Source organism: Lotus japonicus, chromosome 3 (assembly GCF_012489685.1).
Source record: "Lotus japonicus ecotype B-129 chromosome 3, LjGifu_v1.2".
NCBI classification, from domain to species: Eukaryota; Viridiplantae; Streptophyta; class Magnoliopsida; order Fabales; family Fabaceae; genus Lotus; species Lotus japonicus.
Genome location: NC_080043.1, coordinates 57452905 through 57524993, shown reverse-complemented (window position 1 = coordinate 57524993; position 72089 = coordinate 57452905). Strand labels below are relative to the sequence as shown.

The 72089-nt window shown below is 38.4% G+C and overlaps 4 protein-coding genes and 1 long non-coding RNA gene across 10 annotated transcripts in view; 3 read left to right on the top strand and 2 right to left on the bottom strand.

The window, feature by feature from the left end:
• The first annotated feature begins 23523 nt into the window (after positions 1–23523).
• LOC130744383 (uncharacterized) lies at positions 23524–24333 on the top strand. Its single transcript, XM_057596575.1, has one exon. It carries the CDS (start codon positions 23524–23526, stop codon positions 24331–24333), a length of 810 nt encoding a protein of 269 aa, XP_057452558.1.
• An 11424-nt stretch (positions 24334–35757) lies between these two features.
• Positions 35758–39701, top strand: LOC130744382 (protein FAR1-RELATED SEQUENCE 5-like). Its single transcript, XM_057596574.1, has 4 exons — positions 35758–36271; positions 36973–39239; positions 39321–39392; positions 39486–39701. Exons 2-4 carry the CDS (start codon positions 36984–36986, stop codon positions 39633–39635), a joined length of 2478 nt encoding a protein of 825 aa, XP_057452557.1. The 5' UTR covers positions 35758–36271; positions 36973–36983; the 3' UTR covers positions 39636–39701.
• A 5160-nt stretch (positions 39702–44861) lies between these two features.
• LOC130743421 (uncharacterized) lies at positions 44862–50055 on the bottom strand. Of its 6 annotated transcripts, XM_057595665.1 has the most exons (7): positions 49476–49937; positions 49323–49361; positions 48394–48595; positions 47565–47692; positions 46710–46786; positions 46130–46615; positions 45541–46032 (listed from the first exon to the last, which is right to left on the bottom strand). In XM_057595665.1, exons 5-7 carry the CDS (start codon positions 46782–46784, stop codon positions 45769–45771), a joined length of 825 nt encoding a protein of 274 aa, XP_057451648.1. In that variant the 5' UTR covers positions 46785–46786; positions 47565–47692; positions 48394–48595; positions 49323–49361; positions 49476–49937; the 3' UTR covers positions 45541–45768. The 6 variants fall into 6 exon arrangements, 4 of the variants coding, with proteins under 4 accessions (XP_057451648.1, XP_057451649.1, XP_057451647.1 ...); XM_057595666.1 differs by lacking the exons at positions 49323–49361; positions 49476–49937 and adding an exon at positions 49958–50055; XM_057595664.1 differs by having other exon boundaries at positions 49323–49937.
• Positions 50056–66065: 16010 nt separating this feature from the next.
• LOC130749480 (uncharacterized) lies at positions 66066–67573 on the top strand. The gene is made up of 2 exons (XR_009022933.1): positions 66066–66351; positions 67073–67573. It is a non-coding gene; the product is annotated as an uncharacterized LOC130749480 (long non-coding RNA).
• Positions 67574–70951: 3378 nt separating this feature from the next.
• Positions 70952–72089, bottom strand: part of LOC130744381 (putative 3,4-dihydroxy-2-butanone kinase) — a 1151-nt gene continuing 13 nt past the window's right edge. Inside the window, exons 1-2 of the mRNA XM_057596573.1 lie at positions 71442–72089; positions 70952–71271 (exon numbers count right to left, since the gene is read on the bottom strand). The exon at positions 71442–72089 is cut by the window's right edge and continues 13 nt beyond it. Of these exons, the coding sequence (XP_057452556.1) occupies positions 70952–71271; positions 71442–72089 (968 nt within the window). The remainder of the gene's footprint in view (positions 71272–71441) is intronic.

Sequence of the window (72089 nt, the reverse complement as noted above, 5' to 3'; positions counted from 1 at the left end):
AATATAACTTGGAAAACTCCAAAACTGGAGAAAAAACCATGGTCGTTGTCAAAACCGACAACCAGAGAATAAACACTATGTGAAAATTGTTACAACACATAGACTTTGTTCTATCCAAGAACATAGAGATAGGTTATAGCCCCTAGAGTGTGAGGATTGCACTATGAGGGAGAATCTAGAGAGAGAAAACAACTGAATATCAAATGTGTATTTCTCAAATGAGCCAAGAGTCCTTTACAATTGGTACTCCTCCCCTATTTATAGTTGGGGGAGTTGGGCCTAGCGCCTCTAAATCATCCTAATGGGCCAGTTGGGCCTCTGGGACAAAGGCCCAAGTCCCTGATGCGCTCCTCGCCTTAGGCCAGCGCCCCTGGGCGAGGGACCCTGGGGTCTCGCCCAGTCCACAAGACACCGAGCTCGAAGCATGAGAGCTAAGAATGTCTTTAAAAATGTGTCCGCCGATTCCGTCTTTAAAAATGTGTCCGTCGATTCCCTTGTGATCCTTCTAGCAGGTCGCCCGTTGCTACTTTCCACTTGGTACGACGTTCCTCGGATGGCGGTTTCGACCAACGCGCGGGAACTATTCCCAAGCTTCTAGTTGCAATAGCTTCCCCGCCCAAGAGATCACCTAACTATGCCACTCGACGGGACCAACAAAGCCTACATAAAAAGCGTAGGTCGCCAACATGGCGTAAATGAAACACGAACTGCCAAATAGCGCAAGGAAATACATAAGTACATGACCCACCAAGCGACGTGGGAACTAGAAAAATAGTGTACAGATGACCATATGACAAAAGGGTCGTGATGGCCCGCCACATGTGGGGTGACTTCGCTGAGTAGAAACTCGCTCACCTAGTGTCATGGTCGCTTGCCAACCTCTCCTCGCCTTTGCTCCTTGTTGCGTCTTTATCGACCAAGCTGCTTCCTGAGTAAGTTCCCTAATGTTGCGAGGGGCTCAACCAGTCCACAAGTCTGCCAAGCTTCACGTCTAAGCCTCTCATTCGCCGCCTCACCATTGCCATCCTGTCTGACCTGTTTCCTGTTCACAATGTTCTTCAACTACAAATAACCATCAGTGCCTCAAGAATCACAATTCTAATTTCACTATTTCTCTCCTTGCTTGGTATATCGAATCAAATAATGCAAAGATAAGCATGCAATCACTCAAACAACTCAATCACTAAAGATGTTTCCTTTTCATCGTGGGTCGCCACCGTTTAGCGGTAGGTCGCCACCCATCCGGTGATACCGGGCTAGGACCATGTGGACCAGCTGAGTCTGACTAGGACTTTTGCTCGGTGTTTGAGCCGAGACTTTATTCACACTCTTTTCCCGTAAGATCATTATGTGGCCTTGCCAAGAAGATGACAAGGGCTTCGCCTCGTCATGCTCGATGATGGGGGCTTCGAGCACACACTTCTCCCGTAAGATCAGGTGCGGCCTCGCCAAGGGACAAGGACTTTTGCCTTGCCAAGAAGATGACAAGGGCTTCGTCTCGTCATGCTAGATGACGAGGGCTTCAGTCACACGCTTATCCCGTAAGATCCGGTGCGGCCTCGCCAAGGGACGAGGGCTTTTGCCTTGCCAAGAAGATGACAAGGGCTTGGCCTCGTCATGCTTGATGATGAGGGCTTTGGTTACACCGTCCCCCGTAAGATCAGGTGCGGCCTCGCCAAGGGACGAGGGCTTTGCCCGATACCTCAAAGAGGTGCGACCCCGCCAAAATAAAATGACGGTGGTTTTGGCCGCTCGGGGCCAAGGTTTCGCCTAGTCATATATGCTCGACCCTTATTTTGGAGAGGCTTTTTGGATAGATGCTCGACCCTTGTTTCAGGGAGGCTTTTTTTAAGAAAGAGGCATGTGGCATTCATTTAACACATAAGCAAATAATCACATAAAAATTATCATGCTTGAATCAATTGTATATGCTAATCAGATAAGAGTTGCAAGCTCTAAGTCACTTCGTGACACCACTCAATCATGTTATGATGGCTAAAGGCAAATAAGAGTTCAGAAATTACGCAAACCCAATACGTTGTCTCGGTTCCATATCTCATGCATTTTCTAAAAAGTAGATTCCCAATTGAAGGAGGCTCCTTCCTATTCTGTTTTTCCTTCAAGCATTTCCTGTGAAAGTAAGGTTGTGATAGTCATCCTTATGCTGCGTCTTTGTGGTCTTGGACTTGAATCTGTAATGACCTCCTCCCCTTCTCACAACACCATATTTCTTGCTCTTTGGAGCCAGCCCACTTCTTGTTCACATGCCTCCTCCTAGGAAGTGTCTTTACCACTCCCATCCCTTTCTTTCTTCATATTTTAACCCTCTGAATTGACCATTAGCTTATGGTCACTCTCCCCCCGTGTATACAACATCAGTATGAATTATTAAGCGTCTCCAGCTGTATAAATTCTTTGCAGGCACTTATGCAGCAGTAGAGTCGAGAGTAAATATCAAGCACATAGCAGGTATGATAAAACAAGGCGGTCATGACCTGTGATTTAGCTCATTTACTCCAGCAAAATATGCAGCAAATGACATTCCAACATGTATGTAAAGCATAAACTGGTTACTGTTCTTCAATTTAAATTCCTTTGAACTCACATAGGAGATTTATCAAACATATGTTAAGCACAAGAATAAACTAGTAGAAATTCCAGGCGAAGCTGGATGTTTAGTTTGAGATGATCTTTGTGCTGTCATATCCAAAACTGAAACGCAGGGATCATTCACCAATTTCGTCAAACAGTTGGTGTGCGTAACTCCTCTGCCCCTTCGCCTTGACCTGGCTTTTCCTCTCTGTTTCGCATATCAGACACAGAAAAGAGAATGACAAGATCATTTCCAAAATTTTGATAATCGAAGGATATTAAGGATAGAAGAAAAGTTGAAGGAGATGGGATCTGTTTTAGCAATCCTGAATCAGGTCTTGCTCACCATTGGCGTTGAACACCACAGGCGAGAGATAGAGATGTCAGTTGACACTTGTTCGCCACCGAACCTTCAACGTCGACGACACTTGCCCAAGCGAACGTGTTCGCCAGAACCCCGTCACCAAAGAAAACTTGTTCGCTAAACTCCAATCGCCCAAGCGGAACTTGTCACTTGAACTCTATCACCGACGCCAACGTCTTCGCCATTACTCTGTCGCCAAAGCAAACTTGTTCGCCCGAATTCTGTCACCGAAGCGAAACGTCTTGGGATTGGCCCTGCTCTTCACGCGTTTGCTTTGCCTCATCTTCGCCGTTGTGACCGAGCGTGCTATGGCGAGTACCAGATTAAGGTAGGCTCGAACCTCCTTTCGATCTCTGTGTGCTGCTGCGAGCTCGGCACCGGTCTTTTGCCTCTGTCCTTATCTTCCTCATCGCTGATCTTCTTCCCCCGCGCCTACATTCTGAATTGTTGCTTCCTTCCATTGTAGCAGCCGAGTTTCATCGATTCCCTTCTCAGTCCCGGCGAATCTGCTCGCGTTCTGCCGATTGATGACCGCAATCAAACTTCTTCAGCGATATGTCGATGACGAAGTTATCAACAGATCCCGTAACTCAGAATCGCAAATCCTCTTTTTTCTCAACCGAAATTCATCTCAATCACCAGATCACTGTAGCTTTCTGACGTTGATGAATACAGATGAGAAAACCAAAAACACGTAGGAAAATCACCCGAGCGAAGATGAATCAACACAAAATGTAACACCCCGATTTCGGTGGCGTCACTTTAGTAACCAAAATAAACTTAATGCGGAAAAACGTGAATATTTTTTTTTCCGATAATAACTAAGACAAGACGGAATTAAATAAAACCCAACAATAACAATAATCAGAACTAGTAACCTCGTCACGAGTAAACCTCCAGTGACGGAAAGAGAAGTGTAACGCCCGAAGGCAATATATACAAACCAAAAGAAAAGGGTGAAGTGCCCGCAACACCATCCCTCAAAACTGAGAATCAGCTGACCCAATGGCCTGAAAATAAGACCTCCTAAGTCCAACCAACTCTCTGTGATTCCCGTAAGGAAACCACACAAAAAGCTATAGGCGGATCTACCCTGTCCCCTAAGTAACAAATGAAGCAAGACTGTCAGAGCTAAAACTCTACTCCTACACTAATCCTAACTCGAGGAGCTCATGCCAACACTCAAAACTATGTGCTAGCATGATCGTCGTCTGAATCAGAATCCAGAACGACCAAGTCTACTAACCCTATCCGTCCTCCCCTCGCAACCGCAGTGCGCTCCGACGCTGGACTCACGGGCTTAGGGCCCGAACCCTGATCATCAATGATCGCAACGGAGGGTGCACTAGACCCTGCCGAAGGCACTCCCACTGGAATCTCCTCTGAGGGATCCTCCTCCTCTGAAGATGACGGTGGCGGCGGTGCTCCTCCGAATCCTGGTCCGCAGTGAACGCCCGGTGGCAAGTTGAAGCTGACAGAGCATCGCCTCAACACTCCTAACCTCAAGAGTCCTCCACTGTCCACGTGATCCTCCATGATACGCCCCGAATACGTCGCTCGGTGGCTCGCGGGGTCAAACACCCACGACCCGGGGTCGTCCTGATCGATCATCTCATACCTAATCCCCCCCGAAGGGTGGACCATGGTGTACCAGTCCGCAATATTCATCTGACAAAAGGCGTTGTCCGCCAAAACACACACAGAAGACGCGAGGGTCAACTCTAAAGAACTATGTAGATAATAAACCCAATAGGTACAAATAATAGATAGCCACTTAGGCTTATAGCTAGAGATATCATTCCTAGGGTTGCATGTTCCACAATAACATAAACGCAATAACAGCAAGTAGCATGTTCCAAATAGGTTTAACAATTAACAATCACACTCGACAACTAAATTAGTATGTATGTTGCATGATATGCAATGCAGGTTAACCCAGTCAACCAATATGCAATCCGGAACGGATGGACATCAACGGATCAGCCCTTCACCAGCCACGGTGGTGCCATTTCGGCCCGCGTGCCTCTTACTCCAACAACAACGGTAGTCAGATCAGCCGTAACCCGTAGGTCTGCCATTTCGGTCTGCTACAAGAGACGTCTACAGACGCTCTATCACGGAAATCCGGGTCTTATGACCATTTTGGAATCCGACGAGGTCCAGAGTACGTCCTGTGTTAATACCCCATTAATGTTGCATGAATGCAGGATGATTAGTCAACCAACGTCTCCGATCTCACTCGACACGTCGCCACGTGTTCTAGGTAAATTAAAGTCTCTAAAATCTTACCCTAAGGCAAAGTCGATTCTGCGACAAAAGACACACTTCACAACACACATCGCTGCTCCAACAGCACAAGAGTATCACATACTCGGGAACTAACGGTTCCCCGGACTTATCCCCAGGATAGCCCAACAACATCGCTGCTCCAACAGCACAACAACCAACGCTGCTCCAACAGCACAACAACCAACGCTGCTCCAACAGCACAACAACAACAGACTCAACACTTGGATCCGACGACACTTCTCGTTTTCCAAACTATGATTTTCATCCAAAGCCTCCTTTCGAGATTATTACCCTTACTTAAAGATTTAGAGGTTGTTTAATGTCTTATGAATTTTCTTTTCAAAATAATATCCTTTTTAGTCTTATCGCAATTCCTATAAGTTCTCGGGATCTTCGAATCCCCAAATGACTCCAGAGAATGTCTCGATCCATAAACCCTATACAAGGCCCGAACCTCGTTCGTCCTATCAAACTTTCTCAAAACTCTCAAAATAAAATCGGCATGACCTGCCCGCTATTCTCACCATTCAGAATCTCAGATTTCCAGTACAGAGCATATTTAAATCATCACATTCAACAACATGTCATATATCGATAAATCGCATCATAAACACTTAGCACTTAGCATATAAAGCATGCACCACACATCCTAGATTACCCACATAGCACATAGCATGTAAGACAATCTCAAAAACATTCAGTAGATGAATCATCTACATTGTCAGCCGAAGCCTCAGAAAACATTTTCAATCACACACAATCCCAGTGCATAAACAGTAAACAATGTCGAAACATCGACCCTAAGTATTAACTAGAGATTCAGTGAGAAGCCCTCACCTGAAAGATCTCCAGAACGATCAACTAGTGCTTCCTCGCACTCAAAGTGTTGCTCCTCGGGAAATTCCTCAAAAGTTCCTTTAAAACAAAATCACAGAAATACTATCAGAATCTATCGAAAACTAAGTTATCGATACGTACTAAGGTTATTCGAAGTAATCTATACTCTAAGGTACGATAATCTAGCGCGAAAGACAAGTTTTCGGAAAAAGGAAATTTCTTCCTCCCCCTTAATAGCTCTCGGCCACTATAGGTAATTGTAGGGTTCGATTTTTCTTCGATCAAACTTGGTTCCTATGCTTTCATAAGCCGTAACTAAGGGTATTCTGAACTCGGAAAAATTATCGGATCAAAAACTGTCGCAGGGGTATTTTGGTCATGATTTTTAACTTAGGATTTTCAAAACTGAAATCCCAAAAATAAAATTTTGCAGGGACGTCACCAACGACGTTTATGACAACTAATCCTACTAGCACTAAGCTAAGGCGATAGTTTACAGCCTAAAGATTGGAACTTTACTCAAAAACTACATAAATGGGTATTTTAGGCTCAAATTGATTCCGGCGGAATTCCGGCGACATAACGGAAAATCTAATCCGGCAGAAGTGATCTTGGGCATACATAGAAGAGGTTTAGAATCAGAAATGAAAGATTCAGGATAGTTTTGCAAAAACCCATAAACTATCCACTCAGAAAACTCTACAGAAAAGCTATGGAAAAAGCGATCGGAGGTAAGGATTAGCGACTATACCTCGAAGCCTTGAAGTAGCAACTGATTGATCGACGATCAAGCAAACGATGAACAAAATCTCCTCCTCCTTCTTCCTCTTTGTGGCCGCGGGTTTGGGTGGGGAAATGGGTAGAAAATTTGGTTTTTTTCTTCCTTTATTTGCTATATATAGAAGGTGGAAATTCGCGGGAAAATGAAAGTTTCGCGAATCTGATTTTTCCGGCGACATTCTCCATGAATTCTAAGATAGGTTTTGGCAAAGGAATTCCTAAGCTAAGAAGATGTTTCCTTGTATTTTTGGCAACTAATGCAAAGTCGGTGCAAAGTCGGTGTAAAACTATTTTACCCGATAAGTTGCTTTTTGCCTCGAATGTCGGAATGGAAAACTTCCTTCTGAAGAAAGATTGAAATCATCAAGAGAAATGGGTGTACGCGTGTAGAATATCCATTTGAAGCTCTGAATAGATAAAGTCCCCATAGTCGGGTGATTCTAGGGTTTTGAAATACCAGGGATTCGGTTTCGGCAAACTTCCGATGATTGGAATCGGACGTTCGTAGATCCTAGAGTTTCGCCTCGAGACGATCGTGATATATGGAAAAAGAGAAGTTCTAACATTTCTCTGAAGATTTTTGGAATTAACTGCCATCGTGCCTAAAAGTGAAAATTAGCTATATACTAGGGTTTCTGACCCAGGTTTAAGCGTGTAACGATCGTGCTATAACTTTTATCGATCATAATGAAATCCTTGAACTTTTCCTGAACTTTCTCCTTCATAAATATATTTCATTTAATAAACTTTCGTTCAGGTTTCCCTTCACATTACATCAACCCTAATCGTGAATAAGAAGTTTATTCACTTAGCATGAACTTAAAAACTCGGGCCTTACATTACTACCCTCCAAAAAGAAAGTTTCGACCTCGAAACTTAAGGGTTAGTAAATAGTTCTGGATATTGTTCTTGAATCTTTTCCTTCAGCTCCCATGTCGCATCACCAGTGTCTTTGTTCCAAATGACCTTCACTAACTCGATCTCTTTCCCTCTCAACTGTTTTATCCTGGTGTCACCAATGCTAATTGGCGGTGTCTCGAAAGACAGATCATCCTTCAACTCAATGTCGTCCAGCTCGATAACATGTGTCGGATCCGCAATATATTTCCTCAGTTGTGACACGTGAAATACGTCATGAATATTTGATAGAAATGGAGGTAGTGCAATCTGATATGCGACTGGTCCAATTCGACGAGTGATCTGATACGGTCCAATAAACTTGGGCGTAAGCTTCTTTGACTTGATTGCTCGACCAACACCCGTCGTCTGAGTAACTCTCAGAAATACATGATCTCCTTCTTCGAACTCCAGAGTTCTGCGCCTCTGATCTGCATAACTCTTCTGTCTACTCTGAGAAGTCCTCATCTTCTCTCTGATCTGCTTGATCTTCTCAGTGGTCTGTTGCAGAAGTTCTGGTCCTACCAGCAGATTTTCTCCGTTTTGGTACCAACACAAAGGTGTTCTACACTTGCGGCCATACAAAGCCTCATACGGTGCCATACCAATGCTCGTATGAAAACTGTTGTTGTATGTGAACTCAATCAATGGCAATAAGGTATCCCAACTGCCCTTGTTGTCTAATACGCAAGTGCGTAGCAAATCCTCCAACGACTGAATAGTTCTCTCAGTCTGTCCATCGGTCTGCGGATGATAAGCAGAACTTAGTCTCAGCCTCGTTCCCAAAGCTTCCTGAAGAGCTCCCCAAAAATGTGATGTAAACTTCGGGTCTCGATCGGATACAATACTTGTCGGTACTCCGTGAAGTCGTACAATCTCCGCTATATATATCTCTGATAGTTTCTCCACGTTGTACGTAGTCCTCACCGGTACGAAATGAGCCGACTTAGTCAGTCGATCCACGATTACCCAAATAGAATCGTATCCCTTCTGAGTTCTTGGCAAAGCCACGACGAAATCCATCGATATGCTATCCCATTTCCATTCTGGCACATCCAAGCTTTGTAGCATACCTGAAGACTTCTGATGCTCCACCTTCGCCTTCTGACATGTCAGACATGCGGCTACATACTCAGCCACTTGTCTTTTCATTCCTGGCCACCAAAAATTCACCTTCAAGTCCTGATACATCTTCTTCATTCCAGGGTGAATACTTAACTTGCTCTTGTGACCTTCATCCATAATTAATCTTCTCAAGTCAGGGTTGTTAGGTACACAAACCCTATCCTTGCACCGTAGGATGTTGTCACTTCCTACCTTGAATTCTGGGTCTTTACCTTGACTTACCAAATTTCTTTTCCCGAGCAGAAACTCATCTTGTAACTGTTGGTCTCGGATTTCTTCCATCAATCCATTGGTAATTCTGACCATCCCAAACTTCAGTTCTCCCTTGGATAATCTCACATCCAAGCTCAAATCCCGAAATTGTTCCAGCAGTTGCAGCTCCTTCACCATCATCGACGAGATGTGCATCTTCCTGCTCAAGGCATCAGCAACAACATTCGCCTTCCCAGGATGATATTGCAGAGTGAACTCGTAATCTTTGAGAAATTTCATCCACCGACGCTGTCTCATGTTCAGCTCCTTCTGCTCAAACAAATACTTCAAGCTCTTATGATCACTAAATATGGTGAAATTGCATCCATATAAGTGATGTCTCCAAATCTTCAGCGCAAATACGATGGCAGCTAACTCTATGTCATGAGTTGGATAATTCTTCTCATGAACCTTCAGTTGCCTTGAAGCATAAGCAACTACCTTCCGATGTTGCATCAGCACACATCCCAAACCTTGATGCGAAGCATCACAGTATACCTCATAAGGTTCCTCCGGTTGCGGTAAGACGAGTACAGGTGACGTCGTCAACCGTTCCTTCATCGTCTGAAAGCTAGTCTCGCACGCTTCAGTCCAGGCAAAAGGTTGGTCCTTCCTCGTCTGTTGAGTCAAAGGTCCAACTATCTTCGCGAAGTTCTCGATGAAACGACGATAGTATCCCGCCAAACCGACAAAACTTCTGATCTCAGTCACTGTCTTCGGCCGTTCCCATGACAATACGGTCTCTACCTTTGCTGGGTCCACAGCTATTCCCTCCTTCGAGATCACATGGCCTAAGAATTTTACCTCTTCGAGCCAAAATTCGCACTTGGAAGGATTGGCATACAACTCCTTCTCCCTCAGCACTTGTAAAACTTGTCGCAAGTGCTCCTCGTGGTCTTCGGCATTCTTCGAGTAGATTAAGATATCGTCGATAAACACCACGACGAATCGATCCAAGAGCGTATGAAAAGTCATATTCATGTAAGCCATGAATATTGCAGGTGCGTTCGTTACCCCAAATGGCATCACTAAGTACTCATAGTGTCCATAACGGGTTCTGAATGCCGTCTTCTGGATATCCTCGGTCTTGACTCTGATTTGGTGATAACCCGACTTCAGATCGATCTTCGAGAATATTGTAGCTCCTCGCAGTTGATCCATCAAATCATCAATCCTAGGTAACGGATACCTATTCTTGACGGTTACTTTGTTCAGTTGTCGGTAGTCGACACATAATCTCGACTTCCCGTCCTTCTTCTTCACCAATAGGACTGGCGCTCCCCAAGGTGAAACACTTGGTCGTATGAATCCCTTCGACAGAAGATCTTCGAGTTGGGACTTCAATTCCACTAGCTCCGCAGGTGCCATACGATATGGTGCAATCGAAATCGGCCCTGTTCCCGGTACGATGTCTATAGCAAACTCAATGTCGCGTACAGGCGGCAATCCAGGTACATCGCCAGGAAAAACATCCGTGAATTCTTTCACCACTGGAATACTGCCAACTTCTGGGTTCCCTTTGCTCTCCAAGCTTAGCAAAACAGAATACTCCTGAGATCCCTCGTTCAAAGCGACGCTGATGTGATTGGCAGATAGATACTCGGAAAGATCCGAATCAGGGAATACCACTCTCTTTCGGTTGCAGTCCAAAAGACAATGATAGCGGGACAACCAATCCATTCCTAGGATAACATCTAGGTTCTTAAGAGTTAGGCATACTAGGTTAGCATGGTAGATCCTATTGTTGTATGTTATCGGACAATACATGCATGCTGAATTAGCAAGTAGAGTCTTGGCAGGAGTAGCAACTATCAGATCGAAGCTCAAAGCAGTAATAGGAAGTCTTAATCTGATTGCACAATCTCTAGAGATAAAAGAATGCGTTGCTCCGGAATCAAAAAGTACGGATAGAAGATTACCGTCGATCCCGCAGTCGCCTCTAATCAGTCCATCTACCCCCTCAGCATCTTCACCATCCATGGTGTAGACTCTCGCCTTTGCAGCAGGACGCTTTCCTTGAGCAATGTTGACGGTTGGCTCCGCCTTTGGTAGCCTGCACTGTGCAGCAGTGTGCCCCAACTTGTTGCAATTGAAGCATTGAGGCCTCGTGTCGGAACAAGCACGAGCAAAGTGCCCCGGCTTCCCACACTTGAAGCACGTCAGTTCCCTGTTCTGAGTCTGACCTCCAGAACCTCCAGCAGCACCCACCATGGGCCGGTAAGATCCTGATGCAAACCCTCTACCAGCAGGACGCTGATACGGCCTCCTGTTCTGAACCTTCCCTTGTTCTGATTATTCTGAGAGTCCGACCTCATCGGCCCTCCAGTTCCAGCCCGGTTCAACCTCCGGTTCTTCATCAGCTCCACTTCAGTGGCTTTCTCCACCACTGATTGGAATCGCATGATTCCCAGCGGCCTCACTGAGTCCTCAATATCCGGCCTCAGTCCATTCACGAAGCGCTTGCACATGTAGCGCTCGTCAACATGATCATTAAAGAATTGGAAATGCTTCGCCAAAGACTCCAGCTTCGAAGCAAATTCCGGTACAGACATACCTCCCTGACGGAGTGTCAAAAACTGCGCCTCCCTCTCATCCCGGGCACTTGTCGGAAAATACTTTTCCAAGAACGCGGTCCGGAACGAGTTCCAGTGGATCTCTTCATGGTTGGCTTCCATGATTCCCCTGGTGCCCTTCCACCAGTATTCAGCATCTCCTAGCAGAAGATAAGTCGCCATGCCCACCTTGGCACCCTCTACAGTCTGCAGAACGCCGAAAATCTTCTCGATTTCCTGGATCCAGAGATCCGCTGCGTCCGGATCAGTACCACCAGAGAACTTTGGTGGGTTTTGCCTCCTGAAGTCATTGAGGCCTTTGTTCTGGTCCAGAGTTATCTCTCTCTGACGTTGATGCTGTTCACGTGCTTCTTCAGTAGCACGCCTCATGGCATTATCATTTGCCTGTGCTGTTACCGCTTGGGCCTGCGCTGTTACCGCTTGGGCCATAGTGGCCATCATCTCAGCTAGCTGGTTAGTATTCACCATATTCTGTTAAAGGAAGCAAACAGTCAGTACTTATCATAAGATAGCATCTAGCATCACTATACAATATGAGTAAGCAATAACTTCAATCAATTTTTAAGCGAAAAATCGCTTGCAGACAATCAATTTTCACTCTTTGCAGAGTCACACAACCTAGCACAGAAGACCTATTCCCCAACAACTCCCGAAAGACTCGACTGTGCTCTGATACCACAATGTAACACCCCAAATTCGGTGGCGTCACTTTAGTAACCAAAATAAACTTAATGCGGAAAAACGTGAATATTTTTTTTTTCGATAATAACTAAGACAAGACGGAATTAAATAAAACCCAACAATAACAATAATCAGAACTAATATACAATATATAAACAGCCCCCGCTGTAGTAGTAACCTCGTCACGAGTAAACCTCCAGTGACGGAAAGAGAAGTGTAACGCCCGAAGGCAATATATACAAACCAAAAGAAAAGGGTGAAGTGCCCGCAACACCATCCCTCAAAACTGAGAATCAGCTGACCCAATGGCCTGAAAATAAGACCTCCTAAGTCCAACCAACTCTCTGTGATTCCCGTAAGGAAACCACACAAAAAGCTATAGGCGGATCTACCCTGTCCCCTAAGTAACAAATGAAGCAAGACTGTCAGAGCTAAAACTCTACTCCTACACTAATCCTAACTCGAGGAGCTCATGCCAACACTCAAAACTATGTGCTAGCATGATCGTCGTCTGAATCAGAATCCAGAACGACCAAGTCTACTAACCCTATCCGTCCTCCCCTCGCAACCGCAGTGCGCTCCGACGCTGGACTCACGGGCTTAGGGCCCGAACCCTGATCATCAATGATCGCAACGGAGGGTGCACTAGACCCTGCCGAAGGCACTCCCACTGGAATCTCCTCTGAGGGATCCTCCTCCTCTGAAGATGACGGTGGCGGCGGTGCTCCTCCGAATCCTGGTCCGCAGTGAACGCCCGGTGGCAAGTTGAAGCTGACAGAGCATCGCCTCAACACTCCTGACCTCAAGAGTCCTCCACTGTCCACGTGATCCTCCATGATACGCCCCGAATACGTCGCTCGGTGGCTCGCGGGGTCAACCACCCACGACCCGGGGTCGTCCTGATCGATCATCTCATACCTAATCCCCCCCGAAGGGTGGACCATGGTGTACCAGTCCGCAATATTCATCTGACAAAAGGCGTTGTCCGCCAAAACACACACAGAAGACGCGAGGGTCAACTCTAAAGAACTATGTAGATAATAAACCCAATAGGTACAAATAATAGATAGCCACTTAGGCTTATAGCTAGAGATATCATTCCTAGGGTTGCATGTTCCACAATAACATAAACGCAATAACAGCAAGTAGCATGTTCCAAATAGGTTTAACAATTAACAATCACACTCGACAACTAAATTAGTATGTATGTTGCATGATATGCAATGCAGGTTAACCCAGTCAACCAATATGCAATCCGGAACGGATGGACATCAACGGATCAGCCCTTCACCAGCCACGGTGGTGCCATTTCGGCCCGCGTGCCTCTTACTCCAACAACAACGGTAGTCAGATCAGCCGTAACCCGTAGGTCTGCCATTTCGGTCTGCTACAAGAGACGTCTACAGACGCTCTATCACGGAAATCCGGGTCTTATGACCATTTTGGAATCCGACGAGGTCCAGAGTACGTCCTGTGTTAATACCCCATTAATGTTGCATGAATGCAGGATGATTAGTCAACCAACGTCTCCGATCTCACTCGACACGTCGCCACGTGTTCTAGGTAAATTAAAGTCTCTAAAATCTTACCCTAAGGCAAAGTCGATTCTGCGACAAAAGACACACTTCACAACACACATCGCTGCTCCAACAGCACAAGAGTATCACATACTCGGGAACTAACGGTTCCCCGGACTTATCCCCAGGATAGCCCAACAACATCGCTGCTCCAACAGCACAACAACCAACGCTGCTCCAACAGCACAACAACAACAGACTCAACACTTGGATCCGACGACACTTCTCGTTTTCCAAACTATGATTTTCATCCAAAGCCTCCTTTCGAGATTATTACCCTTACTTAAAGATTTAGAGGTTGTTTAATGTCTTATGAATTTTCTTTTCAAAATAATATCCTTTTTAGTCTTATCGCAATTCCTATAAGTTCTCGGGATCTTCGAATCCCCAAATGACTCCAGAGAATGTCTCGATCCATAAACCCTATACAAGGCCCGAACCTCGTTCGTCCTATCAAACTTTCTCAAAACTCTCAAAATAAAATCGGCATGACCTGCCCGCTATTCTCACCATTCAGAATCTCAGATTTCCAGTACAGAGCATATTTAAATCATCACATTCAACAACATGTCATATATCGATAAATCGCATCATAAACACTTAGCACTTAGCATATAAAGCATGCACCACACATCCTAGATTACCCACATAGCACATAGCATGTAAGACAATCTCAAAAACATTCAGTAGATGAATCATCTACATTGTCAGCCGAAGCCTCAGAAAACATTTTCAATCACACACAATCCCAGTGCATAAACAGTAAACAATGTCGAAACATCGACCCTAAGTATTAACTAGAGATTCAGTGAGAAGCCCTCACCTGAAAGATCTCCAGAACGATCAACTAGTGCTTCCTCGCACTCAAAGTGTTGCTCCTCGGGAAATTCCTCAAAAGTTCCTTTAAAACAAAATCACAGAAATACTATCAGAATCTATCGAAAACTAAGTTATCGATACGTACTAAGGTTATTCGAAGTAATCTATACTCTAAGGTACGATAATCTAGCGCGAAAGACAAGTTTTCGGAAAAAGGAAATTTCTTCCTCCCCCTTAATAGCTCTCGGCCACTATAGGTAATTGTAGGGTTCGATTTTTCTTCGATCAAACTTGGTTCCTATGCTTTCATAAGCCGTAACTAAGGGTATTCTGAACTCGGAAAAATTATCGGATCAAAAACTGTCGCAGGGGTATTTTGGTCATGATTTTTAACTTAGGATTTTCAAAACTGAAATCCCAAAAATAAAATTTTGCAGGGACGTCACCAACGACGTTTATGACAACTAATCCTACTAGCACTAAGCTAAGGCGATAGTTTACAGCCTAAAGATTGGAACTTTACTCAAAAACTACATAAATGGGTATTTTAGGCTCAAATTGATTCCGGCGGAATTCCGGCGACATAACGGAAAATCTAATCCGGCAGAAGTGATCTTGGGCATACATAGAAGAGGTTTAGAATCAGAAATGAAAGATTCAGGATAGTTTTGCAAAAACCCATAAACTATCCACTCAGAAAACTCTACAGAAAAGCTATGGAAAAAGCGATCGGAGGTAAGGATTAGCGACTATACCTCGAAGCCTTGAAGTAGCAACTGATTGATCGACGATCAAGCAAACGATGAACAAAATCTCCTCCTCCTTCTTCCTCTTTGTGGCCGCGGGTTTGGGTGGGGAAATGGGTAGAAAATTTGGTTTTTTTCTTCCTTTATTTGCTATATATAGAAGGTGGAAATTCGCGGGAAAATGAAAGTTTCGCGAATCTGATTTTTCCGGCGACATTCTCCATGAATTCTAAGATAGGTTTTGGCAAAGGAATTCCTAAGCTAAGAAGATGTCTCCTTGTATTTTTGGCAACTAATGCAAAGTCGGTGCAAAGTCGGTGTAAAACTATTTTACCCGATAAGTTGCTTTTTGCCTCGAATGTCGGAATGGAAAACTTCCTTCTGAAGAAAGATTGAAATCATCAAGAGAAATGGGTGTACGCGTGTAGAATATCCATTTGAAGCTCTGAATAGATAAAGTCCCCATAGTCGGGTGATTCTAGGGTTTTGAAATACCAGGGATTCGGTTTCGGCAAACTTCCGATGATTGGAATCGGACGTTCGTAGATCCTAGAGTTTCGCCTCGAGACGATCGTGATATATGGAAAAAGAGAAGTTCTAACATTTCTCTGAAGATTTTTGGAATTAACTGCCATCGTGCCTAAAAGTGAAAATTAGCTATATACTAGGGTTTCTGACCTAGGTTTAAGCGTGTAACGATCGTGCTATAACTTTTATCGATCATAATGAAATCCTTGAACTTTTCCTGAACTTTCTCCTTCATAAATATATTTCATTTAATAAACTTTCGTTCAGGTTTCCCTTCACATTACATCAACCCTAATCGTGAATAAGAAGTTTATTCACTTAGCATGAACTTAAAAACTCGGGCCTTACACAAAAACACTGAAAATCCACCAAAATAAACCAAAAACAACTCAAAATCAAAGAATTCCGCAGAATTCGAAACTTTTCTCGACCGTTTAGGCAATCCACGTAGTTCGGGAATCGAAATTTAACGTTCCCCACAGACGGCGCCAAATGTTCTATCCAAGAACATAGAGATAGGGTATAGCCCCTAGAGTGTGAGGATTGCACTATGAGGGAGAATCTAGAGAGAGAAAATAACTGAATATCAAATGTGTATTTCTCAAATGAGGCAAGAGTCCTTTACAATTGGTACTCCTCCCCTATTTTTAGTTGGGGGAGTTGGGCTTAGCGCCTCTAAATCATCCTAATGGGCCAGTTGGGCCTCCGGGACAAAGGCCCAAGTCCCTGATGCACTCCTCGCCTTAGCCAGCGCCCCTGGGCGAGGGACCCTGGGGTCTCGCCCAGTCCAGACTTCACTCTCAACCACCTCATGACCTCAGTATACCAACACTCTCCGAAGTAAATATTTGAACTACATCTCACAATACTCTAAAACAAGTGCATAAGAGAAAAAGAGCACAAATATAAACTTAAAGTGTTTTCACGTGCTACATCTTTGGTGTTTTGGTGTGTTGAAACAAGGAGTCTGAGATCCCTATATATATAGCCTTGGACCCTCCCACCCCTCACTAATTTAAGCGATGTGGGACTTGTCCAAGATGCATAACTTATCTTTTTTCTCCTTCATTAGCAATGTGAGACTTACATTGCAATCAGCCCCAACAATTCCATGCTTGGATAAGAGTCCATGAGTTATGGAAAACCCAAGTACTACTCTGTATGATCATTTTTGCATCTTTCTCTTCGTGAAAATCAAGTACACCTTCTCACACACCTCCTCAATCTTTTTTTTTTTAAGTCACACCTCCTCAATCTTAAACCCTGCAAGATTGCACCAAATGTTGCTAAGGGAACTTTGCAACGGATCCTTATGCATAGGTTTCTCTGTGGTCATGAATTCCCCTACGATGATATTTGCACAAGCAGCCACCGCATCTTCTACATCCTCTTCGTCAAACAACAGAATAGGAACATCATTAGTATTGCTCGCTCCCTCCTCCCTAGCTTCATCTTGTTCCGGATACTATTCCATCGCACTAGTAGGGTATAACACTAAGGCGGAAAAAAAAAAAACACGACTCTAGGAGCTTGAAACATGATGAACGAAAAGGCGACACTATACGCGATCATGAAGCCTAGCAAAGAAGACTAGGAAAGGATAGTTGAATTCCAATTGATATCATAAGGTTGAAATATTAATTAAGACGAATGAGGATAGATTAGAAAAAAGAAGGATTCGACCTTTACAATCATACTGCAATCAAACTCACATCTAGATGGCACCTAAGTTCCTTGAAATCAAAGAAAATTCAACTTGAAGCTGCAAAACTTTCCTTTTTGATGGTGTCATTCGCTTGATTGAAGAGTAAGTAGAGGAAAAAAAGGTGAATGTATTGTAAGTTGCATAATATTGCAAACCGGGTTGAAGCTTGCAATTATCAATGCAGATCTGCATAGGCTATATTTGGATACAGTTGATGTGACATTAGTACTAACTTGGAAGCAAAACGGGAATGGAACTCTTCATATGAATTAAATCAAATTGCTTTCACATATTCAACCTATCCTAACACACACTATAGTCTATATAGTGTTAAGTTGATGCCATAGAAGAGAATATGGTCTATCAAAAAGTAAACCCTTACTTACCTTCAGAACACACACAAGGAGAAAGAAGTTAAAAGATTTAACACATGAAAGCATTTTGAGGATTCCAACAGTGAATTTTTTTAGATGTTCATGTTAAATAGTTATCCCAAATAAAGGTGTACGAGATAAAATCAAACATAGAAATGCTCTGCCTGCAAGGGGAAGATTAATCTAATGTCTAATTGGCTTATCCAATAATTAAAATCTGATGTCTAATTTATCTATATATATATTTTTTCAGCAATGTGTAAATCTTATAACTCACCTTAGTAAACTTGTAATTACAATGGAATCAATAATATCAAAACTTTGTCTAATTTGCAGCTAAACCCACAAAATGAGAACAGGGGGTCTGTGGAATAATAGTCTTGTTCTGCTATCTGCTTTCTTTCAAGAATCTCCATGCCAGCAAACTAACATGGCCACACACCGCCTCATGATGTAGAATCTTGCTTTCTGTTCCTTGGCCAAATTGGTGCACTTGCGACCAATGGAAGGGTTCTTCTGTGAGAAGCTCCTAGAGAGATTGCATTTTGAGGAAGAGGAACTCTTCTGAGACGCGCTTCTCAGGAGAGGAGAGTTTGAAGTGGAGCTTCTTGTTGAGAAACTCCTTGAGAATAATGACTTTGTTTCCTTTGATGCCTTCCTCTTTTCATCCATGACAATCAGTGAAATCCAAAATAGCCACTCTTTGTTTGTGTGTGGGAGAGGGAAGGTGATTGTGATAAGAGAGAATAAAGTTAGGGACACATTGTAAGTATATGAAAAGGTTCAAAGGGATCATCAATGCTTGCTAGTAGATTCTGGTTTGGACTGCGTTTATATAGCCAATATATACATGTCCACTTAATTAATAGTTTTCATACCAACATGTGATTGCTTTATATGACACATACTTGATTTCATGATCAAGCGAGTTTCGTGTATGAAAAAAACTTTTTTTTGTAAGAGTTAGCCCTCCGGACTCTTGCAGAATTGATTAATACTACATTAATTTAGATTCTCTGCAGTCACTCTCTACGGCTCCCTCGATAGTAAAATCTCAACTATTTCAAAAAGTGATGAGTTAATAAAATCTCCACTTAGTTATTTATATAGTTCGAGAATCCAAATTGGTTCATACATATGTTCAGTGGCGAGTTGCTTAAAACATTTTGGAGATCTCCAAAGACCTTACTAGCGAATTAGACATCACATGTCACAAAAACTCCTAAGGCATTAGGGTTATAATCTTATCTCTTATATATAATCTTTACCTCACTCATTTTTAATGTGAGACTCTCAAACGACATTTTAAACAACATATATTTATTTTTGTTTTCATCCCCAATTTTCACTGTGGTGGGGGCCGATACATGAAACCCTGTCCATTGAATCACATCGCCTCGGATATGCTATGATTCTTTTGTGAAGACACACATCTTGTACGGTTCTAAAATGGGCAGTCACATATTAAAATCGTCTACTGTGGACAAACGTTAGCTGGTTCTCATGTGGAGGCTTGTGCTTGTGTGCACCTTGTGCCTGTTTGTTTTTGTTTCTTTGATAATTTCTATTGTTTTGCTGTGCTCAAAGGAACAGTTTTTAGTATCCTAAGTTGAATTGAATGGCTGATGTTTTAAGTAATCACAACTATTGTGCCTAATTTGCAGTTAAAGATGCTTTTCCTTCAGAGGAAAAATCAAAATGTGCACATGGATGACAGTACTCTGCATCCTTGGTAGTCAAAATATGTGTATAAATTTGAAAAGTCTTAATGAGTATTTTTAGAGACCAGTGTTCATTATTCAGTATTCACATCTTATTGAGTGGTAAACTTGGTTCTTTTATCACTTACAAGTTAGGTTGTCCACCAATTAATTCTTAAAAAAGAGGAAATAGGTTAAAAAATATCTAAATATGTAAAACACTCTTGTCAAATTAGTCTTTATGGTCAAGTTGGTTAACTTGACTGACTTCTTACACATTCAAGAATTTCAAAACGTATTTTCTTTTTCTAGAAATTAGTTTATGAGCGGCAAAATCTTTCAAGCACTAAACTCATCATTCACTCCAACGTATTTGTATGAACGTGACTGTCAATTGTCATTGATGGAATTGGTTTTGAATTTTGTTCTTTCTTCAAGGGTTAAAAGTACATATTAAATGATATGATGAGAAAAGGACAAGTAATGCATTCCTTTAATAATCAATCTTCACTCTTTTTCAATACTTTAAAACAGCATTAGTGAGAAAGGAGTGGGATAATTATAAGTAGCAAGTTGCTGATATGGTCAATCTTATGATTAGCACAATAATGTAGCACTTGACTCATGCTTCTTGTCTATGATTCGGTGCTAAAGCACCTTTTTTATCCCTTTCACCGATCTAGATATACAAATCAAGGTTACTTTACTTTTTTATTGAGATCATGCTATAATGTGTATGTCCAAGTCCAACTCTACTTTCCTTTTTTATTGGGATCATGCTAATGCTATATTGTTCTATTTAATGTGGAGATGATTTTAATCATATCACTCAACATGAAACCATCATACAGTTTGTAGGACTAGACATTTGTATGTGACTCAAATTAACGTCTCTTGAATAGGCATTAATACATGTTGCAATTTAGGCTACGCCTAACTCTCTAATAGTATATCATGGCATTTAAGTTATACCCGTATTATTGTACTCATTAAATTATTTGTCACAGGCTTGAATTCACAGGCACATGGCATTGCATATATATTCAGATTTCTAAAATTTTTATATATGTTTTCAACATGACGATCCCTGCGGAACTTACCATGTGAAGGAATTGATTTGTGCTCATTTTTTGTGCTAATACTTTAATGGAATTTCCCTTTCTTATCTCTGCAGTTACACAGTGATGTTAAAGTATATATATCATATGCTTATTAAATCAACATTGACAAAAAGAAATTGCAAGCAAGGATATGAAATGGCCATCGATAAGGAATCTAATGATTTGGAAGCAAACTTTTGTTTGGTTTTGATTATTTGACTGGTCAATAAAAACTTCGAGCAATCACATGCATGTAAGTATCACTATCATAGTATCATAGTATCATTGCTAAACAAAATTAATGCTTGGAAAGTACATTTCACATTTAATTTGTTTTTTGGGGTGGTTTAAATTAAAGGACTATTTTAGTCAATGTGAAAACAAGATTTTTCCTTCTTTTTGAGGGCTTGACTGGTATGAAAGCCAGTAAAATCGATCCTGGGATGCTTTCTGAGGACCCTGTCGCTCTTAGTACAGTACAAGTTCTGCGTTCTTGAAAAATTTTGAGGTACCCAGAAATGCAATGCAGTTAAATTATAAAAAAAGCTAACTTAGACGTACAATCCAATTATAAAAGAATGCGTTTTTTTTTTTACAAGAGGAAAATATAAAAGAAGGTGTTTATTAGGTGAGATTAAAGTTATACCCGTAAAAATAACAGCATATACTTAATCCTTAAGTAAAGCATTTGTTGGAAGAAACAGCACCTACGATTCATCAAATAACTAATAATATTGGTGAAAGATAAAAGAAATGGAGTTGGTCAAAAAAATGATGTGGACAGTCAACATCATGGCACGTGGTGTGCTGTGGTTGGTATTTAAATATATGTCTCATTGGGAGTTTTCAGGTAAAAATATAAACAATTTATATTTATTATAAAGTATCCCTTATACTTCTTTTCAATACATTATATTCTTGTCTATCAGAAAAAGAAATGATCACATCAGTATTAAAAAGTAACAAAATGATAAGGTCTAGATGTACTTATCAAAAAAAAAAAAGGTCTAGATGTGACAAAAAGTAATTATATGTGGACTGGCCCAAATATGGCCACAAGACTTAATATCATTATCATTTAGGACGATAAATAATATGTTGACCAGTTGGGATAATTTAGATGAGACTCAACTCATCCAATTGTTAACCCAGCAGAATAAATCTAACACATTTACTAAAGTTACTCATGTGTAACTATTACCTTAAAGTCAGTTCACAAATGATTCATTAATCTTAGTGCCATATTTTTTGGTCTTACAATACTTATAAATTTACATAAACATTATTCATTTTTTATTTGAATATTCTTCTAAAACTTTGAGATTCTCTTTGTGATTTAGAATCTGACTTAAGTTTAGACTGCATTTTGCAGATGTATCCTCCATCGTGCTGTGCCAAGCTTACCAAAGCATTTAAATCACGCCTATCATAAATAAATCAGAGGTGCTCATCGATCTATTTATCGAAAGAACATATTAAATATTAGTGTAAAGAATTCTATTTTTTTAATTAGTTAAATTGTAAATTATTCTCAAAGTATGATAATTAATTCTCATAGTTCTGTTCGTCCAAACATTGTAGTTTTTTTTAATTCTCAATAATTCCGTTCATCGACAATGCAAATGTCATAAAATAACTACTAGACAGTGATTTAATTGACTTAAATTAAATTGGCATCAAGCCCAATATCATTTTAGACGGTCCAACATACTCACAACAAAGTGAATGTTGTGTTTGAATGTTGGCCGATGAGAACAACCAAAATAAGACTTACATCGTCCATCAGTTAGCCGAACAAGAAAAGTTATCACAGTAGCAAACTATCTCAAAAGTCTTCCACAAAGCTTCACTAAGGTTCAAGACCTCAAGTACAGGTCACATCGTGCTCTATACATACATGTTTATAAATTGTATAATTATATAAATATTACTCATTTTGTTATCTCATTGTCCATCTAAGACTTTGAACTTTTCTCTCTTTACTAATATATTGTATTGAGTTCATTTGAAGGTTCCTTCTATGTGTGTCTAACAACACTCGATCTTAACAGAACAACCGTGCACCATTGTCAGAACCGAGACATTCCTCTTACTCGGATTCAGGAAGAGCATGTAACATTGTAGGCATATCTGAATGAGATTTTTTTAAATCAAACTCATTCAATTAAGAAGAAGCAAACGACATTGAGGCCAGTGTATCAGATTGGACAAACTGGAAATCTTTGTGTAACGGCAACGATCGTGGTGGGATCGGGTTCCAAGATTTTAAAAAATTTAATATGGCTTTGGTGGCCAAGAATTGGTGGAGTTTGATTAAATGTCTTGACTCCTTGCTTGGGAAAGTCTTCAAAGTTGTCTATTACCCACGAAGCACAATTTTTAGTGCAAAGAAGGGTTGTCGTCCGAGCTACGCATGGTCTAGTATTCTCCGTTCTGAAGCAGCTCTCGAAAAGGGTGGTATGTGGAAGGTTGGTGTGGAAGAAATATTAGCCTTTGGACAGATTAGTGGGTGCCTGGGAGTTCTCCCTTGGTGTACATTGAGACTTTAGCAGTGGAACTAGGAATAAACCTTGTTTCAGACTTGATGTTACCTGGTTCCCTGGCATGGAATAAGCAATTAATTGAATTTATATGGTGCCCACCCACGGCTAAGTCAATTCTGGCATTACCTTTGCCTTTGGTACCTCATCAGGATGTGTTTTTTAGGCCCTTGACAGCTGATGGGTATTATACAACAAAGACAATATATAAATTTTTGCAAATGAAGGAGGAGAGTTCTACTGGTATGGCTTCAAGCATGCCTTCTTTGCCATGTGCAGGTTGGAGGAAAATTTGGAAAGCCCTAACTCTCCCTCGATGTCGCGAAACTGGATGGCGAGCTTGCTTAGGAGCTCTACCGGTCCGTGAAGTGCTTCATGCACGAGGTTTGGAGTTGGATCCAACCTGCCCTTGTTGCCATGCAGCTCCTGAATTTGTGCACCATGCGCTTCTGTACTGTCCGATAGTGAAAGCAACGTGGTTTGCGAGTAGCTTGGGTTTGCGGCTGCAGCAGGAGCGTAAATTCCATGATTTTATGCTTGAATTTCTGCAGGTTGTTGATGATGACGTGATGGGAATTTCCCTTGAGATCCTTTATGCGGTGTGGAGCACGCAGAATGAGTTACTGTTTCAAGACGTACATACAACGGTGGACCAGATGCTGCGAAAGGCTAATTTTCTCCATCCGGGACCGGCAATGGTGGCTGCTCCAGCCCGACATGCCCAACATCACCCCACGCATTGGGCTCGGCCAACTCCAAGTCTGTTTAAGGTCAATTTCGACACCTCGGTATCTCAGAGGGACATGGCGGATTCGCTTTTATTGCCCGGGATAGCAATGGTGAAGTACTTGTAGCGGCGTGTTGGAGCTATGGGCCAGTCACGTCCCCCACGGTGGCGGAAGCTCTCTCCATGCGGTGGTCGATGACTCTGGCGAGAGACCTTGGGTTTTGGCGGGTTGTGTTCGAAGCATGGAAACGCCACGGTGGTTGCTCCTTTTTAGATTAAATTGTGAGAGATTGTAATTTTTTGCTTTCAAACTTTGAGGTTTTTTCTTTACTGCTCGTCCGCCGTACATGTAACTGTGCGGCCGATGCGTTTGCTACTTTACCGTTTACGCTGGGTGAGTTTGTGTGGATTGAGGAGGTTCCTCCACAACTTATTGGGTGAATGAGATAGAACAAGACCCATGCGCTTTATTTTATCCATATTTATTATATTTTTAAGATAGATCAAAACATGACAAAAAGCTCACAAATGGTACATTATGGTTATTTTCCTACTGTAACAAAAAAAAAAGGCACATTATGGTTCACTTTAAACTGGTGGAGTCAATAAAGACATAGTACAATTTTCTTTCATTACTTTTGCACTTAGAAAAATACCTCTAACTTATATTTGAAACATTTTAGTTATCTTATAGTAATAGAAAAATAATAAAACTAAATTATGCATACAAATATTATGTTAAATTAATATGAGCTACAAAATTATAACGTGTTTATCTATATTAACAATAAAAAGTTAGGCATTTAAAAATAAAAAATCTGTTTATTATAAATTCAGTGGTAACATTTTTTATAAATTAAGTATTATTAATAATTTTTGGACTTCTATGATAAATTTTGTATATATGAAAAAGTTATTCTGTTGATTTCGATTTTTTGTGTTTAATCCTTTTTGGTGAAGCTCCCCCCTCTCAAGTTGAGGTCATGGCATCGGCGTTGAAGTTGTTCTGTGACAATTCTGGCCTCAAAATTAATTTGCACAAGTCCAAGGCAATAACTTCTAAGGGGGTGAGTGCTAGTGTTAGAAGTGCTATTGCTTCGGTTGCTCCCATTCCGTTTGTAGCGGACTTGTGGAGTTACTTAGGATTCCCTTTCAAAGGAGGTCGTATGGGTACCAGCAGTTTCAACTATTTGCTTGAAAACATTCAGAAGAAGCTAGGTTCTTGGCGGTCTGGCATGTTCAACCTCGCGGGGCGAACTTGCTTGGCAAAGGCAGTGATAGCCGCCATCCCCACATATTCGATGCAGGTGTTTAAGCTGCCCAAGCAAGTGACAAACAAAATCCACCAGGTCATGAGGTCTTTTATATGGGCTGGGAAAGATGGTGGGAGGGGATGGCACCTTGTTAAATGGGGTACCATAACCAACTCGAGGGACAGGGAGGCCTTGGTGTGCGTGATATGGAGGTTGCAAACACAGCGCTGTTAGGAAAGGCTGTGTGGAGCATGCTATATAAAACCAATAAATTGTGGGTGCGTGTTATGTCCCACAAGTACTTAGCTTCTTCGTCGATTCTGCAGGTGCAGAGAAAAAACACGGATTTGCCAGTATGGAAGGGTCTACTGCAGGCTCGGAACCAATTGAGATCAGGCTTCCGGTTCAGGTTAGATAATGGCGGTACTTCGCTTTGGCATGAGGATTGGAGCGGCTTGGGAAAGCTGGCTGAAGCAGTCCCGGCGGTGGACATCCATGACATCGAATGCAAATTGCGTGATGTCGTGCAAGGAGGGAAGTGGAACGTGCAGCAGCTGTATACAATGATCCCAAGTGATTTTATGGGTTTGTTGCAGGACATTAACCCCGTCGTGGATCCTGGGCGTATGGATGCTTGGACCTGGGATGCAAATAGCAAAGGTGTCTTCACGGTGCGGGATGCGTATAAGTGGCTCCGGGAATAAGGGCAGGTCACTCCTCCCCCTGGCAACTGGAAGTGGATATGGAAACTAAAGGTCCCTAAGAAGGTACGTACTTTTATTTGGCTAATTCTTCAAGGATCGATTCAAGTGAATGTCTACAGGTTCAGGTGCAATTTGGCAGCGACACCAGCGTGCACCAGGTGCTCGACGGAGGAGGAAGATGTGTTGCACTGTTTGCGGAATTGCCCCCATTCGAGGGAGTTATGGCTCCGTTTAGGAGCATTTTCCTGGCCCGACTTTATGGAGGGAGAGGTTGGAGATTGGATTAGCAGACAGGCTACAGGAAGCAATGGGATGAAGTTTCTTGCTGGTCTCTGGGTGTGTGGAAGTGGTGGAACAATATGGTCTTTGAGGAGGCTCCATGGACGTTAGATGAGGAATGGCGCAGACTTTGCTATGACCATGATGAATTCATAGAGATTCTGGGGGATGGAACCGGGGACATTGACTGTTGGTTGGGTGACCGTTGGCAACCTCCACCTCCTGGAGTGGTCAAATTAAACGTGGATGGTAGTTTCCGTGATCAGGAGGGTAGCATGGGAGCAGGTGGGCTTGTTCGCGATAGTGAGGGTCGCTGGTTGTTTGGTTTCCATGCGCACCGGCGAGGGGGAAATGCTTTGATCATGGAGGCTCAAGCTTTGCTCATTGGGCTGGACCTTGCTTGGGATCGAGGCATTAGAGAGCTCGTGGTGGAAGTGGACTGTCAGGAGCTGCTGCAGTCGGTTGGGGATGAGGAAAGTCGTCGTTTCCTTCCTGCGTTGAGCACGATCAAAGACATGTTGGAGAGGGATTGGATAATATCGCTGTCCAAGATCAACAGGGAATGCAATGGTCCGGCGGACCACCTTGCCAAGGTGGGAGCGCACTCCTCTAGCCCGGAGGTTTGCGTCCTGGAAGAGCCACCATGGGAGGTGGAAACTCTTGTGCTCAGGGACTCTTTATTAGCGCGTTAGTTTTTCTTGCTTGTTAGTTTTCCGATGTATCAAAAAAAAAATATATACTGGGCGGACGCGAGTGCAGTGACGGATGACTTCGACCTTGCATGGAATTGGGATTACCATCAAATCATCTATGAAACGGATTTCAATGACCTTATTGGTGTTCTTGGGCATGCGAAGGATGTGAGTCTTCATGCGGAGGCTCTAGTATGGCAACACATTTTGGAACTGTTGTCTCGGAGTTAGAGGGTGAGCGTAGCTTGAATTCCTTTGAGAGAGTAATGGTGTGGCGAATTGGCTTGCTAGGAAAAGGGCTCGTAGCCACCTTCGACCATCAGGGTAGTTGATAGACCTGATGTGGAGTTGGAAGCGACTGATGAAGGACTCTCTGTCGGTTCCGTAGTGTGTTTTTCTTCTTTTGTTGGTTTTCCAAATGAGAAAAAAAATAATAACCGCAAAGAAAGAGAAGAAATACACATATCGAGAAATGCAATAAATATTTTTTAAAACATATTATTTATTTTTCTATTTTACACTTTAAGTTGTATAACACTCCTCACTAATTCTTCTTACAAGGGCATTATATCGAAAAACATCAAGGCTTAATTGCACTTTTGGTCCCTGATTTATTATGGTTGTGTGATTTGACTCCCTCATGTTTAAAACGAGCGATTTTGATCCCTCAAGTTCCAATTTGTGAAAATTGTGTCCCTCCGTTAAATAACCGTCCAAATTTGGACGGAAGTTGCTCAGCTGACATTCATTAATGGCGTGGCTATGCTAAGTACGCCACCTGGGTGCCACTTCAGTATATAAAAAATTAAAATTTAAAAATTCAAAAAATGAAATTAAAATCTATCATGTTCTTCCTCAGCTTCTCCATACCTCTCCTCTGTTCTTCATTTTTCAGAAGACACCAACATTTTTCAGAAGACCCAATCTCCATCATCAAACCCAAAACCCTCATCAAACCTAGAAAAAAAAAATCCAAAACTCAGAAATCCAAAATGAGACAAACTAGATTTACATCAATGTGAATTTCACTCTGCAAAATAGAAAAGAAAAAAACTAGTTGTTGGGTTTGATGATTAACAGATTCATGTTGAGATTTTGTTGTTTGATTTGGGTCGGATTCGAATGTGGGGGGTGTGGGTTTGTCACCGATGGGGCAAACCCAAATAGATCCATATCGATCCTTAAACCAAAGGCAAATCCTGGCTCTCTCCATCTCGTTTTTCGATCGCTCTCTCCCTCTTCCTTTCTTCTCTGTTTTTTGCTTTTCTCTCAAATCGTTCTCTCTTTCTCTTTGAGCGGCTGCCAATTTGTTCAGGGAAGAAAACAATTACAATTTTTGGGTGAAAAGCAGATCTGGGTCAAATAATTGGCCATTTGCATCCTTTCACCCGTGCTCTAGATAAATTGGGGTTAAAAATTGATTTTTTTTCCAGTCAGATGAATGAAGATTGATTTTATTTAGTGTGATGAATGAAGAATATATCAAATGTGTGTCTAGAAAGTTGAGATTTCCATGATATGAAAAGCAATGGTTCAATGGATTCCTTTACTCGTTCCTTTTCTGGATTTGTGTTTTTTGTTCGTTTTTGGATTTGTTTTTTTTGTTGATGTTATAGATTGCTTGGAGATGGAGGAAGATTAGAGATTAATTATTTGATTAGGATTAAAATTAAATAAGTTAAGATTTTTAAATTTGGATGGTGGTGTAATTAGCAGATACACGTCATGGTGGTGTAAATAATAGTGCCAGGTGGCAACTTCCGTCCAAATTTGGACAGCTATTTAACGGAGGGACACAATTTTCACAAATTAGAACTTGAGGGATTAAAATCGCTCGTTTTAAACATGAGGGAGTCAAATCACACAATCATGATAGATCAGGGACCTAAAGTGCAATTAAGCCAAACATCAATTTGTGTTCCGTTAAAATTCTAAATGGAGAGCTACAATGAAACAAATTTATTTTCTCTAAGTGAAGAATTATTATGAAACAAATGTACTATATCAAATATGGTAAAAGTATATCTAAGCATTAAATTTGTGCTCTTTTCGGATGATGTTATTTTATTATGTAATTATCGAACACGGAAACAAAAGAGGGTAAATGAGTTTTGTTCCATGTTTGTCATGTTTTTAAGATGGAACAAAACAAGACATAAGTCTCATGAGAATTGACAATTTGATTTTGTGGAAAAATGGTGGAACGAAAGGAAACAAAACAAAACATTGTCTTAAGAAATTATACGGTAAAAATATCTCTAATTTTTATTTGAAATTTTTTGTATCCAATGTTCAAAATCACTTCTTAAAGTAAAATCACTTATTATAATTGTAGATAAACATGAATGAATTTCTACTTTTTAAAAATCACTTAAAATAAAATTAATTATTTTTCTCAAAAATAAAACCACATTTTTAAGCAATGACAAACGGGCCAGTTAAAGTGCGTTTGTTTCAGCTTATTTTTAGAAAACATCACTTTTTAATTAAACAATTATTTCTAATGTTTGTTTCATAAAAAGAACTGAAAATATATTATTTGTAAAAGCTACTTTAGAGTGCGTTTGTTTCACTTTATTTTATAAAAAATCACTTCATTAATTAAAAAAAATATAAAATTTTAATTTTTTTTTAATTTGTAAAAAAAAATTTAATTTGTAAAAAAAATGAAAATAGACCATTTGGAAAGGGTATTTTAATTAGCTTATTAGGAAAATCTATTATGATAGATTAGAGATGATAAAAATTCCAAACACAAATAAGCTAATATTTTTCTCAAATTGTGTAAAAATTAGTTTTCTTTTAGAAAGTTAGAAATTATTATTTTTTAACCTGAAATAAACATACTCTTAATTAGCTTATTAACAAAATCTATTATGTTAGATGAGAGAAGAGAAAAAAATGATTTTAATTAGTGTAGGCAAACACAAATCAACTTATAATTTTCTAAAAATCAATTTTTTAAAGTGCTTAATGACACCATTTTTTGTTATGAAACAAACGCACTAAATAACTTGAAGATATAGGCTATGTTTGGCATGTCATTTCAGCTAGCTTATAGCTTATTTTACTAGCTTAAAGCTTATTTGACTAGCTTAAAAGCTTTTCAAAAGTGTTTGGTGAATGAGCTTATTTCAGTAGCTTAAAGCTTTAAGCTATAAGCTATCTCAGGTAGCTTATAGCTTATTAAATTTATTCTCATTTTTATCCTTATTATTTTATTAAAATTCCACCATTACCCTTATATATTTATAAGAATACTAAACATATTTTCCTCTCACACTTACGTATGCAGTTCCCGCCACACCGATGCGCACCATAAGTATTACAAATATTATATTAATAAAAATAAGTAAAAATCAATATTATATTTTTAAGATGATAAACAACTTGAGTTAATAAAAATATTTAAAGTGATAATAATTTTAATATTAATATCATATAGGTATTAATATGAAAATAAAGTAATGTTAAATATAAAAATATTTATATAAGTATGTCCTTTTATGTCCTTTTACAATTTCAGCTTGTTTAACAGCTAGTTTTACCAAACATCTCTGTTTCAATCACGTAGCTTTTCAGCTTTCAGCTATCAGTTTTCAGCTAGCTTATCAGCTTTCAGCTATCAGCTAGCTTATAAGCTTTCAGCTAGCTTTTCAGCTTTCAGCTAGCTTATCAGCTAAACATGCCAAACATAGCCATAATCATATTTCTATTTTTCTTCAAAAGCATACATATATAAACAGGTTAAGACATATGTAAGTTGCGAGAGGTCTGAGCCATTGTGGGTTCTCGTGGAAGATACGAGAGAACCGTGAAAGCGACAAGGCTGGGCGGAGGAGAAGGTTTTTAAGGCTCTGTTCAATGGTTATCTGTATCAGATTTCCCTCGCTAGTTTTCAGGTATCTTGTTTTTATCTTGTAAGCTAAGACCTGCTGATTTTTTTTTTCTAAATAATGCAAAAAAGATTTTTAATTAGCAAAAAGGGCCACAAAAAAAAATATTTAGCAAGATGGGGTACTTTTGGACACGTTGGCGCTGAGGTGGATGGGGTAGTTGGGTTCCGCAAGAAAACTTGCGAATTGCATGTATTATTTCTGAAAAAGTAAAAGCTTGATTGGGAAATGATGGTTGAATGATGGGTTGCAGGTGATTGAAAAATCATTGCTTTTGTAAGCTAGAGGGAGTCGCATCATTTCTTGCGAGTTCCTAGTCGCATGGGGAAGGGGCGCGTGCAGACTGATTGACTCGATGAGGACTCAATGATAGAGGTTGGAGCCGCAAGTTTTATTGCGAATCCAAGTGCTTTTCAGGGTGACATGATGGCACAATGATGTCAGATGATATGGGGCAGGGTGGCAGGGGAACATGACATGGACCCGTGATATTCATTGTCTGGCTGCATGGGGAAGGAGTGCATGGCAGCTCTGATTTGACCTGGAAACCGCAAAAAAAGTTGCGGATTGTAGTGCTTTGTGGCGGTCTCCAAACCCTACATATAGACCGCCACTCTCCCAACTCCCTCAACTCCAACTCCCAAATCTCTTAACTCTCACAACTTTCTCCCAACTCTCGACCAAGTTTCTCTCAACTCTCAAAGTGTCAATTTCTTTGAACTCTCCCCCCTCAAAATAAAGGTATTTTCTCTACTCTTTCAACCTTTACTTTGAAATGTTTTTTTCATGGTTTTGTTAATAATGATATAAGTAAATGACTAGTTTTCATATGTAACTTGATTATTATTACTAACTATATTGTACAACTTTTATTAATTATTAGCATGAAGTTTTGTCACTTAAATTATTTTAGAATTATTATCATTAAGTTTTATTAACTATCATCTTTTATTCATTATGTTCAATAGGTATTGTAAATGGCCGACCAAGAAGTGGTCAAATTGGGTCCGAGGAATGATAGTGTGTTGTATTTGCAAAAAGATGGTAAACACGTGTCTATTGGGTGATCCCAGTTAATATATGTGTAATGCGAAGAAGCACTCCAGAATGGGGCCGTGTTTGGGTGGCCTGAAAAATTATAGAAATATATCAAGTACCATATATTTATAAAAAAAACAACGCTTGATGAGATATGTTGATTGTACATACCTTGGGTTTAAACATTGACATTCACTGGTGTCGCCGGTTGATCAACAGGATGAGGTGCCATCTGAGGCTGAGGATTAGCGTGTCGGTCTCCCTCTTCGTCTGTGTCAGACTCGTCACCTCCTTCTTGCATTCTTTCATCTTCATTGTGATCATCGTCTGAAGGAATGACTTCACCGTCCACATTATCATTGTCAAGGCGGTAGTCATAATCATCGCCCAAATTAACTGCGACATCCGAAGGAGCGACGATATTGGTATCTTCAATACTCATGACGCTAAAAGGCACAGTATATGGTTCTGCAAGAACCTCCTCATCAACAACATGTCTACCACCGTCTTCAGTGGGTGTCGGTACTGGCATTGATGAACTTCCAGCTTCAGTAACTTCAACATACAGCTCCAACAGAACCATATATGATTGCTGACTAAATGCATCCATCATGACTTGCACATCGACATTATCAACTATCTCAAAATGCGTAAAAAAAATGGGATTCGGTGTCGTCATAAATCTAGAGCTGACTCTAGAAATCATCTGGTTCCTTTGCAGCTTCAACCTTTCGTGGATTTTCTTCTTCAAACAGTCGAAGGTAATGTTGCGCTTCAGATGCATGGAACTTCTCCGACCTTCGAATATGGCACCTTGGTCGCCATGGACAACCCTACCATCGTAATACACAAAAGTAATAACTTGATCCATTGCAAATGTATTTTTCGTTACAAAAACGTTAGGAAATGCAGGAGATTGAAGTTTTGAAAATATGCAAAGGTAGTTTTCGTAGAAGAAAGTTATGAGATGCAGGAGATTGAAATTTTGTACTAGTGTTTAGAATTCGCAAAAAAAATTGAGAATCCAATCAATCTCAGTTATTTTGTCATTTTGTGTATCCTGGATTCGCAACAAAACTTGCGACTCCAACCTGCTATCATTGACTGCCACGCGCTCCTTCCCCATGCCATAATAATGGGATTCGCAACATTGTTTGCGGTTTGCTTGTCTTGTCCCCTGCCAACCTGCCACCATCATTCACCCATCATTTGCCAATCAACTTTTCAGAAAGCATGCAACTCGCAACCTTTCTTGCGAATCCCACTAGCTTCCAACCATCATCACGCAATGATTTTTCAATCACCTGCAACCCATCAATATTCAACCATCATTTCCCAATCAGGCTTTTACTTTTTCAGAAATAATACATGCAATTCGCAAGTTTTCTTGCGGAACCCAACTACCCCATCCACCTCAGCGCCAAGGTGTCCAAAAGTACCCCATCTTGCTAAATTTTTTTTTTGGGGCCCTTTTTGCTAATTAAAAATCTTTTTTGCATTATTTAGAAAAAAAAAAATCAGACCTGCTATGGGTGTAGTTTGGGAAGCTTAGTCTTCCCTTATGCTATTGAGTTTGTATCACATTCAGACATTGGTATGTATTCAGTAATATTTGATATTTTAAAAAAACATATGTAAGTTATTATTTTTTAAATAAATAATTTTACCAAAATTTCTTTTTAAAGAAAAAGATATCTATTAGTAGATAGGTAAATTTTATGAGAACAACCTTCTCACAAATAGGATAAATCAACAAACCCACAAGATCCACCCTACCAGACGCAGTGTCAGACACACTTGATGCCTCAGCGACATCAGAACCAACAACCTGAAACCTTTGTTTTTTCCTTCTCCTCTTAGTGGCTTTCTTAGGCCGACATTTTTTTCTCCCAAAATAGAAACCTGAGCCCTTAAGGGGCTCTTCTCCACAGAAGAAAAACGGAAAAGAGGCTCAAACCTTGAGAAAATCATATCAAGCAAAATCACCCCCTCAAACAAAATTATCCAATTAATACTTTATCAGATACTATATACTAAAAGTCAGTAAACGTGAAAAAACAACAACCACCACAGGAGTTGAAATTAAATGCCTCTGAAGCATCCATGGATTTTTTAATGATTAGTAATAAATTTCATTACTAAATTATCCAGTTTTTTATTGTGGTGTTTAAGAAGTTGACAATGGTTTTAATTTGTTGGAGATGTCGGCAGGGGGAACCCCATATGCAGACACGTGAGTTGCACAAGGTATCCTCAGCTTCCCTCTAAATATTAGACTCTTTCCATACTCAACTTCGGATTTTCAATTTAATTTTTTTCTTTTTATTACTGTGAACTATGAATTCTAATTTAAAGTATTTTCAAGTCATATTAATGAAATCTAAGTTAAAAAAAAAATGAAATCTAAAATCTGAAACCTTCAAATACACGCACAATCAAAAAAACCTTTTTTTTTTGTTACAATGAAGGTCACAGACCCAAAGAAACAAAACTACGGAAACTCCTCCAAAACGGGAGGTCCGAGAATACCCCTATCTAAATCCAGCAATCTATGGCATTCCCCAAACGAAGAGTCAAACCAATGGGTTTCAAAATCGAACGATAGCCCCGTTTTAGCTATGTAATCCGCCACTCTGTTGGCATCTCTGGAGACATGTTGGAAGAACAATGATCCATGATCATCTCTCCTGCTAAGCACTTCATGAGCAAGATGCTCAAACTGATGTTGGCTCACATTACCTTGTTCCAGCAGCTCGACAACCTCCAAGGAATCACACTCAATGATGACATTATGCGGGTTCAAACTCATGACAAGATCTACCGCTGTAGCCACTGCCACAAGTTCTGCAAGAAACACGTTGGCTCGAGCAAAATCTCCCAAATTCCTACAAAATCCCTTCAGCCATCTCCCATCGGAATCTCTGACTACCCCTCCACAGCTCGTCATCATGTTATTACCTATCGCGCCATCTACATTAACCTTAAGCCAACCCTCATCTGGTTTGATCCAGGACGTAATGCTCCTCGCCGGGATTAAGCTATCAAAGACTCCACTTTGTTCCCCTGTCAAGTTGACTAGATTCCTTCCCCGTAAACCTGACGATGCGAGGTGGTCCATGCCAAGGGCACTTACATGACTCCAGATTCTCGACACGCTATGAGGAACTTGATCGAAGACCCACTCGTTTCTCATTCTCCAGATAGCTGACAAGGCTGTAACAAAGAAACGGGGCCAATCTACCCCTCCTGGTCCTGTATAAATATTTGAGATATTATCTTTAGTCCAAGTCTCCCAGTCAGCAGTGAAGAATGTGCTATTCGTGCTTCTTCCTAACACTACCTGCCAAAAACTCTGAACAGCGCTACAATCCCGAAACAAGTGTATAAATTCTCCAGCGTGACTGGAGCAAAGGGGGCACAAAGCATCCCCTCCCAGATGCCGTCGAAGACGCTGAACATTTATGAGCACACCATTATTCAAAAGTTTCCAAACGAAAACTCGCACACGTTGGAGACCCTGAATCTTCCAAACTTTCTTCCACAGACTAGCATTCTCCTGGTGCATACCATTCCCCATAAGAAGCTCATAGGCCGACTTTGTAGAGAAACCTTCAAATACATGCCAAGTCAATACGCTTAGAAGTTGAGAACCCAAAGCATTGGAGTGAAGCCCACCCTACCCAATGAATGTTTAGAAGTTAAAATGTTTAGATGGATTTTATTTGGTGAATTCTGTGGTGCCTATGGCAAAGTATGGGTGTGGTGCCTCCTTGGGGTCTGTGCAATAGGAATGTGACATGTGGCCACTACTACATCTATTTTTTATTTTTCCATCCATTTTCAGCCTTTTTCCAATAAATCGAAATAAATACCGAAATTAAAAATAGGAAGGTCCTTTTAGCAATTGTTTGAAACTTGGCTGTGGTAAAAATCTATCTACTGATTTTTACCATCATTGAAGATTGGAACTGATTCCTATTCAACCTCTCACTCTTCCACTCATCTTCAACCTCTCACTCTTCCACTCATCTTCAACTACTGCACTCATCTTCACCAGTGACGACAGAAATCATCCAAGAGACCATCACCTAATTCGCGTTGCCCTAATTTCTCTGCTCTCTACTACGTCAATCGGTGAAATCCTCGTTTCGATTCATCCTCCGTCTGCGTTCTCGTTCACCGGTCAAGATTCAAGATCTAAAGGTGTGTTTTTGAAAATATCTTCCATTATTTTGCAGTCGTGTTTGTGTGATTTTGGTGATTAGGGTTTAAAAGCTTTTGAGTCAATTTGTTTTCAAAAATACTGGGATTCATGTTTATTGTGCTTTTCGGGTTTAGGGTTTTATCGTCATAGTCTATGACAATCCAAATCCTTTCAAATTTTTTAAAACACGATTTGTGTTTCTGTGATTTTGGGGATAAGGGTTTTAGGTTTGGAGTCAATTAGAAATCGTTCTCTTGCAATACACCATGAGGCTTTCCCAAACTTAGCTTACTGAAAATTTAGTAAAACACTTCCATGTTCAAGTCTGAACAAATAAATCTGCTACTGCATTAGAGTTTCCCGTCAAATTTCAGGACTTTCTAATTGGATGAATCACCCTTTATAGTTAAAAAAAAAATTCAATGTCATTTAGCAGAGTGGAGAAGTATGGTTAATAGATATAAATTAGGTACTGGGATTCATGCTTATTGTGCTTTATCGTCATATAGCCAATGTGAATCCAAATCCTTTCAAATTTCTCCATTTAGTAGTTCTTCATAGATGTGACTGCAAATTTGAATCTTTATGGTATTTAGGGTGTTTTGTTCTATATTGGTGTTGTTTCATTTAGTTGTTTTTTTGAGTTTCTTATTACAACCAAGAACTGAGAGCTGGGATTAATGTCTCTGTTTCATTTTAGGTTGTTCCAAAATGGCTGAAATTAATGAAGAGGCTCATGTGGACTTGTCTAATTCTGGAGGCATGAATGAGTCTCAGGATCTGAATGATATCTCAGATAATTCTGATGGAGATGATGTGGTCAATAATGATTCTTCCCAACAACAGTGCAAGCTAATTCCTGAGTTGACTATTGATGAAATTAGGGAGCTGGAGTTTTTGTCTGAGCAGGATGCCGTTGAGTTTTACCAGCACTATGCCCAGTTTAAAGGTTTTGGGGTTAGGAAGGATGATGTTCGGCGCGATCGAAAAGGTAATGTTGTTAGTCGCCAACTTGTTTGTAATAGGGAAGGTGAGAGACATGAGAAGCATTTGAAAAATGTTAGTCGAGTGAAAGAGGCTAAGCCAATTACCAGAGTATCATGCCAAGCTAAATTTCGTGTACGTTTCGAGGCAAACTCCAGCAAGTGGAAGGTTGTTTATTTTGAACCTGAGCACAATCATGAGTTGACACTGGCTAAGCAAGTTCATTTAATTCCAGCATTCAGGGGATTGACTAATGGTGATAAGGCTCAAGTTGACACACTAAAGCTCTATGGCGTGAGGAGTTGCAACATAATGGGTCTCATGATGGGACAAAAAGGAGGTCATGATTCAGTTGGTTTTTTGAAAAAGGACTTATACAACCATGTCGATAAGAATAAAAGGATCAGTTTTGGTGCTGGTGATGCTGCTGGTTCATTAAACTATTTTACGCGGAAAGGGGAGAAGGATCCGATGTTTTATTTCAGGTTCACGAGAACAAGTAATGATAATCTTGAAAATTTGTTCTGGTGTGATGGAACCAGTCGTCTTGACTACCAAGCTTTTGGAGATGTAATCGTGTTTGACAGCACTTACAAAAAGAACAAGTACAACAAGCCTGTTGTTATATTTTCTGGTTACAATCATCACAAGGAGACTACTATTTTTGCATGTGCATTGGTTTCTGATGAGACTGTGGATACTTACAAGTGGGTTTTACAAAGATTGGATGAAGCTATGTTTGGGAAGCATCCTAAAGCTGTCGTGACAGATGGAGATAAAGCTATGCGTGAGGCAATTAAGGTAGTGTTTCCAAATTCAACCCACAGGCTTTGTGGATGGCACATTCAGCAAAATGCAGTTAAGAAAATTCATTTGCCTAAATTCTTAGATGACTTTGACTATTTGATCTTTGGTAATTTCAGTCCTCAGCGGTTTGAATCAAAGTGGGAGAGTATGATTGAAAAGTATGATCTTCGTGAGGACAAATGGATTAAACAAATGTATGAAACAAAGGAGATGTGGGCAACTGCATTTATGAGAGAGAGATTTTTTGCTGGAATTAGGACTACCTCGCTATGCGAAGGTATCAACTCTTTCATTAAGAAGTATGTGACGTGCAAAAATAGTATGCTGGATTTCATTTATAATTTTGAGAGAGCTGTGGAAGAGTATAGGCACAATGAGTTAGCCTCTGACTTTAGGTCATGTTATGGGGAGCCTGTGTTAGCCACTGCTTTGAGTGGCATTGAACAAGGAGCTGCTAAACTGTTGACCAGAAATATGTTTAGGGAAGTTAGACATGTCATGGAACAAGCTTTGAGCCTTAACCTTGTTGAACGGTCAGAGGTGTGCAACACAGTAATGATAAAGCTGAGTGTATGTGGCAGATCCAGTTCTCAATTCTTGGTTGTTTATGATAAGAATCAGAGCACATTTGAGTGTGATTGTGGGCTATCTGATTTTAAGGGCATTCCTTGTTCTCACATCATATGTGCTATGAGGATTGAGGACTTCACCACATTTCCTGCATCTCTTGTTTCCAACCGGTGGTTGAAGACTGCGAAGGTGGATTACATACACACAATACCCTCCATTGAGCTTGATTCTGAAAAAGTGAAATTGTTGCGTAGAGGTGCCATTTCTGCTGCATGCAATTTTCTTAGTGAATATGCCGCTGATGGTGCTACAGATTTTTCAGCCGTAATTGAGGATATATACAAACTGGTCTCGAAAGTTCAGAAACGTCGTCATCCGAAATCTACTGAAGGTAATTTATTTGTGATTCGTGACCCAGCTGTCGTGAGAACCCGAGGTGCACGAAAGAAGTTGAAGACTAAGAAGAAGAAAAGACTCTGTTCTAATTGTAGAAAGAGTGGCCACACAATCCGGACATGTCCTACATTTTTTGAGGGAGTCGGAGATGATGAAGTAGATGAAGGAGATTCATCTGTTGAGCTGGATGATGATAGCATTACTGAAAATGTAAGGCAATGTTGTTTCTTGTATTTGTCATTTTGTTATTATTGAAACATGATGTTTTGATTATTTTATTTGAAATTGCAGACTGTGGTGTCATTAGCAGGAGGAGATAATGGAGGTTCTACTTCAAGGCAAATAGGCACAGCCAAAAGAAAGGCAAGCGTAAACACACTGTTTATTGTTGCCTTGATTTATATTACATTTCTGTAATTGAATGAATAATAACTAATATTTGGGTACAAACTTTAGGTTGGAGATAATGGCAATGTTGGTAGTGTTCAAGGTAATGAACGCGATGTTTTATCACCGTCAGCTGGTCCACAAATTGATGCTGCAGGTCCTACACTGAATTTTGGGGACGGAATGAATATGTTCCCTCAATTTCCCCCACCTAGCTAGATTTTCCATTCGTTCCCGCCATATTCTTCTTTCCCTTCTTCCAGTGGAAGTCAGCATTTTTTGTCCACTATTCATGAGGTTGAGAGGAGAGCAAAGATGGCAAAGAGGGATTAGTTTTGTCCAAATTACTGATATTGCAATGACTTATGTTAACTTCAAAAAGCAATGACTTATGTTTACCATATTTTGCATTATGTCATGTTTAAATGGGGCTTTGTTTATGTCCTGGATGATTTTGACTTATGGTGGTATTAGACAATCATTTTCCTTGAATCATGTTGCATTTTTTTTTGAACGAATTGAATCATGTTGCTACATAATGGATGATGTCATTGTTATTTTTTTCTAATAATTTTTTTTATCTGGAAAAAAAATTGAAAATAAGGCCAAGGTTTGATGTGGTGGATTCAAAGACAAGACCACCAACAACTATTAAATTAGACTAACCACTGAACCAAAGCAACTTTATGTTGCTATCGTTGGAATTATTTTTGTTATTTTATTGATATAATAATAATTATAGGTATAGTACTAAAATTAACCAATAATGTCACATTGTTATTGAAAATTTGAAAGAAAAAAACTTAACTAATAGTTAAAAAAACTTTGATGGGTTGGATTTGAACTCAAGACCACCATATACCATTAATTCTTTCTTTCTTACCATTTGAGCTATAGTAGTAGTTTGAAAATGATATTGAAACTATTAATATTAAACAAATATTAATGTGCATATCGAAAGCAAGATTTTTAAATAGTATAAATTGACAAAAATATGCTCAGTGAGAATTGAACCAGAGATATCAAACAATGTGTTAGGGTATAATCACTAAGATCATGAATGTGACCCTAATGGGTCACGTTGAGGAATCTGTCGATGTGTTAGGGTTTAGCCACTAAGATCACCAATGAAAGTTGTATAATTAAGTTGTAGTTCTTCAAGTTAGCTTCGGGCCAAGTTAAAGGCTGCTTTCTCGAAAATGAAAGTTGTAGGTCTTCAGGTTAGATTTCCAAAGACATATTACGTGCCTCACAAAAACAATCACAACAACTAAGATGTGAGGAATACGTCGATGTGTTGAGGAATTCGTCGATGTGTTAGGGTTTAGCCACTAAGATCACCAATGAAAGTTGTATAATTAAGTTGTAGTTCTTCAAGTTAGCTTCGGGCCAAGTTAAAGGCTGCTTTCTCGAAAATGAAAGTTGTAGGTCTTCAGGTTAGATTTCCAAAGACATATTACGCGCCTCACAATGTGTTAGGGTTTAGCCACTAAGATCACCAATATGACCCTAATGGGTCACGTTGAGGAATCTGTCGATGTGTTAGGGTTTTGCCACTAAGATCACCAAAAACTGACCCTAATGGGTCAAGTTGAGGAATCTGTCGATGTGTTAGGACACCGTGATCATTCAAGGGACCCTGTTAAGGAATCCGTCGATGTGTTAGGGTTTAGCAACTAAGATCATGAATGTGACCCCAATGGGTCACGTTAAGGAATTCGTCAAGTGTTAGGGTTTAGCCACTAAGATCACCAATAAAAGTTGTAGAATCCGTCGATGTGTTAGGGTTTAGGAATCCGTAGATCACCAATAATCCCCTAATGGGTCACGTTGAGGAATCCGTCGATGTGTTAGGGTTTAGGAATCCGTCGATGTTTCACTTTGAGGAAAAAATTTGTGGGTGATGCAGCTATAATGAAAATATTTTAAGTTGTATAATAAGCAAATATTTTACGCTGGATAAGAAGAAGAAAAAACGCTATATAAATAGAGATAAACGACTTTCAGGCAATGAAATTGGAAGCTGAAGAGGGTGGGGGAGAGAGGCGTTTCAGAGTAGCTCTATCATTGGGACTTGTTGGGCAGATGATAATAATGGCGTCAGTTGATCTTCTCAATTCCACTATCAATTTCTCCTCATATATATGGCCTCCATTTATGATTGTTTCAACAAGGAAGAAGATAAACACTAGTTTCACACCATCAACAGATTGGAAGCCACCATGCGTGCAAAGGCAGCCCCCGGATTGCGACGAAGTCAGCGAAAGAGACGTCATCGGGAAATCGACTGCAACGCTGTCAATTCCCCGGACATGGCGAACCCATCTTTGATACTTCTGTCTTCCAGGTAACACTTCTGTGATGTTTTTGATTCCCATATATTGATTTGGGGTTTAAAATTTGTGTTCATGTTTGGGGTTAAAATTTCTGCTTTGCACCAGTTGTTGTATATTGATGTTCCTTTGCTGACTTATCTGACATGCTACATGTAGTGATAAGATTTCTCTGGAAGAAGTGCACATGAAACTCGCAGAAGATAAGCAAAAGCAAAAGGATAAGAAAAAAAAGGTTACAATTTCTGACCCATAAATGTGTTCAAATTTGCAATTTTTTAGAACTGGAATCCCTCCATGTTTTTTCATGATTCTTTATTCATTTTTTTTAATCATTGTACCAGGAAGTTGTGGATGAAACTAAGTTCAATTTGATGGAGGCAAACATGAGAGCTGTCATGATGAGTATTGGGTGGTTGACCCAAACAGTGATGAAGTCCAACGATCTCGCCATTCAGAACACTTTGCCATCCCAATTTGAACCCTCTTCGTCAACTGTTTTGCAAAGCCCCATTGTACCTTCATGTAATACAATACCCACTGAGGTTGAAGAAATAATGACTAAGTTGATTGCACCTTCTGATGCAAACCCAATGACAACACCAATTGCTTATCTGCCAAGCCCCACGCCTGACTTGCCAACCCCAACTACAGATCTGCCAAGCCCAACTGCTGAACTGCCAACCCCAACTACAAATCTGCCAACCCCAACTGCTGAACTGCCAACCCCAATTTTTGACATACCGGACCCAATTGGTGAAATACCTGAGAACCCAGCAATAACTGCTGGTACTTCTGACCCAGCTGCTGAAAAATATAAGCCTTTGGTGTGTCCTCCAAACCCCACCTCATTGGTTAGGCAACTCTTCTCCCAATCCCAAGTGAATTCTGACCTTGAGTCCTCCCCGTCGGTCTTGAATTGTCAAAATATAGCAGTACCATGCTATATTCCACCAGTAAGTTATGCTACTATGAAATTACAATGTTATTGTAACATGTATGATATAATTTAGGTGAAATTTATTTTATTATAATGTCTTCCTTGTTATTATGTTTTATGCAGTTTTTAACAAAAATATTCAAAGCAGAACACACATATAAACTGTCATATGCTGAGACGGCCGTAGCATCATATGTCTTCAAGAAAACCAAAAAGGAAGATGATGCTTGGTAAGCCATTTATTATAACATAATTTTACTTAATTCTAAAAATGTAATACAAACTATTGCTCCAAAAAATGTTATTAACACTTGGTACATACTTGGCAGGAAGGAGAATTTGGTAAAGCCTAACATCCCATTCGCAGACGGCACCCGAGGTGTACTGCACAGCCTAATGCCAAAACAATACTTGACTAAGGATGTGATTAATTTGCTTGCTTGCATGTTGACTACAAGGGAGCGGTCATTTGCGCAGAATCCTGGAGTTTGGTTTTTACCAACAACTGTTTCGGTAATTACCTAAATCCCATAATTTTCAAATTAATTAATCAAAAACACATGCTGACCTTAATTTTTTTCCTTTAAATTTTAGCAAGCTGTATTGTCATGGACTCCTCATCCTGATTCTACCAAAACATTCTACAAAAGACACTTCATGGGGAAAATTGACTTGCTGTCAAAGGTATTTCTATAACTTTTGTTAAAAAATTTCCAATTCTAAAACAATGTTTTCTTAAAATATTGCTTTCATTTTTAGATGTTTGTACCTGTTAATGACGATAGCAAGCATTGGTATCTTCTGGTGGTGGACTTTAACAAAAAGGAAGTGGTCTATCTGGATAGCTTTCCGGATCAAGACAGAATGACAACCAGAATTAGACACACAAAACTGCTGGTATAAAAAAATTACTTATATCTGGTCAATTTTTCAATTCATGCGCTAACAATTTGTATTTTATGGGGCTGCTAGTGTCTTTATTTAGAGGAACTTCTGGCTGATGGCTCATTTTATATCTCCTCTGATACTCCAAAACCTATTGTCTCTGCATTCAAAGTGGTTGTTCCTAACGGAGGGAGGGTTCAACCCAATGATTCGTAAGTTATAATTTTGTTTACTTGACAAGTTAATCAAATATTAAAACTCTTTATTCATCTTTTTCTTGCTGTCATAGAAATGATTCTGGTGTATGGGTCGCCTCTTGGATGAACCAGATGGGAGGCAATGGGTACAATATCAAGGTAAGCCACATTGCAACTTCAAGATTTTTTTGTTCAAAATTAGGTTTTTGTTTACTGATTAATAAATTAATTTATTTCTTGTAGGTAGATAACTTCACGAGATTGAAGCTGGGTGTGGACCTTGTTTTGCATTCACATAACTTGCTTCAAGGACAGATGCTGACAAAGGCTTTAGATTATTACCAAAGGATCGTTGAAGCTTCAAAAAAGAAGAAAAAAGTGCCTCAAACTTGCTAAAATATCGTGTTATGTTGAAACTTATTGTCTCGTTGATTTGGGTTTTGTCTCGTTGAAACTTGCGCAGTGTTAGACGCTTGTCATTGTAGCCATTTTGTTAAATTTTAAGCCAATTTTGATTTTGTATGCTGGATTTTGTTTTGGTGATCTTTCGATTTTAATACACTGCCTTTTGACTGTCTTTTGATGACATTGCCTTCCTACAGTTAATCTATTTTCATTAAATCAAAATTGTTAAGTCTTTTTTTACTTGATATTTCACTTTATGACAAGGCTGCTTACTACATGTCATGGCTTATTCTCGTTACTCTAGAAAAACAAGTGGACTTATGGTTTGTTTACACTTGATCTGAAAAAGAAAAGATTCAGAGAAATCACCTATCATTTTTCAATTAAGTGATTTGGCTTAAATTGATCCTAAACTTAAGTTGCGTTTCCAAAGTTTTTTTCCACAAACTTGTAGTATTATTAAGTGTTTCTAAAGACTTAAGTGATTCTAAACACTTAAGTTGCGTTTTGGCTGAAATTGATCCTAAACACTTAAGTTGCGTTTTGGCTTAAATTGATCCTAAACACTTAATTTTATTTTCCCTCTATCTTATCTAATTTTTTCCAAAGTTTTTTACAACAAAATAGACTACCAATTTGGCTTAAAAGAACTTAAGTTTCCAATTGCAAAACATGGGGCCAAAGCTTCAAAAAATACTACAAATGTCAATAGCTTAAACATAACAATCCAACCAATCTCACCACGTCTCATGTTTACTTCACATGGGACCAAAGCTTCAAAAAATACTACAAATGTCAATAGCTTAAACATAACAATCCAACCAATCTCACCACGTCTCATGTTTACTGTTTCACATAACCACATTTAATTCACTTAAACAAAATTAATAGAATTGAAACAACCAATGAGACAACAACAATGATCAGATAGATTTGCTCCCTTCTCTTGTATTCAGCGATCAAAGCTTGTGTCCTCTCTAAGCCTTCAAAGTTATCCGCAATTGGTGCCACAACCGGTGCATTAGAATGCAAATTATGCACCACAGGAGCCACAGAGGTTTCAACAACACCTTGCCCAGGAGCATCAATCCAGTCAAAATACCCACATGCCTACAAATATTTAACATTACATAAGCTTAAAGTTCCTTGCATACAATACAATACAATACAATAAAAGTAAAAAAAAAAATTATACCTGCAAAGGACACTTATAATATCTTCGTCCGTAGTTATCACTGGACCATGATGTCCTAATGACTGGAACAAGACCGCAGTTGCATAACCTTCCATCAGCATAAATATTTCTTCTTTGTGGTGAACAAAAAGATTGGGATGCCATAGATAATTTTCTACAAAATCTACTAATATAAAGTCAATAGATTGAAACCTTAAACATAATGACATTGCATCATCCATACAAAAGTTATAGACTGAAACCTTAAACATAATGACATTGCATCATCCATACAAAAGCATCCATAAACTGTAACAAACAAACATCATCCATACAAAAACAACCACAAAATTCATCATAAGCATTACAAAGTTCACACCAAACCACCAAAAGTTACATAACCAAGAACTTCAAAAATTCAACGCTGCTTCCTACGAATAATACTAACGTAAATCATATTATTAGCAACGCTATCTGGTCTAAAGTGCACGGTGTCCCCCCTCTTCAACTTGTTCTCCTTAACGAACTTATTCCAATCCTTCCCAATGTTGCAAGGAGTATCATCCTCTCCTGGATTCCTCCTTTTCAACTCACAAGCGTAGGTTCTACCCTCCGGGGTTTGTAGAACAACATGCTGCCAATTTGGCCTAACATGGTTCCGAACATACATCATGGGTAGTGACTGCAGAAAATAAAAAATACAGAATTGGATTAAATTTGAAACTTTCATTTGAGCAAAATGAACTTTTATACACTTCTTCATCTATTTTAGAACTTACCAAAGTCTGATCTCCTTTTGAATCTGATTTAGTAATCACCTTATCAAATGGGTGAAGAACCCTGTTCACACCATTTTCTTCCTCTCCTTCACTAACTTCCATAATTCCATCATCCTCCTCATCTTCTTCAGCATCCTCATCATCTCCCACTGGATCCTCATCATCCACAACCTCCTCATCACCATCATCAATTACTATAGGTTGGCTTAGGGAAGTGCCAACACCATAGCTAATTTCTTTCAGGGTACCATCCAAAATCTTCACAATAAATGTGTTTTTTCCAAAATAGAAAAAATCACATAAGTGATTTTCTTTCAGGCCATATCTCCTTAAAAATTCAGCAACACATTCAAAAATCAAGCCCCCTAAGTTCCCAGCAAGTAACCTAAAAGAGAACTCCCCACCTACTGGATCCATAATGACAACACGATCCCCCAAGGCAGTTTTATGTTTCTCATAAAAATCACTCGGTACTTGCAGGTGCTCCTAAGAATTTACAAATAAACCTATTAAAACTTAAAAACAAAAGACTATACTACACAAATTCAAATTCAAATTAAAAAAAAAAAAACAGGATTACCATTTTGGGATCTAACTCTACACTGAAATCAGGCCAAGTAGAGGGTTTTAGAGCATACTTTTGGACAGGACTCATCTCTTCAAAAATACAGTAAATCAGTTAATAATCCACACATATAGATGTAAGTCAAAGCATTCCATGCATTCAACAACAACCATGCAAACTAAATTATATCTTCAAGTGTAGCCCTTTCTCTTTCAGTACAAAACTTAATACATGCATATGTTTAGGACAGGTAGAGGAAAAAATAGAGGGTAAATTTAATAAATAAATAAAAAAAACTCATTTTTACAGTTATGTTCAGTACAAAACAATTCCAAACCCAAACTTGTACCCTAAATAGAGGCTAAATTTAACATTCAAAACTCCTTTTTCCAGTTCAGGCCAGATTCAATCACAAGAAAACCGTACATGCATATGTTCTTCATAATATAAACATGATCCACAATATAAAAATCAAAACTTTTTTCAGAGAAGCTTGGGGATGGAAACAAGGAGCATGAAAACATTTGTTCTTTCCAAACAACCAATTCAAGCAACCATGCAATCGGAAAAAAAATCAGGCCATCCAACAAATCATATGCAAAACGTCATGCAACAGCATAAAAATCATAACTTTTAAGCAGACAGTGAGTGAAAAAACGGTTGGGGATGGAAACGGGGTTGAATCAACTTCAAAGTTTCTCCAGCAAAAAAATCATTCAACGAAGGAAGCCATCAACATCAAAGTTTCCTTTGCATGATATACAGTGAAAAACAAAGATTTTTTCTCAAGGATTTAGCCGATCTTGACGAAAAAATCAAAACTTTTTAATTCAACTTGTTCAAAAGCGAGTGCATGTGAATGGAGCATACCTTGGTCGGTGAAACCGCGCCTTCCCGTCGTCGATCTCACAGAACCACCGTCGTTCTCGCCGGCGTCGTGCTTTCCGCCGCAGGACCTCAAAGAACCCTAGTCGTCTCTGCTAACTCTCTCTTTTTCTCTGAAACGTTTAGTATAGTGAATGAGGAAGGGAGGAGTATGGAGAATGATGAACAATTATGAATGTTTCAGTTTTCAAAAGAGAGGGAAACTGAACAGTCAAGTCAATTAATCTGAAAGGTTAAAAAAACTTACTTTAACCATGGTAACTGAATTAGGGAGGGACCAGTTTGCAATATAATTAACTTTATTTTTATTTTAAACGGTTTTTTCAAAATTATTTTCCACTAATTTAAAATCATTCCGGGAAAAAAAAAAAAAGAAGCTCATTTAATACATGGCGGGTTCCTACTGGTCCAAGCACACAGAGGCACCACACCCTCATTTGAAGGGAGGCACCACAGCAGGCACCATTTTATTTTTCTATGTACCAGCTAAGAGATTAAGCCAACACGTGATAGCTTCTTGGGCTGTAATCTATCTAATACATTTTCTATGACAAAAAAAAAAAGATACATCTTTTTCACCTGAAAAAAATATTATACCCTTTGAATTAATTTACATCCATTGAAAAAAAAAATATAAATTTACATAATTTATTAGTCATCGTAATTTTACTTGAAATATTTGATTTGGTGGAGTATTAATAGGGCTAACTACATTTACCTTAATTTTTTCATGTTTCATCTTCAAAGACGTAAAAATGGAACATCTTATGATGATTATTGTAAATGTGACTGGGTTTGAGGGGATTCGTTGTACCTCTATGATGATTGTCCTTTCCTTTGACCTTATAGACGATAAGATGCTCATCAATCTTGTTCTAATTGACTTTGTAGAGTGGGTCTTGGTCTCATGTAGCAGACTTCAACCGTAGGATACTCAGCGTGAAAAACTTAATGGTCGATCACATTTCAGATACGAGTCGAATATCGAGGCTCAGCATGGTGCATGAGTCTTGGGCCTATATCAAATCAATTATCAAAATAGTTTATTTAGTTTTCATATGATATAAAATTTAAACATTGTCATTATTTCTAATGTATATGATTTGATTTGATTTTATGACACATTTTGAAGCAACTCAAGCATCCCTCATTTGGTTGAAAAGATAGCAGTTAGATCACATTTTCCTCCCATCATGTCTAATGAGAACGTGGTTTAAAATATCTACTTCAACCCAGAGCTCCTTAAAAAAAACAGATGTAAAAGCTCAAATGAGCCTATGAATAATAAACAAGACTTGAATACTAAAAAATTGTTTTTTCATTTGTAAAGTAAAAGGATAGATTTTGTTCATGTTTGAAAAATTTCTACAATAATTAATTTAAAATTTAAAATTAATATTTGGGAGAAGTTTCTGTAAAAAAAAAAAGCCATTTCTAGGTACATAATTAATTTTTGGGAAAGCAAAAGAATCCTTGTCCGCCATAAGGATCAGCCACACCCACACACTAACACAAAATCATCTCCAACTAATTGTGTAATATATCAGACAACACGATTCTGCGCATGCTGGGATAATGGGATTCATGAAGAATCCTACTCTGTTGAAATATTTTTTCTGATTACAGCTCCTCTAGCTTGTTAATTAATAATTAGCAAACAGAAATAGAAGCATGCTGAATCACAGAACAAACATAAACTATATAAATACGAAAAATAATAGATTTTTAATTCTTGATTAATACCTTGATTAATTTCCTCTCTGCATAATTAATTCGTCTGATCTGGATCGATGGAAAATTCAACAGAGGATCGATACTGTTATGTTAGTCATCTATTTGCTGATGCAGCATCATCAAGATTCTCATTTCTCTATATATAAATACAATGAAACTTACAGAGAGAGCTTTTATATACACAGATAAGCAGACAAGCTAGCTCAACCAATCATGAAGCTCTAACTAAGCTGTGTGAATCTTAATGATGCTGCACCTGCAGATACCGACTTGTGATGTTTCTGAAGATAACAAGCAGGGGAAGGCAAGAAGAAAGGAGGAACCACCTAGGAATAGTTAATAATTAGACAATAGTGACACACCTTAAGCTTAATAGTTAATAGTATATATATTGAAACCTTGATTTGATTAGCAACTTTGCCATATGATCCCGAGTGACAAGGCTTTTAAACTAGCACCGAAAGTTGATGATTCATGAATAAGCAAAAGCAAAAGCCTAGGATCAATTTGACAATATATATACATCTAGCAACTAAGTGGGATCAGAACAAGATATATTAATAGTTGCTTCAATAGAGAGAGAGAGAGAGAGAGAGAGGGAGGGGAAACATAAGGAAATTGAGAGTTATAAATTTAGTTGGAACCTTAGTGTTCCCAAGAATGCAGGGCACGCTATGCAGCAGTGTTTCCCGGGGGACACAGAGGTCACATGCATCCTTAATTAGTTTGCTCTCTCATTAATTACATACAAGACTAATTAAGACCCCATTTGGAGTAGATGATTATATAATTAAGGGCTTTTCACAACTTGTAAATAGTAGAGTGATATTCGTTCCTAAGTTGTTAAGTTAGATAATTACTTGATTTCTAAAATGATATCATAGTTTCTCCTAAATTTGATCATAAAGTCATACCTATATGAGTCACTTGTAAATGTCTAATCCTACACTATTCATGTTTCATATGTATAAGTACAGACATGAAGGGGTGTGTTAAAATTTTATATTGACTACATATGTGACTAAATGTTTTTATATAAAAAGTAAGGCAATTATCAACAAGTGAACTAACCGAACTAACCTAGAGTTAAGCCTAGGAGTGACTATCATGTTTAAAGAGCTCAAACATTTACCTCATCCCAATGAGACGAGTGAAGACTTAAACCTTCAACTTGTCATATATGAAACTCTATCATACTCTACTCGACTTACTTTTGACCTTAGTGTAAAAATGGGTATTTAGACAGTTTTCCATTGCTACGACGATCCGGCGAGAATCGACGGACATCAGCGGAGTAATTGTGATGTATGAATGGTAGGGATGAAGTTTTGAAAGAAGAATCAAGTTATTTGGACAGTTTTACAAAAAGATCAAAACTTTGAGCACAGAAAGAGATGTAGAAAAGCAACATAATTGACGATCAGAGGTAAGAAGTAGTATCCATACCTCGATGCCTACGCGTAGCAACTAACAGGACGACGATCAGTCAAGAATCGGCGAAAATCTCTTCTCCCCCTCTCTTCCTCCTTGCTCGCGGGTTGTGTGTGTTGGTGGTGATGATATTTTTTTATTTTTCAAGCTATTTATAGGATAGGGAAAACGCAGGAAAATGAATATTTCGCGATTCCGATTTTTCCTATTCATTCCTCTGTGAATTATAAGTGAGATTCTAGCGACAAAATTCCATAACTTCATCCATGGTTCATTTTAAGGTTCTTGGAACGTTAGAATTTAGTTTCGGCAAACTTACAGTCCAGGGTTTCGTGTCGAAACACTCGTCATGGAAAGGATAAAGAGAAATTCTTATATTTCTCTGAAGATTTTGAATTTCGCTTACACAGTGCTTTAAGAGCAGATTAGTCTTTTACTAACGCTCCCGCCCTAAGGCGGAAGTGAATAAGGCTCGTGCTATAACTTATAACAACTATAGTACTACTCTTAGTCATTCCTGAACTTTCTCCTTCATTAAGTCATCCAATTTAATGAACACTATTCAGATTTCCTTCACGATACATCAAAACATAAACGTGAATATGAATTTAATTATTTAATTCTATAACTAGGAAAAACTAGAGTCTCACAGCTATTGTTCCAAAAGTTGATTTGATCAATCCTTTGACTACCACGCCTCTGTTGACCAAATCCAATGTTCGATGGAGCGCCATCTCATAACACAATCACCCTAAAGAAACTCATTTGATCGAAGACTATCCATACTAGAGTCTAAGCATCAAGTGTGTTTATGTCACCTTATTATATCACAATCTCTAATCTAGCTATATATGTAGGCGTAAAGCTTAAAACTACATGTTTCACTTCGGAGATCGCCCCCAATCCCTTGGATCTCTAAAGATGGCAGGGGTTAAGAATCACTACCACTTATGAGGTTCTAATTGAAATTCTCGAGACCTCATTGACATGCTCTCAAGTGCAAAAACAAAATTCAAACATGCACACACACTTTATCCCAACACTTTAAAAAAATTCTTAGAATACTCAACTCTTTAACTTAAACATTAGAGTGTCTTAATAAGATTACGGTTTCAATACTTTCACAACCAACAGACCACGGTACAGTGGTGGACCACTTTGAGACATCCAATTTTATGGCGGTTTAAGGCTGTCACAAAGTTGGAAATTGAGCAAAAAGCAAATTTAACACTTTTGTGGCGGTTTGAAACCGCCACAAAAAGCAGTGTCAAGAGTGGGTTGCACTGTTCCGTGGGCCACAAATCTTTATTGCTTTCACAACAGTCCTTTTGAACATTAGAGTTTTTGTATAGGAACTCTCAATTCTTTCTCTATTATCTTACCATTTCAACACTTACATTGATCTTGTCACTATTACAATGATGGGACAGGATCTATTCGATCAAGAAGTGATGCGTTAGCTAGCCTTATTGACATTTAATAAGAATAAAGATCGGTATACATCCAAGGAGTGTAAACTGTAAATCACTAAAATGATAAAAAAATAAGAGAGATAAGTAATAAATGTAATATTATATTATGTAACCGGAAAAAAAAAATGGTAGAGAAAAAATATCTCAAACTGTCTGCATGGTTCGATTGTCTATAAATCATTGCTGATGCAATAATAATCTCTTCACATTAAATTTCATTTACAATCTCACCTAAGAGAGTCTATAAATCATTGCTGATGCAATAATAATCTCTTCACGTCAATTTCATGAGAGCTAGATTTGCCACCCCAACCATTAGATTTCACACCCCTAATTTTCGGATTTTCAAGTTCCGAATTATTTCGGAATCTTAGATTCCGAAATTAATTCGTGATTTTTAGTTCAAAATACATCTAACACCACATTTTTTAGTAAAAAACCACACTTTTGAGTAAAAAAGTGCTTCGGAAACCTTATTTCCGAAATATTTCGGAAACTGAGTTTCCGTAAGTGGGGTGACATTTCTAATGGTTGGGGTGCCAAATCTAATGATCCAATTTCATCTACAGTCTCACCTAAGAGAGAAAAAAGATTGATGTGGATTATATCAAAATATTTTGGCATTAATCTGATCGCGTGATACAGGTTGCAAAGATTGATGTGGATTATATCAAAATATGTTGCCATTAATCTGATCGCATGATACATGTTGCAATTTGTAAAGTTGATCTCGCACTTATCTCTATTTCATATAGATATCATGATTACTTCTCGTGCGGGTTGAGATGTAAAGCTAACTAGGCACATCATGAACCTAGCTGCCGGCATGGCTTTTCTGCTTTTGCTCAATCTACTATATTTTTTTTTAGCAAGTTTAATCAATCAACAATATCATAATGGGGTGCCCACTAGGGTGGACAAGTTTCAAACTAATCCACCGGTGGACTAAGGATTATTCTAGACTTTTCCCCTTTCTGTTCTTCTCTCCCACTTTCTCCTCCCTCTCGTGTTCTCCACCAACATTAACCACATTATCTAGCAAATCTTCAACCTTCATCTTAGACCAACCAGGAAGAAAATCCAATGCTCTGTATTTTGCACCGTTTCCACCCCCAACCTCTTGGCACACCAAATTAGTGTAGAAATGAGCAGATAGACAGCATGACAATGGAACCCAAACCGCAATCCATGGAACATTCAGCTTCTGAGCTACGAGGAGAGAAGTAGTGACGAAAGCATCAGCGATGATGCCAGTGACACTCTGTTTTGACTCTGTTTCTTCTAAATCAACACCCTTTTCCACGCTCGTCGCTTCATCCTCATCGCCTCTACAACAGCCACCGTGGCTCCTCCCACGCCATCACGAAGCTTCTTGAAGCCACAAACCCTGCCAAAATTGCTACTACCTACTGAAGCCCCATCACAGATCTGCCGTCGGGCCACCACACTATCGCCTCACCTCAGCGAACGTCGTCCGGTTCTGGTTCAGATCAAAGAATTTTTAGGGTCAGGTCGAAGATCGAAGGGTTCATGGCTCTGATCGAATGGTTTCTCAATCAAATCAAAGGGTTTTTGGACCAAATCGAAGGCTTTTAGGGTCAGATCGAAGCCTCTAACGGGATCCCCATCCCTTCCTCTGTCTCCTTTCCTTCTGCTTCATGTCTTCTTCCATGGAGCCTCTCAAGTTTCAACCCAGGCTTCTCAACTCGCATGCACTGCTGACACACTCAGAGGGTGAGAATGAGAGAAAGTGGGGATGAAGATGAAAGCACCGAAAGCTTCACCGAAAGATTAAATTTTGAGCTTTGGATATGGAGGATGGGTGAGGAAACAAAGAGGTGCGGATATTTGTTGCATCTCCGATCTGGGTTTTGATGAGGTGGGGGGAGAGGTTCTGAAACTTGAAATCGCCGGAGCTTCGCCGAAGCTGTGAGGTCAAGGGGTGGCGGTGGTGACATGGTCGCCGCTAGTCAGGTGGAGAAAGAACACTGGATTGGGACGATGAAGAGGATTATAAATTTACATTTTTATCATTTTTACCATCACTTAATCTTAACCATCCAATAAAAGAATATTCCAAGATTCTCAGATCCAACGGCATATGATGATGGTCCACCGGTGGACCAGTTTGAAACTTACCCACCCTAATGGGCACCTCATAATGGAACCGATTTTGGTGAGTTTTTTTTTTTTGAAATATATATATACTGTTGCAGAGTAAGTGCCTTTCACAAGTTTATCTTCAAAAAAAAAATCGAAGAAGGGTCACTTTCGTCCTTATTGTTTCACGCATCGGACATATTAGTCATCATTCTATGGAAATGTCCCCTGTAGTCCCTGATATTGCAAATCGTCAATCATGTTGAGGCCTTTGCTCTTGTTAGTGAACGTTAACAGAAATGTTGATTTAACACGTTAAGTGCCCTAGTGGACTTGCCACGTGGATCTGAACACTTGTATTTTCTTTTCCATTTACAATGATGGGACAGGTTCTATTCGATCAAGAAGTGATACGTTAGCTAACCTTATTGACATTTAATAAGAATAAAAATCGGTATACATCCAAGGAGTGTAAATTGTAAATCACTAAAATGATAAAAAAAAAATGAAATATAAGTAATAAATGTAATATTATTTTATGTGACCGGAAGAAAAGAGGTGGTAGAGAAAAAATATCGCAAAGTGTCTGCATGGTTCGATTGTCTATAAATCATTGCTGATGCAATAATAATATCTTCACATTAAATGGAAAAGAAAATTTAAATGGAAAAGAAAATACAAGTGCTCAGATCCACGTGACAAATCTATTGGGGCACTTAACGTGCTAAATCAACATTTTCATTAACGTTCACTAACGGGAGCAGAGGCAGAGACCAATTTGATTGATGATTTGCAACATCAGGGACTACGAGAGACATTTCCATAGAATGTGGACTAATATGTCCCACGCGTGAAATAATAGGGATGCAAGTGACCCTTCACCCAAAAAAAACTACAAGAAAGCCTTTATAACATGGAAGAATGAAGTTTATTCGAGACTCTTAAAACATATTCACCTCTTAAAAAAAGAAGAAAAAAATAAGAAGAATGAAAGATAAGATTAAATAAGTGAAAATGAAATGATTGATAAAATGAGGTGTGAATAAATCAAAACTTATAATATATCCATTTCAATTTAAACCTAAAAGTTGACAACAAGAGAATCTTGTAAACCAAACATTCTCCTGTACCATAATAAAATTCACCCAGAAATCAGGAAAGGAAAAACAACGTACAATTACGAGGAGTCCTGAAAAATGTGTTCATTGAACCCAACTCTTATGAATTGCTATCAATTTCTTTCATGGTTGTAGAAAGAAAGTGTAGAAATTAAAACATTGGTATTTGATTTTTTTTGCAAATTAATTTATTTGAACTAGTTAGTTTTTTCACAAAATGTTTAATTACTTAAAAATTTCAACTATATGCGTACAACACAAATTCAAACGAGAATTACATTAAAGGGTATAAAACCAGCAATAGTTCTAAGAACATTAATAATAGCAAGCTTTCATACATATAAGCACAAGCCAAAAATATATATACACATTAATGTTATATATACATAGACATGTGCTATGAAATAAGATAAAAATACAAATACTGAGTGGGGTGAGTAAAAGGGTAACAAAATAGAAAGAGTTACAAATTAGTTAGTTAAGGAGAAGCAGTTGGTGGTAGTGGGCAAAAGAGGTGGTCGAGATCAGGAGGGTGGAAGTAACCATTCTTGGGCGGGTCCCGCTTCTTCCCGAAAAAAAAGGGCTTCTTCTTCGGCGGCGGAGGGGGCGCCAATGTCGTCGGTATCTGGCAGTCCCCCCGCTTCGGCGTCGAACAACCACCGCCGTTGAGATCTTCGCCGCTCATCATGAATAATAACTTCCCTTATAAGGCAAAAGAAATGACTAATTGTACAACGAAGAGTCGAAGAGTGATTGATAGGGTCTGGTGCTCTATTTATTTATTTATTTATTTATGGAACTTCAAAATTCAAATGTTGGTGGCTTGTTCTGGAAGTCACTAGGAGTTTATTGTTTTTATTTTGCGGTTGTGGTTGTGACAACTAAGCACCTTTTCCATTATACGTGGCCGCAAAATTGAACAACGCGATGGAGTTTTCGGTTTCGAGTTTGCAAAAGAGCGCGCTTTTGTCATCCACTTCTAGTAACCTTTTTTTTTTGTTATCTTTCTAAAATATTATCTACTATGAAAAGTTGTTATGGGAAATGAGTGTAAAAGTGTATCAATAATCTGTTTCGGAGATCAGATAGAAGTTGTTTTAAAATTAACAATATGTTTCACTAACATATAAATGTTCATAACTGATATGGATAGCCTAAATGGTACTTGATGGATTAAAATTTCTCAAGTCCTGCGTTCAAATCCTACTGTTACCTAGATAAAAAAAAACTTATCCAATTCAAAAACAAAACCAATTTTTTTATTGTTTCAAATCGGATTCCTAAATACCCAAAAGAAACCAATCTAATTCAAACATAATATGTGTAAATATATAATATTATTTTATTTGTACCTGTATCATATTGTTCATACTTGCATATTTGCAACCTTATATATTTATTATATGGGGAACTTATTTATAAAAATGGGGAAGGCTAATTTACTCCCACTTAATTTTGTAAAGGAGTAAGTTAATACTCAACACCTTTTGTTTTGGACAAAAAAACTCAAGTTTTCTCTTCTTCAATATAGTTTCAGTTATGGGTATTTATGTAATTTTATTTTCACTTTTTTGAAATTCAATTTTTCTCTTTCTTCATTTATTATTTACTTTACCTTTCTCTTTCTTCTTTCTCCTCTTTTTCCGTGCTACATCTTTTCTTCCGAGCTTGGTTCCATGGAGACAAGATGGGAATTGGGTTTGGGCCCCCCCTATGAGGCTCCGCGCCCCACCCTTTTTTTTAAACTCAAAACTGCCCTACGGATTTTTAATTTCCGTATTCACTAAAATAGAATACGGAAATTAAAATTTTGTATTCTATCTCTGACAGACATCACATTTTCCACAATTACTCCTCCCTCCACCAACCCCTTCACCATTACTCCTCCGTCACCAACCCCTCACCAGCCCCCTTAACCCCCTCAATGCCTCCAGACCACCCTCTCTCTCACCCTCTCCTAGACTCCTACCTCACTTTCATTCTTCCTACCACCACCACCAACTCCTTCATTGGGCAAGCTCTCCACCATTGGATGCAACAAGATAGCATTTGAGGTAAGTGTTGTTGGTTGTTTGTTGTTATGTTGTAAGTTTAGGTAGTTGAAGTTGTTAGATTAAGTAGTTTAAGTAGTTAGATTAAGTAGTTTACGTAGTTAGAAGGATGATGTTTTGAAGTTCTGAGACGCGATAAAATAAAGAATATAAATTTCCGTAGTGAATACGGACATTTATATTCCGTATTCAATACGGATTATCAATTTCCGTATTCGATATGGATTATAAAGTTCCGTATTCAATATGGATAATAAAGTTCTGTATTCTCTTGCAGGGATGACAGAATCATTTTTCTTTCGTGAATCACAATTGATTGAAGTTGGATTGCACAATGGTCAACCTGAAGAGGCCACTACAGAGGTGCCACCACCAGCATTTGTACCCCCGTGTATAAGTATAGATGTCTCGCATTTATTTGCAACTGATCAGGTATTTTTTTAACAGATTTTTGCATTGTTTTGAAAGTGTAATATATCAATTCTTATTATTTCTTGATCACCCTTGTTTATGCCTTGTTTGTGTGTTGGGTATGCATCATTGAACAGATTTTCCCTACCCGTGATGATCTTGTCAATTGGGTTCATGGAACCTCGACCCCATGGGGAGATGGAGAAGAGCCGACACGTCGTCCAGGGTGATAGTCATCTCCCCGAACGGCATGTAGAAGATATTAGTCTCCTCATGCCATCGCTTCACAAGGGCCAAAATGAGGCCTGCATCTGTCTCCGGGTAGCCGCACCAGGGTAGCTGATGAAGACCCGTCTGCTCAATCAACTCTCGAACCCGCCTATGACTGTCTGAATCACCATCACAAGCAAGGTTCCATACCTTCCCCCCAGCTGTGGCCACCTTCAAGTGTCGACGGTCCTCATACCGATCGTCTGTGCGTAGGAGTGCATGCCACGTCCAGGGAGCCTTGTGATCAGCATAATGCGTGAGAAGCGACAGCTCAACAGGCCCCCCGGAAACGGCGGCAACCTCTGGATCAGGTCCTCCTCGCCACCCTGTGCCCCCTCCTCTGGCACGACATCAACATCAACATCAGGAGGAGGAATACTATCCTCGTCGGATGACTCCTCGCCTGATGACTCCTCGCCTGATGACTCATGGGGAGATAACTCAACCATGGGAGATGGCGAAGTAGGAACTGGATCAGTAGGGTCAACCACGGGATCCAGCACAGTCGCATCCATAGCTGGAGCTGAAGACTCTCCTCTGGTAGACTGCACAGTGGCAACTGGAGCCAAAGACTCTACCATGAGCGACTGCATAGTATCAACTGGAGCTGAAGCCTCCACCGCCTGAGTGGTTGCAGCATGATCGCCACGCCGGCTAGAAGCATGTAAGCGTCGGTGTCTATCCTCAGTAGCCCCCACATCCTCACTAGCTCGAGACCTCTTTCTGTTCTTCATTCTCACTATATATTCAGAGCAAACAAATTTAATAGCATTAACATCAATTAATTTTATAGTCTCTCAATTATTAGATCTCTCAATTAAATCTCTAAATAAATTCACTAAATAAATTATAGTCTCTCAATTATTAAATCTATCAATTAAATCTCTAAATAAATTCACTAAATAAATTATAGTCTCTCAATTATTAAATCTCTCAATTAAATCTCTAAATAAATTCACTAAATAAATTATCTATAAATTCACTATATAATTCACTATCTTAATTATCAATTTAAAAACATTTTCTAAATTAATCAAGCTAATTAGATTTTTGCTTAAAGACTAAACAGACCCAAAATACGGAAAATGAAGTTCCATATCGAATACGGAAAATGATGTTCCATATCGAATACGGAAAATCATTTTCCGTATTTTGAACCAGAACCTCCATTAACGCCATTGCTGAATCGGAACTCGCCCCAAAGCCAATTTATACCATTTCAGCCAACATAACCTCTACGTAAGCATCAATCGACTACCCTAGGGTTGAAAGATTCACATAATTTCAAGTTAAATGGTGAAAATCCAAACTTACTTACCTCTAGGTTTCAATGCAATGAATGGGGAGAATGGGTTTGATGAATAGCTTTGATGGAGATGATGGAACCCTTTCCCGATGATGATTGAAGCGAGGAGAGCGTCGGAGAGTGTCGGAGATCGAAGATTGAAGAGGAAAAAGGAGAAGGTTGGAAGAGAGCGCTGAAATGGGTTTGAAAAAACCCTCTGTCGTTTACATACTAATAGAATACGGAAAATTAAATTCCGTATTCAATACGGAAGATAAATTTCCGTATTCTATTAAAGGGGAGCTTTCCAGTAATTTCCCCACTTTAAATGGGGCGCGGAGCCCCATAGGGGGCCCAAACCCAATTCCCAGACAAGATCACCGATGCTTTCGATACCAGTCTGTTCTCTATTATTTTTTTTCTTTTAATATCTCTGTTACAACTAACCTCTTTCATTTATCACCTCTCTACATGACTTCAAATTTATAAAGCTTGAACAAATCTTAATATCTAATGTAGACGGTCAGTTAGCATTTTAAAAACGACAAATTCATGCTTTTGTTCGAAATCCATATATTACTTGCGCTGTATATTGATTTGGGTATATCAGTATATGGGTTCAATTAGTAGTGAGAAGGGTTGCACGAAGATGACAACTAGGAGAGGGAAATAGAAAGAAGGAGGAGAAGAAAGAGAAAGAAGGAGAGCAGAAGACGTTCTGGAGGAGAAAGAAGAGAAAGGAAAGGTAAGTGGTTAATGAAGAGAGAGAAATTTTGAATTTTAAAAATAAATAAAAATGGAATTATATTAATACCCCTGACTGAAACTATGTTGAAGAAGAGAAAGTTTGGGTTTTTTTGTCCAAAACAAAAGGTGTTGAGTGCTAACTTACTCCTTTATAAAATCAAGTGAGAGTAAGTTAGCATTCCCCTATAAAAATATATGTAAATTAAAAGAGTTTCAAGTAATAATTTGAATAAATATGCATCAAAGTCAATAAATATAGTCATTTTCTAAAAAAATCACTATATTATAATTTATGAATGTTATATTGATGTTATAAATTATATATGTTATATTTATTATTATTAAAAAAAATTATTTATAATTTAATCTCCAAAGGAAAATGAAAGATTAAAAAAAACTAAAAAGTTCAATCCAATCCAAACCGCTGTAGATTGGATCGAATTGGTTCGGACTTGAATTTGGAGACAAATCTATTAGACAATTAAATTGCAAAACCGATGAGATTGGATCGGATGGTGTTTCCCTATAAAACTGATCAAATCCAATCAGCAAATAGCCTTACACGCGATTAATTAAATCTAGTATTTATGTAATCTTCATGAAAATAAAGTTCTCACAAAACAGTCTCTTTTTAATTAAATTTGGGGTTGGGTTTGAGTGGGTAGTTAAATTTTGGAGTCCAAGTATAATTAAATACAAATTTTGAAAAAGTAAAATAGAAGAAAAAAAAAAAAACATCTTACTTTAAGGTATAATAAAGGGTTAAAAGGAATTGTGTAACCTTATATAAACGTTTTTCATATGCGTGTTAGATCAACCCAATAATTCAAAACTTGAGTAGCGTTTGGTAGACAGGTGGGAAGAGAACGGAACATGACACATGGGTTTCGTTCTGTGTTTGTCATGTTTTTAAGATTGAACGGAACGGGACAAAAGGCTCTAGGAACGAGACACTTTGGTTCCCTGGAAAAGGGTGGAACGGAACACTCTCTTAAAACTTTTGCAAGTTCAAAAATACTCTTAATTTATATTTGAAATTTTATGTATCTTAACAGTTTAAAATCACTTATAAAATTGAAAACACTTATTATATTTGTAGACAAAGTTAAATGAAAATATATTTTTTCTAAAAAATCACTTAAAATAAAATCAATTATTTTTTCAAACATAAAATCACTTGTTGTAAGTAATGATAAACGAGTCAATTAGAGTGCGTTTGAATCAACTTAATTTGAAAAAAAATCACTTTTTAATCAAAAAATCACTTTTAAAATCAAAAAATCACTTTTTTTTTTTATCAAAATCTCACTTTTTGTGTTTGTTTCAGGTGAAGCTGAAAACAGATTATTTGAAACAGTTACTTTAGCTTATCATGAAAATCTATGATGATAGATGAGAGAGATAAAAAATTGATTTTAATTAGAGTAGTCAAACACGAATCAACTTAATTAAAATATAATCAATTATTTTTTCAAAAGTAAAATATGTTTTTGTAAGCAATGATAAACGCGCCAATTAGAGTGCGTTTGATTCAACTTATTTTGGAAAAATCACTTTTTAATCAAAAAAATCACTTTTTTAATCAAAATCTCACTTTTGTGTTTGTTTCAGGTGAAGCTGAAAACAGATTATTTGAAACAGTTACTTTAGCTTATCATGAAAATCTATGATGATAGATGAGAGAAGATAAAAAAGTGATTTTAATTAAAGTAGTCAAACACGAATCAACTTAATTAAAATATAATCAATTATTTTTTCAAAAGTAAATATGTTTTTGTAAGCAATGATAAACGAGTCAATTACAGTGCGTTTGATTCAACTTATTTTGGAAAACCACTTTTTAATCAAAAAATCACTTTTTTAATCAAAATCTCACTTTTTGTGTTTGTTTCAGGTGAAGCTGAAAACAAATTATTTGAAACAGTTACTTTAGCTTATCATGAAATAAAAAAGTGATTTCAATAACATACTGAAACAACTTAAACAATATATAAGTGATTATTTTAAAGAAATAAGTGATTATTTTAAAGAAATAAGTGATTATTTTAAAGAAATAAGCAATAACAAACGGTTTCTATGCAAAATGTTCAATTAAGTTCAATTTGTTTTCCTCAATCAAATATTAAACATGCAAGGTTATATATGTAATTAAAATCATGGTTCTGTTCTATTGACTTTGAGTTACCAAACATAACACACAGAACATTATTGTCCTGTTCCATCCTGTTCTGTCCCGTTTCGTTCTGTTATGTCATGTTCCGTTCTGTCACCAAACGCTACCTTGAAATTGCCACTACTAGTAACTTGGCAGACTTTAAAAAATATTAAAAATTGTTACTAACGGTACCGACGGATTTGGTTGTTCGGTAATTTCAACATTTGAAATTACCACCTACTGAAAACTTGGAGGGCTTAAAAAAATTCAAAAATTAGTTACTGACAGCTTTTCCTGTCGGTCATTTCAAATTTTGAAATTGTTTCCTACCGCAGATTTTTAAAAAAATTAAAAATTAGTTTCCATCGGATTTACCGACGACCAAAACCGTCGATAGCCTATAAATATCTTGAAAAAATATGACGCTAATCCACCGACGGATAAAATCGCTGATAACCTATGAATACTAGTTTGTAGACCATTTTACTAACGCTTTATCCTCCTCCTCCTCCTCCCCTCCTTCGTATAACTTACAAGTAGTGGTAATTTTAAAGACCGCAAAATGCTTCATTTGTTGGAGATACTAATGTTTCTTCGACATTTTTATTCGCAGCAAATGGAGTTTCTGTGAAGACCAAATCAATTATCGACGGAAAAGTCATCGATAAGTTGGCTCTGGAAAAAAAGTGTTGGTAACTTAGCAACGGATATAACCGTTGGTTATTATCGATGAAAAAAATCATCGATAAATTAGTGATAAAATTACCAACGATATTTTTGAAAGTTATCGAATAAAATTACTCGGGAGCCAAATAACAACGACTTTTTGTGTTACCAACAGTCTTTCCATCGATAATAAACATTTTTTTGTAGTGTCAAATTTGCGGGTCAAACAAGCTTTTTTTCCCCCTTGTTTTCAAAAGTTGTCTCATGTTAGATTAGAATTTAGAATGCAGTCAATTATATCATATCATAAATTGAATATTATTTCGTGATTCAATTTTTGTATTTAAGTGTTTCAGGGGTGAAAATAATTTTTATATATGATTTATACTTTTTTTATATGATTTATTCTTTGACTGAAGACACACACATATATACATATCTTCAATTTTTAATTACGTAGTTGTATTTTAATTTAGCATGGTCAATATGTTGATATGTGCTAAACTTTGGATACACGACCCCCTCCCTCCTGGTGGTCCTTTTGCTCCTTCTGGTGGTAGGGGTATCAATCAGTTTGGGCAGGGCAACGTCTTGGTTCAAAGTGATGGCATAGCGGCCAACCACATCTACAAATTCGCTCTTATATTTGCTACATTTGCAAAGAAGCCTTGAGCTTATTCGAAAAAAATTATAGGGAAGTGATTACAAATCCCAACCTTCATTCCTATGATATTTGCTACAGCTAGAAACATGACTCCCTCCCTCCTGGTGGTCCTCCTTCTCCTCCTAGTGGTAGGGCGGTCGAGGTATCAATAAGTTTGGTTAGAGCAACGTCTAAGTCCAAGGTGACAACGTAGTGGACAACCACATCTACAACTCCGCTCTGGTGCACATCCATTTGGATGCCCACGACTTTCTGGAAGGAATCTTTTCCGCGAAGGAGGTTTTCTCATCCGGAGAAGATTTCCTCAATCAGTTATGCGTCAGATTTTGAGCAGGTCGTTTGTAAAATTGTTTTGCCACTTAAGTTAACCCGGAGCAAGTTTCGACCTTTTATCGATGAATACTCAGCTTAACTGAGTAGAAAAAACACCAAAACACCCGAACTCACTCACCCTTTTCCCCTTCTCCTCTATTTAAAGAGTAGAGACATTATTCATCGCTATAAAACCTACCCAAACCCACGACTACAGGGAGAGAAAGGGAGGAGGATAAAACCTTAAGTTCTTGGTTGATTCTTGGAGGTTTTGAGTGATCTTGGAAGGCTTGGAAAGGTGATAGCTTGGGGAATCTTCTACCATCATCATCTTCTCTTCTCCATTCACTCTCTCCTAAACCCATATTCAACCCACATGATGAGGATCGGTCCAGCCCAGACAAAGACCCTTTGCAGGAAATAGGAGGTCCAATGACAAGGTCCAAGACCAAAAGAATGAAGCAAGCTTTGCAAGGACTGATTTTGGAGCTCAAGGGAAAAGAATATCAGAATAAATTAGAAGCAACTCCAAAGTGGGTCAATTTCCTTGAACACAAGAATGATGATGACTTGGACCCAACTTGAAGGCATAATTTCCAAGAACCCAATCTGCATGTTCAAGATGCACTCATGGACATTAATATTTAGTAAATAAGTCCATTTTAGTTATTTTCTTGAATTTTCGTATTTAATATAGGGGTGAATTTTCTGATGACATTTTGTATTCCCCCTAGTTGGTTTTTAATGTCTTTTATGAGCCTTTGACTCATCTTTAGGAACAGTGGGTTTTTACTCAAGTTTCCAATGCTAGTGGAGCTATAAATCTCTAGTGGAGTCTATTAAATGTTAGTGGGAGCATTATTACTTATTGGAAAGAGTAGCATCCCACTTAGCCTATAAATAGGGACTCAATGTATGGAACAAAGCAGTTTTTGAATCTGAATGATATTGAGTTTTCTCATATTGTGAGAGCTTCCCATTTGTTCTTGGGTTAAGAACTAAACTTGATAACTTTGGTTCTACCGGCAGGTCGCGGTTAGGGTCAAGTTCCCTTTTTATCTTTGATAACTTTGGTTCTACCGGCAGGTCGCGGTTAGGGTCAAGTTCCTATCTTTTGTCCCCGGTTTTCAAGACGATCCTTTGTGTTCCCAAATCATATCACCACAATTTTGAGCTTTTGTGGTAGAGGCTGATTTAGCTTCAAATTTGGTTTCATTAAGCTTGTATGCATACTCTTATGTTCAAATTGATAGCTTATATGCATAGATGCTAGGTTTATTGAAAAATGTTAAAAATACCCATATTGCTCAATTTTTGAAATTTAATATTGTTAGAGTCATATCCATGCTTAGGGCCTTCATATTAGTTGTTGGTATAGACTTTAATTTGAGCTATGTAAAACCAATTTCGGAAAAATCATAAATTCAAAATTCTAGGTTTTTAATTAGGCTTAAAAAGTTATAATTCACAATTTCAGTCCTATAATTGTTTTAGATGTTTTCCTACCCTAGTTACCCCTTGAAATTTCCTAGGAATTAAATTTCTTTGAAAGAAAAGTTCAGTTTGCCCTATTTCCCTAGGGGGTGGTCGTGGCCTATATGCATGCTGTGGGGGAGGAAATCTCTTTTTGAAACTTAGAGTTGATGCATGATCTTTAGGGTGATTTCAAGGAAAGTTTTGGGTTGAATTCGTGAATGAATTACCGAGCATAGGGGTGAGAATAGGCCAGGCCGCCGACAGGGTCCTATGGCCTGGCCTATTTAAGGCCTGGCCTGTTTAGTAAAAATGTTAGGCTTGGACTTTCTGAAAAGCCTTTATAATTAAATATATCAGGCTTAGGCTTTCAAAAAATCCTATTAAGCCTGATAGGCCAGCCTGTTTATTAATTATTATTTTAATATATTATATTTATTAAGTTAATTAAATACATATCACAAATTTTGAAAATTGATTTTTGGAGAATCTCATCAGTTATCACTCCTCCTCTAATTACGTCAACTTTCCAATTCTATAAACCTTTAGTTTCAATTTTCCATAGTCATAAATTACAATATTAAATATCACCTTTTATATTTCTAACCTTATTCTCAATTGTCACATATCACTCTCACTCACCTTTGCCGTTTCAATTTTCCTTTTCGCACTATCACTCACCTTGCTTCAATTGTAACCATTGACGAAAGCTACTGGTTGTGTTCCCTCTCTCTGCCTCGCCTTCCCTTTCCTTCTCAAGTGCTGCTTCAATTTTCCGCTCTCTGCCTCGCCTTCCCTCTCCTGGTCGCGTTCCCTCTCTATGCTCACCTTCTTTCTCCCGGCGCAGGTCACCCTCCCTCACCGCCGGCTTCTTCCTTTTCCTGTAAGTGCTCTATTGCTCTTCATTCCTCTGTTGAAAATCCATAATTGAATAGGGTTTTTTGTCAATTTGGTGATTGTTAATGTTTAGAAATCATGTGTGGAGTTTTCTGTCACAGTATCAAAACATAATCTAATTGCTGTATTGGTACCTCTATTGCTATATTTGTACTTATGAGTTCTGATTGTCTTAATTCTTAAGAATTGTTATGTTTTCTAAATAATGAATACTAAGAAACAAAGAGCTGGTGTAGAAATGTAAAATTATGGAAAATTATAAAGACAAAATAGTTTACAATGGATATGTGAAAAAAAGAACAAATTAATATATTTTCATGATCAGATCAAGTAAGACTATAATATCAAACATACAGTATGGAACTTATACCCTTTGGGTGCTCTAAGTGCGAGCCTCGCCACCATAGTTTCTTACCATTAAGTCTGAGTAAAATAGGACGCAGTAAACATTTCAGGGGTATGATTTTAGGTGAAAAACATGGCATGCTAGCTTGTATGCCTTCTTGACTGAAGCATGTGCAAACTTCTTTGGTATACTTGCTATGGTACTGATTTAGAATGAAATTTAGGTTGGATGCTATTCTTTTATATTCTTTGGTATACTTGTTATGGTACTGATTTTTATAGCTATTAGGAGACACACAACTTTCTTTAATCTGTAGATTTACAACTATATTGTTGACATGAAGAATTAAATTTATTTTCAGGTTCACAAAATGTCTTCTCCACTTAAGAGCAATGAACTGGTTTCAACCAATTATGTTGTTTTGTGGATGAACCTGTCCAACCAGATTTGAGTCAGCTACAAGAAACTGAACAAGGAAATGATCAAGTAGGCGAAGAGGCGGTGATCAAGAGAAAGAGGAAGAAAACATCGTCTGTTCGGGAAGATTTTTATGAAGTTAACCTTGTCGGAGGTACAAAGAAAGCTGTTTGCAAGTATTGCAAACAAAAAAATGCAACTGGTGGAGTAGGGGCTAATACTACTATACTAGCCATTTGAGAAGGCATGGAGAAGCTAGATTTCTAATGTATTATGTTGATCTTGTGCTTGTATTGTGCTTCTATTGAATTGTATGTTGCTGCTATATGAAACTGAAGTTGTTCAGTCTTGATGTTGGTTCACTCATTTTGTTGATTATGTCTTCATATAGAATTGTATAGTGCTGTTGTTCACCACTTGAATGCTATCTTATTTTGTGGGGTGATTTATATTGTTGCAGAGAAATAAAAAAAATTAGATGATTATATTGGTATAAAATTTATTCTGAAATAGGCTATTAAATAGGCTATCAGGCCAAGCCGAGCTTTCGAAAAGGCCAGGCCAGGCAAAAAAAAATCCTATGATAGATAATAGGCCAGGCTAAGGCCTAAAAATTTTGAAGTAGGCCTGGCCTATTTATGCAAAGCATGGCCTGGCCTAGCCTATTCCCAACCCTAACCGAGCATGCTAAATGTTACTTGTCCTCCAAGTACTTGAATAACATAAGGGAAATTTTGAATATGTTATGTGTTATATTGAGCATGCTAAGTGTTGATTGTTTCATTAAGGGAAGGTAGAATATGATATGAGTTATATTGAGTATGTTATGCTTTACTTGTTCTTTAAGTTAATGATAACATGTTATGTGTACTTACATGGAAATACCTCACATGAACCTAGATTAATGATGTGTGTAGGAAATGAAATGAAAATGATATTGTATGCAATATATGAGCTAGAGGACGTGGACTTTAAAGAGAAGAGAAATTGTCGGAATGAACTAGAAATATGTTTAGGATAATCGTTTTTGGTTGTTGACATGTTGGTGCTTTTAAATGAGAAGTTGAAACATTAGTTTCTTACTTGTTACTTGTTCTTTTGAAACCTGAGTTTTAGGCCAAATTACCCATTTAGGGTAATCTTCTTGTTCTTGCCTAAGGGTTACTTTCCTATAGCTTAAAGACCTTTCTGGTTTAATTAGTCGCTTTAAGTGGAGTAGCTGCTTAGTGGCTAAGTAATTGAGCTTTTGTGATCAAGGATTGAAATGTACAAGCTTGGGACTCGGAGAATTGAAACGCTTGAGGAAAGACAAGGAGGAAGAAACGTTAGCAAAGGTAAGGGAAACTCTCCTAGTTACTAGCTAATATGCTTAGGTGTCCAAGAATCACAGATTCTTAATGATTTTGAATTGTTGAGGCTTAGGCCATTTATTGAATTGTTGAGGCTTGTGCGAAAACCCTAGCCCATATAAACCTTATGAGCCTCGGTAAACGTTCAACACCAATACACTAAACCCTAACCCTAGCAGATGTTGCGGAGGCATGAGTGAGAAGATTAACGAAGATGATATACTACCCTCTCTTCCACATATAGGTCAGGGAGAATGGGGAGAAGGGCAAGGAGCAACCAAGGCAAGAGGAAGATGAGATAAGGAGCATACTTGTTTTGTGCAATGGGAGAAAACTATAAGCTGGGGAGAGAAGCAATCTAAGTCAAAAAAAAAATGAAGTCTCATTGTGAGTACACCACTCTTGTTATGTGTTTGAATTCAAGTGTTTATTATAGTTTTTAACTCTGCCATATTTTTAGTTTTCTCTAGATTACAATTTTGGTTTGTGAAGGACATTAGTATATTTATCTACGTGTTGATTCATCATAGCTTGCACGTTTGAAGTTTTAGAAAGTATGCTAGAATTTTCAGAATCTTAGAGAAAATTTTCATAAACTTACAGAAAATTCTAGCTTACTTTCTGAAAATTCCTATAATTTATTTGCCAACACCATTTCATCTAACTCATTTCATCCAACACCAACTGATTTTTCACCCTTTCTCTCTTCCTCACCCTCAAGTTGTTTCTTGTCGCCATGGGTGAACCAGACAAGTATAGTATTGGCCGTGGGGCGAACCATCGAGCTTATGACTTCTTCTTCAACATCCTTTGTCTTTGATGTTCCTACCTTTCTTTTTCATATGTCGAAATCATTTCCTTGATCTAAGACATATAATGATTTGTTTTCCTTGACTGCCAAGGAATGGAGAATGTAGAGATTTCAGTTACAGAATTAGAGAAGAATGGTTGAAATACATTAAAGACTGGAGTTTGGGAAGGTAAAGCATGTAACCTAATGCTCATACAATGAACACTTTATTATTTTTTGTTATCATTATGCAAGGGTATCAATCTTGCATAATTGGTTTCATTCACTTATCTATGAACTATTTAGATCATTTTTAAACAAAAAGAACATGACCGTGCTTACTATTATCTAATCTAAACAACCAATTAAAAAAAGGATGAAATTTAGATAGAATTTACACATTTTTTGTGGCATATTAAATATACATAATTAGTAATAATCATTGTGCATGCTGATAAGAAGTTACACGTTAATTTTCTTAGGCTTCTAAGGAGCATGCTCATATTCAGCTTGTGGAGAATGCAGTAGCTTCTAATGGGAGAATTCACCTAAGGGGATGCACTCAAATGGATTCATAGTCTATTGTAGCTTGTAATGGATTTGTAGGCTATGATTTTGAGTCCTCGAATTTGCCTATTTTTCTTTACAAATCAGCTAACTAAACATACACCGAAGCAGTTGTTCGGTGGTTTTCTCATTTTGGCTGATTTGAACACAATGAGTGTTTTCTAGTAAGAAAACATTGTCTCATCAATATCCTAGATAGGCATCACCTATGTTGCAATCAACTGAAGCCACATATACTTCTTGGCCACTTTGCTGATATGGACATGGTTGCTAAAACAGAATGCCCTAATACAACTTCATAGTCACCTTGTGAGATATAGAATAAATATGACTTTTATAATAATATCATAGGCTTATATTTGTTCGTAACTCTAGTAATTGATTACATGATGTTTTTTGGTGTGACCTAGCTTTAGATGATTATGATTCTGCAAGTCTTATGAATTTTAATTTTCCTATCTCTTAGAAGTGAACAATACCCAGAGCAGTTTATTTCTTAGCAATGCTTTGCTATAGTTGATCCTTCGTTTCTCATCTAGCACTACTTCTTATGGAAAGTCAAAGAAGCATGACAAAGGTGAATTTTTAGATGATACGATAGTTATATTTAATCAGAATTAATGGAGTATTAATGATTCACAACTGAAGTGTTGAATACCAATGAGTGAGTTTCAGAGCTTGGAATTTTCCAGTACTATTAGAGGGAGGAGGTTGGAGAAGAAGCTACAATTAAAAGTTAGTTGAAGTTGAACCATCTTGAGAGGAAACACTTAGAGCATTTATTGTGAAGTGATGTCGTATGCAACCACTATTTGATGGAGGAACACTATATAAATATTATACTTATATAATTTCTTTACTTTTTTATTAACTTTATAAATTTAAGATAATAGTTTGGAAAAATTAAATTCAACAACTCTTTGAAGTCCCTCAATACCTTCCTCCAAAACAAAAAAAAAACATGCTCTTGCCGGAAATAAATTTAATAGAACAAAGGCAATACCAAGACTTTCAAAAAAATATAGTAGGCATGAAGTTTAATGCAAGTTTAGTTGGGGAACAAGACCTTCATACTTTGGTTCTTCCTTTAAAAATTGTTGTTCTTTCTTCAACTCCTTTAAGAGGAATCATTACCACTAGAGGAACGTGCCAGAGCCGCCACTACAATAGAGTTGTACAATTCAGCTACGCAAATATCCCCAGGATCTGGAGTTAGCTTCTGAATTTCAGGAGAAATCATCCCAACCTTTGATAGCATAAATTGGGTATATTTTGCACCCTTCATTGCTGCGTCCACATATTTTCTGAAAACAATATCAGGATAAGATCCAGATACCAACTCCTCTTGGAGAACCGTCACAGTAGGAAGAATGGCATCGAGGGCTGTTCTGCAACCAACTGCAAATCTATAGTACTTTTTCAAAGCAGCAACACCACCTGCAAGTGGTTTAACCTAAACAAATCCATCATTACTTGAGCTAGATGCAAGAGCTACACTTGCCGCCTTAAACAGGTAGGTGAGCGCTAGTGATAAAGAACCTCTCATAGTACGAATGGCAGTGATTCCAATATCACTAAGGAACTATGAAACATCATCAAAAGGATACAGTTCCAACTCATCTTCACAATTTGAGCCACTCTGCACAAATTGCTGCCACATATATCACCATCCCCAAGTATCTTCTCAAACTCATCTAACTGCTCCTTTAGTTCAATAGCACCCGTACAAACATTGTTCACAATTAATTTCATTCGAAGACCTTCATTGGTGAGATTTCCTACAACTTCTAGATTCTTGTAGAAATTCACCAATGGGGATTCCGGTATAATTTCTGGACAAGAAGCTTTATAACGAAAATCAATGTCAAAATATGGCAAAGAAGGAGCACTTGTTCGGAAAACAATCCTCCGAAGAATGTATGGATCAGATCGGATAATAGAAATGGAGAAACCACTCTTTTCAAGAGTGGTCATGAAGGAACCAGCATAGAGAATGTCTAAAGTCAATCCATGTTTTTTCTCTAACACTAAAGTTGCTTTGCCAGCTATGATCATCACCTCAATCAAAGGAGTTGAACCTAATCCATTGACCAAAGCAATAACTCTAGAACCTCCACTAAACGAAACCCCATAATAGTCCTTAGAGATAATATGTTGAAAGGTTGTTGTAAGTATATCGTTGATAGGTTGGTTTTGGTCCATGACTTGATGCTGGTCATGGTCCATATCCCCACTACCCGGGTAAACAACATCTA

Coding starts and splice junctions, on each gene's coding strand:
- LOC130743421 (XM_057595666.1), bottom strand. CDS start 46,784: ATGAGTCCTGTCCAAAAGTATGCTCTAAAACCCTCTACTTGGCCTGAT. Junction 46,616..46,709: donor TAGAGTTAGATCCCAAAATG/GTAATCCTGTTT, acceptor GTAAATTCTTAG/GAGCACCTGCAAGTACCGAG. Junction 46,033..46,129: donor CAAAAGGAGATCAGACTTTG/GTAAGTTCTAAA, acceptor TATTTTCTGCAG/TCACTACCCATGATGTATGT.
- LOC130744382 (XM_057596574.1), top strand. CDS start 36,984: ATGGCTGAAATTAATGAAGAGGCTCATGTGGACTTGTCTAATTCTGGA. Junction 39,240..39,320: donor ATGATAGCATTACTGAAAAT/GTAAGGCAATGT, acceptor TTGAAATTGCAG/ACTGTGGTGTCATTAGCAGG. Junction 39,393..39,485: donor TAGGCACAGCCAAAAGAAAG/GCAAGCGTAAAC, acceptor TACAAACTTTAG/GTTGGAGATAATGGCAATGT.
- LOC130744383 (XM_057596575.1), top strand. CDS start 23,524: ATGTTACCTGGTTCCCTGGCATGGAATAAGCAATTAATTGAATTTATA.